At 38.2% G+C, this 72089-nt stretch overlaps 2 protein-coding genes across 2 annotated transcripts; both read right to left on the reverse strand.

The window, feature by feature from the left end:
* Positions 1 to 43948: 43948 nt before the first annotated feature.
* On the reverse strand, positions 43949 to 53229 carry LOC142985775 (uncharacterized). Its single transcript, XM_076134021.1, has 2 exons — positions 52692 to 53229; positions 43949 to 44247 (listed from the first exon to the last, which is right to left on the reverse strand). Exons 1-2 carry the CDS (start codon positions 53227 to 53229, stop codon positions 43949 to 43951), a joined length of 837 nt encoding a protein of 278 aa, XP_075990136.1.
* Positions 53230 to 66424: 13195 nt separating this feature from the next.
* On the reverse strand, positions 66425 to 71669 carry LOC142985798 (uncharacterized). The gene has a single exon (XM_076134046.1). It carries the CDS (start codon positions 69796 to 69798, stop codon positions 66610 to 66612), a length of 3189 nt encoding a protein of 1062 aa, XP_075990161.1. The 5' UTR covers positions 69799 to 71669; the 3' UTR covers positions 66425 to 66609.
* Between the last annotated feature and the right edge of the window lie 420 nt (positions 71670 to 72089).

Raw genomic sequence — 72089 nt, forward strand, 5'->3', positions numbered from 1 at the left:
GTGGATGAAAGAATCCTGGGGGTTGAGCTGAATGTCAGCTGCGGCTGGCAGGAGGCAACACGCCTCTTTGGTCTGGATTTCCTCCGACACGGGCGATCAAGCGGCTGAAGCATCCGGTCAGACGGTTGCTGGCGAGTTTCCTGGAGTGATGGAGTCGGCAGACGGCGGAGCAGAACCTCTCGCAGGTTGTGGTAACAGGTGAGTTGTTTTTGCACCGTTTAGTCTCGTCGGCGACGCACTTCGGGAAGCTATATCGGTTCGGTAGCCTTGGTGCTATAAAGCATCCCCACATGAGGGCTCCGAGGAGGGTGAGGAGCCGGACTGACGAATCAAAAATCAAACAAAGGTATGGATAATCTTAATAACCAAACCCAATCCAGTGCGAAAGCACCTAATGCGCTAAGCGCAAAGACTACTGAGGGCGTCAGCGGAGGCGACAGCGACTCGTGTTGCTGGACCGAGGTGTCTCGCAAGAGAACCTGTGGGCTGCCACGACAAACTGGAGCCAAAGCCAACCCCAAAGTTGGGTCAAGAGCGGAGGGGAAGCCCGAAAGGCAAACCGAACGGGCCACAACAGGCCCGAACGGTGTCGATAAGGCGACCCAACCTCCGGCGTACGAAAGTGCCCCAGGGAGCAGTGGCGGGAGTTTCCAGAGCGGAAGGACCGGGGTGGCCTCTAGGGGCCCCCGTGGGCCACCGACCTCTGACCCCAATACCAAACCCAGAGAAACGCAGGAGGGTCCTAGCGCTTCAGCACAAAGGCGTAATCGTCGGCTGAGGAAGCTGCAGGCGCTCCAGAGCAACAGCGATACACCTACCAAACGTGCAAGGGAGGTAAGCGACGGGTCACTAGAGCAAGCCCGGGAGGCCAAAAAGCCAAAAACCCAGGGCTCTTACCGGGACGTCGTTGCGGCCAGCCTCAGGATGGCGGTCATCCTTGAAGGGTACCTGACAAGGAAGATGACCATCAAGGAAGGACACCGAGTGCAGGACCTGATGTTCGACCGGCTGATGGCAATGACCGGTCCGCCGCCCCTTGTCAACATGGGCAACATAGTGTCCGGGGCGCTGTTCTTCACCTGTGCCGATGAGACCTCAGCGAAATGGCTGAAGGAGCTCACCGGCTCAAAGGTAGGTGAGGACAAAATTATAAGGGTAGTGGCAGCAAAAGACCTACCGAAGCCGGTCAAAATGGCCTGGAAATCGCGCGCCGCGTCCGAAAAGGACAACAGGCGGGTGCTGATGCTGGTGGAGAAGATGAACCCGGGCCTGAAAACACAGGAGTGGCGAGTCATCGACACCCAAAATGACGAGTTCACGGTGCGCAGAATCGTCATGATGGACAAGGACTCGGCCGAGTTCATCAAAGCCCGGGACTACAGGCTACCCACCGGCATCGACTTCAGCATATTTAAGCTGCTGGAAGATGCCTCCCCGGTGGCCAGTACTTCAGGGGAGGAGCAACGAGAGCCGCCTGAGGAAGGAGACCCTCCCGCCTCAACGACAGTGACGGAGCCTGCGAACCCACCTCAGCGCCCCATGACCCCCGGAGCCCCGCCATCCCCAGTGTCAACCATTGGCACTGAGGACCTTTTTGGGGAAATGCGGAACCTGGCGCTTGAGGAGGACGCTCTCCTAGAACCGTCTCCCGACAGCGAGGCGGGCGGCGACTCAAAGTTGCCCAACCCCTCCGTCTTCAAAATGAGCCCCCAATCAACCATCAACATGGAGGGTTTAAGGTATGTTCAAATTAACCTACAGCACAACAAGGCGGCTACGGCCCTTCTGGCACGAGCCCTAAAAGGAGGCAAATTCGACATTGCCCTCATACAAGAACCCTACATATATAAAGGGGAAATCAAAGGATTAGACGACACTGGAGGAACAATATGGAACTCCAGAAACTCTAATAACGGTATGAGAACGTGCATATACACCAGGAATGGCGTAAATGCATGGCCTCTGCACGACTTCTGCTACAGGGATCTGACGGCAGTCAAGATCAACACAGGGGGAAAAGATAGCAGCAAGACTATCATCTCTGCCGCTGTCTACCTTCCCTATGAGGAACCTAACCCGATCCCAACACAACTTGAAGGTCTGGTTAACCACAGCATCCAGCACAAGATGGACATCATTATTGGATGCGATGCAAATGCTCACCACGTGATCTGGAGCAGCTCGGACACCAATAGAAGGGGAGTAAAAGTACTGGAATATCTGGTAAGTTCTCCTTTACAATTACTCAACCGAGGAAACAGCCCTACCTTCGTCAATGCGCGGAGAGGTGAGGTAATAGATATAACCCTAGCCACTAACACTGCTAGCAATCATATCGCTAACTGGCATGTATCAAATGAAATCTCGCTTTCAGATCATAGATATATATGCTTTAACTATGGGACGACTCGCGTAGACACAGCTACGATCAGAAGGAATCCCAAACACACGGACTGGGTTAACTATAGCAAAGATCTAAAGATCTTGCTAGGTGACCCGAAGTGCAAGCTCAATTCTACCCTGGATATAGAACTTGAAGCAGACCGGTTATCGAAAACGATCACACAGGCCTGGACGGATAACTGCCCGGCAAAAGAAATTAAACCCAAAAAAGTCCCTTGGTGGAACAAGGAACTAGAGGCTCTAAAACGTGAAACCAGAATCGCCTTTTATAGAGCTAAGGCCCGAAATGACTACAGACTTCACAAAGCTGTAAGGAAAAGCAAGCGCAAATCCTGGATCGATCATTGCGGCCTAATTAGCTCGCTTCCAGAAAGCATGAGACTGACCAAAGCACTATCGCTGGCCAAAGAGAGCCCGCTCACCAGTATCAAAAACAAAGACGGGAAACTCACAGAATCTGGGGAAGAAACGCTACGCATTATGGCTACCGAACACTTCCCAGGTTCAACTATCATCAACATAATGACAGATGAAGATATAACGCATAGTGAAGTAAATCTCATCAAGACGTCAAGGGCTGAATGGAACACAGCCAGGAAAATAGTAGATGGGAACCTTCTGAAATGGGCAATTGACAGCTTCAAGCCCTACAAATCACCAGGACCAGATGGCATATACCCCATACTCCTACAAAAAGGCAGCAATGTGTCAATACCACACTTGGTGCGTATTTACAGAGCATGCCTAGCCTATGGCCATATACCAAAACTATGGTCAAAAGTGAAAGTAGTATACCTGCCTAAACCGGGAAAAACAAACTACGAAGATGTTAGGTCATATCGACCCATCAGCCTTACATCGTTTTTACTTAAAACGATCGAAAAGCTGATTGACAAACATATAAGACACGGACCTTTAAGAAACAATCCACTCCATGATAGGCAATGTGCTTATCAACAAGGGAAATCGACCGAAACAGCTCTTCATCTAGTGATAAAACGAGCAGAGGCAGCACTGGAAAGCAAAGAAATATGCGTGGCCACCTTTATAGATATAGAAGGGGCCTTCGACAGAACCACCTTCGAAGCTATCCAAGATGCTGCCATAAAACATGGTGTGAACCCAACCATCTGCAGATGGATCGGGAAAATGCTGCAAAACCGAGTTATCAGTTCCACGTTAGCTGGCGATACCATCCACGTCAAAACAACCAGAGGCTGCCCACAGGGAGGGGTGCTGTCACCTCTGCTGTGGAGCCTAGTGGTCGATTCGCTAATGAAAGAACTGAACACAGGGCCATTCTACACGGTAGGTTACGCAGATGACCTAGCCATTATGGTCAACGGAAAAATTCCGACGATCATCTCGCAGTTGTCACAAGAAGCGATCAAAATAGCAGAAAGATGGAGCAGAGAAAACCACCTATCCATCAACCCTAGTAAAACCACCGCGATGTACTTTACTAGGAAAAGAGACCTCAAAAACTTCAAAAGCCTAAAGATGGCCGGAGAAGAACTACAATGGTCGACACAGGTCAAATACTTAGGACTCGTACTGGACAAAGATCTGACCTGGAAAAAACACCAGGAGCATATAACCAACAAATCCCTAAGAATTTTTGGCATGCTCAGGAGGGCCTATGGCAAAACATGGGGACTCCAACCAAAGGTACTATACTGGATCTACACAATGATGATCCTACCCATCTTCAAGTATGGAAGTGTAGTATGGTGGCCAAGAACCAATAAAGAGACATGCAAGAAAGCGCTCAGCACAATCCAAAGGGTTGCCTGCATGTCTATAACAGGTGCCTTCAGAACAACACCAACGGCAGCAATGGAAACCTTACTTGGAATCACTCCATTGCACCTTACAGTCCAAAGAGAGGCAATCAATGCGTTGAAAAGACTCAAAGATGCAAACCTCGGGACAAGGAAGATGATGACGTGCAACCATACAAACATGGGCATAAAACCTCATCTAAAAGAGATGCTAGATATGAACTCTGACAAAATACAGACAATACTAGTCACTCACAGAAACTTTAAGATGACGATTCCGACGAGAGAAGAATGGAGTCAAGGTCTCTACACACAAACCAAATCGAGACAGATATGGTACACCGATGGCTCCAAAATGCAGAACGGCACAGGAGCAGGCGTCCACTCGGAGGACTGCAGCATAAGTACTAGCCTAGGCAGATATGCTTCAGTCTTCCAAGCAGAAGTACACGCAATCATCGAATGCACCCAAGAGATTATAAAACGAGATACAAAAAATCGCGACATTTATATACTCAGCGACAGTCAAGCAGCTATTAAAGCTCTTTGCTGTTTTAAGGTCAATTCGGGACTTGTACTGAATTGCATAAAGAACCTGAACAAGGTAGGTCGTACAAACAACGTTAGGCTAGTTTGGGTACCAGGCCACGCGGGCATAGATGGGAATGAGAAAGCTGATGAACTTGCACGGAAAGGATCAGAATCACTCCCAATAGGTCCAGAACCAATAATTGGACTACCTGATGCGACAGTCAAACTGGCAATAACCAACTTCACCAGGGACCAGCATCTGAAAGAATGGAAAGCCATATCTGGACTAACCCATTCGAAACTGTTCATAAATAACGTCAACAAAAGCTGGAGTAATAACCTAATAAACCTCAGCAAAGACAGCATCAAGAAAATACTTGGTGCTTTCACAGGACACTACGGCACGAACTACATGTTAAACAAAATAGGAGCCATAGATGACCCCAAATGCAGGCACTGCAATGAAGAGGCAGAAACCATGAAACACATACTGTGCGAGTGTGATGCTTTAGGAAGGAAAAGAATGGATCTTCTAGGATGCGGTTACCCTAAACCAGAAGACTACAGGCTGCTTCCGGTGGGGTGCATAGCAAAACTGATAAGTTTTGCCCTGCCCCCCAACGTCTAGAGTAGCAAAGGAGGGGGTGACACAAAGGATCAGGAATGGTCGAAGTGTCAGCCAGGCATTAACTGGCACCCCCACCCCTAAGATAAGATAAGATAATCCAGCCAAGGAGAGTTTGTTGAGCTATTGGTTGTTGTTCCGTTCCCTTTATGATGCCGTTCAGTATGATACTAGAATAAACATCAGCACCAAAGAGAATGTGAACGGGCTGACAAATATTGTAGTCTGGATCGGCGAGTTGTATTCCCTCTAGATGTTGCCAAGAGGACGGCTTCGAAAACGTTTTGTTTGGCAAGTTGCTAATTAAGTTTCGCATAATATAAACGTTAACGTCAAAGTTGTAGTTATTGTTCAGGGCAGAGCATGAAACGCTTGCTACCCCTCTGCAGTTGTTTTCTTTTGTTCCAACGCCAAGTATTACGCCCTTACACCTCTGGCGTTGTAAACCAAGCATTTTCAGAGATTAGAGATACTTGAGTTCCCTGGTCTATGAGAGCGCGTAGAATTATCTCTGAACCGTCATGTGTTTTGACCTTCACTTGCGCAGTGGCCAACAGTGTTTCAGGCATGTCTTCCACCGACACGAGAGTACTGGATGATGGGAAATTCTTGTTGCTATGCGGCTCATTGTTTTTATTCGGTGCGTTTGTTATTGCGTCATGTAATAACGTATGATGTCTATAATTGCATTGCTGACATCGTTTTGCCGATTTGCACTCTTGGCCTTTGTGATCGAATAAGCAATTATGACATAAACTAGCTTTCCGCCCGCGGCTTCGCCCACGTGTAATTCGGTTATATATAGCGTTTTTTAATGATCTCGACAGGGCTTTTTCTTCCACAGGCTGAAATCTTGTTACAACTGGAATTAAATATAGCCTGTGTTACTCAGGGATGATGTAGCTTTCTAATGGTGAATGTTTGAAATCGATTCAGTAGTTTCGGAGTTTATCGATTACATGTGTAAACAAACAAACATATAAAAAAATAGATTGTTCCTCTTTATAATATTAGTATACATACAAATCTATATAGAAAAAGTAAAGCGAGACAAAGTCATCGTCTCAAAAGAAAAAAAAAACAGGATTTATAGGACGAAGAGGCCTTACAGGATTTCCTTGTAAACAATATTTTTAGTTTTTTTATTATTTACCAGTATGAACAGGTTAGAGGGAGAGCTGACACGCGAGCAAGCAACATACAGTTGTCCATGAGAGAAACAATCTTCTCTTAAATCAACACCAGCGACTTTAAAAGTTTGCCCTTGAGACTTATTTATCGTCATCGCAAAGCAAACTTTTAGAGGAAATTGAAGGCGCTTAAATTCAAATGGAAGGTCATTGGGCATTAGAGGAATGCGCGGGACGAATACCGTTTCTCCTCGGGCACATCCTGTCAAAATAACGGCCTCAACTAAATTTTTATGTAAGGCTTTGACTTGCAACCTGGTGCCGTTACACAATTTCGGTGGTTTCAGGTTACGTAGCAACATTACCGGTGTACCTTTTCGCAGTGCAAGCCTATGGTATGGAAGACCAGCTGGTTTAAGTGAATTTAAGAATTCGACCGGATAATTTGTAGCGTCGTCTGCATGGCATGGTGTGTCTATGGATTTATAAATCTTTTCTTCTCCGTCGAATGACTTTAAAAGTATGTCGTTAATAAATGCAGCTTGTTCGTTCTTCGGAGTTAAAATAGCTCGTTCGCAAAACCATTCTATAGGCTTGTCTTGTATGTCGGAAATACCTGGATAAATGTGTTGTATTAGCTCCTCGATGGTATATACTAATGTACACATATCTTCAGGGATGTCAAATATACCATCCCTGGTAGGATGTTCACCATTTCCTATTTTTAGAAGACTGGTTGAAAATATACCAGCCGTCGAATCACTCCCCAGATAGGCTCTCATGTTTTTAGTTAACGTTATACTTTTTACGGAGGACCACAAAATCGATCTTTTAAGGCATGCTTGTACTTCATCAGCACGAGTTCCCTTGGGTACCACCGGTAAGGTTTGTCTAAAATCTCCAGCAAACAGCACGGTTACGCCACCCATTAAATTTTTATTACCCCGAATATCTTGTAAAGATCTGTTCAAAGCCTCAATTCCTCTTTTGTGTGCCATGGTGATTTCATCCCAGATGATAATTTTTGTATTTTTTAATACTTCAGCTAGGTGACTTTGTTTTGAAATACTGCATAAGGGTGTTTCTACGCGAGTCAAGTCGAGTGGTAACTTAAAACATGCATGCGCAGTTCGACCACCTTCCAGCAATGTGGCCGCGATCCCTGATGAGGCGACAGCCAAAGCAATATGTTTTGAGCTTCTAATTTTAGCTAAAATTAAGTAGGTCTTTCCTGTGCCACCTGGCGCGTCTAGAAAGAAAAGTTGTCCTGAATTTGTGTTAACACTATGCATAATTTTATCGTATGCTTCCGTTTGTTCTATTGTTAAAGTATTTTTATGGTCCTTGACGAATCTCTCTAGAAAATCTGTATTGTAATAAGTCTCTCTTAATAACATAATGTTCCCTAAATCGAGTGGCCTGGTTGGTTGTGGCAACCCATATTCCTTAAGTGAACGCCCACCTAATGAAAGAACGGCTTCCTCAAGAACTTGCAGGCATTTGTTGTATACTTCACTACAAATGTTATCAACATCCTCTATGTTTCTGTGGACTTGATGTTTATAATCTTCCGATAAAATATCTTTAAATTTATCCCGTTTCGGCTGTACGTTAATAAATCAGTCACCCAATCGCACCCCCTAAATCACGATTGGAGGGTAGTTTGAAGATTTTTCATAGGAACGTTTTTACCCCTTTTCCCCCCCTTGGGGGTTGAATTTCCAAAAATCCTTTCTTAGTGCTCCCCTACATATCCCAAGGAACCTACATTCCAAATTTCAGCTGTGGTAGTTTGAAGATTTTTCATAGAAACGTTTTTACCCCTTTTCTCCCCCTTGGGGGTTGAATTTCCAAAAATCCTTTCTTAGTGCTCCCCTACATATCCCAAGGAACCTACATTCCAAATTTCAGCTGTGGTAGCATGAAGATTTTTCATAGAAACGTTTTTACCCCTTTTCCCCCCCTTGGGGGTTGAATTTCCAAAAATCCTTTCTTAGTGCTCCCCTACATATCCCAAGGAACCTACATTCCAAATTTCAGCTGTCTACGACCAGTAGTTTCGACTGTGCGTTGTCTGTCAGTCAGTCACTCAGTAACGGAAGAGTTTTATATATATAGATTATTTTTCATAACAAAACACTTGCGATCACCTAGTTGTAGGTTAATAAACTCATTGCAATGGAATAATCCGTGTTCATTTTTGCAGAGTGGGCATCTCGCGGTATTCGGAACAAGGCTTGTTTTATTCGAAGTGGAATGATTCTTGTAATTATTCGATGATTTAGACTTCGGCTTGAAATTTTGATTGGTACTGTACGCCTTGTAGGAATGCATGTTGTTGTTAGATAACGATCCCCGCGGCTGTTGGTGGTCATTTGATTGACGTTCATGTTTGCGACGTACAGTTTCCAAAGAGGTAAACTTCGCTTCTAAATAGCTTAGAAATTCGCGTAGATTGGGCAGTTCTCTCGATTCGGACAGGGATTCAATGTAGTCGTTGTAGGTTTCGGGGTCCAGTTTTTGAGTCAAAAGATGAACCACGATTAGATCCCAGGTGGATATATCTACACCGAGGTTCTTGATGGCGTTTAGGCATTCAAACGCTGTGTCGTGTACTCGTTTCACAGCGGCAGATGTTTGAGACTGTATAGTTGGCAAGTTCAGTATAGTATTGAGATGTGAGGTGAAAATAAGCTTCTTGTTGTTATATCGGTTGTTTAAAATATCCCAACACACTTGGTAGTTGTCCGAACTAATAGAGAAATGCTGAATAAGTTTTTCAGCCTCGCCTTTCACTTTAGACTTAAGATACTGCATCTTTTGAGCGCTCGACAGCGATGGATTGTTATGGATGGTCTCGGTAAACAAATCCTTAAAGGACACCCAATGCTGATAGTCACCGCCGAAAATGGGAAGGTCCATTTTGGGGGTGGATTTCTCCCTGTGGGATACAGACCACATTTTGGTGTTGATAGCTTTCTTTATGTTGTTGTATTGGTGTTCGTAATCGTCAAAGATTTGATCGTAATCTGGATCCACGCCTGCATCCTCACAATCGATTTCCCAGTGTAAGGAGTCGATTGCTTTCCACCTTCGTTTCGTTTTTTTTTTGATAGCGTCCTCAAACTCCCATTTTTCGTTGATAAGTGCCAAGTCGATAGACGACAGTTCTTGAAAACGCCTTAAAGTTCGTTTTCTGCTTACGTAGCATCTCGTCTGTTTTACTCGGGTTGCCCTGTGACTTTGTGCTGACGGACAATGTCGGCGCGTCCATCCGTAGTTGTTGGGATGAATCGCTGGTAAGCGCGGGTGATTTATCCCGTACTTGAGAACGTACTTCGGGTGTTGGTATCGCAGTATGAATGCCCGAGTGTCACTATACAATTCGTTGATTCGCTGATAGTGGTTTTCAGCGAAATATGCATAGCGAGAGTCTTCGAATCCCACTAAACTAGTCAAAGCTGCATGGTTGTTTCGAAATTCTGTCCAGTAGGAGTCCAGAGTTTCTAAACGTTTCTTGATGTAAGGAGAAGTCTTGCGATCGGCTTCGTTCTTCTTGAAGTTGCGAAGGAGCTGTTCGATAGCTTCCTTCAGTTGAGATTGGGTAGTTAAAATATCTTCGATTTGAGACATTTTGAAAGTAGTAAAGCAGTTAGTTGTTTGTTATGTAATTTGCTACCTCTGTACGGTATGTGCGACGTTCTCAATTCAGCTGGTGAGACCCGCTTGTGGGAGGCCAACTAAACCGATTCGCAACGGATGAGCAACTTACCAGTAGTAGACTGCTTGTTGAATGGTTCAATCTCGAAGGACCATAAAGATGTAGGGTTCGTGTCCTACGTCTTGTAAGTTGTTGTTGTGTTGAAGTAATAAAATCACGAGTATCGCGAAAATATTGATATTTAAAAATATTGTTTATTGAGTACGCACTTGTTAATATGTTACAGTTCAGGTAAAGTTATTGGTACTGACTAATACATAATAAACAGGTGTATTTATAATAAGTAAAATGCTGACCCGCGGAACCATGTATGACTCAATATTATATTGTGCGGTTGTAGACCGTACAATGAGTAATAATATTTCATGAGTATGGCCGCCAAAAATTGTACATTCCAGAAAAAACAATGGAGAATGTTACTTGGTATGCCAAATCGCTTTAAATTTTGACACAGTATAGCCTGTGTGTATATACATATAAACTTGTGTATATTGTTTCAGTCAAAAAAACCGAATAGTTTTGATTTTATAAGCATTCAAAGTTTCGAAAAATATCGAGTCCCGCTAAAGGCCGCGTGAGTGGTTGTGACGTCATACTACACTTGCGCCGCGCGGGCCGCGTCCCGCTTAGTATTAAGTTGCCAGCCGTTGTTGTAGGTGTAATAACTTGCGCAGTATTTTGTTGTGTTTGCGTCCTCTTATTACATTTATAGTGTAGTAATAGTAAATATTATTCAATTAATATAATGGATGAAGGATTTGAAAAAGGGCAATCGGATAATCTACCTAAAATAGATGAAATTAATGGTTGCGCATTATTTATCAACAAATAGAGATTTTGTTGCCTCTGAAATCCTATTTATTATTATAAATGCGAAAGTTTGTGAGAATGTATGCATGTATGTATGTACTATTTATTTATTTGTACTATTTACTCCGTACGTTTGGTGCAGTGGTTTAAGCGGTCACCTCGCCGCAATAACCGTAGCGCCACGTATGGTGGGTTTGAATCCCATCCGGGGCAAATCTTTGTGTGATGAGCACGAGTATTTGTTCTGGTTGTCAATTTATCTATATATTGAGAAGTATATGAGTATGTTTATCAGTTATTTGGTTACCATTGTACAAGCTCTGCTTAGTTTGGAATCCAATGACCGTGTGTGAGTTGCACAATGATATTTAATATTTAATTAAGTATTTAGTGTATGTATATAGGTATGTATGTTTGTATGTATGTATGGATGTTTGTTACTCTTTCACGCAAATGTGACTGAACCGATTACAATGACATTTGATATATAGGTAGCTGAAGGCCCAGAATAACACATAGGCTACTTTTTATCCCAGAGTTCCCGAGGGATCGGGATTTACATGGGAAGGGTTTCCATGGAGACGAAATCGCGGGCGGCCTCTAGTATATCTATACTAATATTGTAAAGCTGAAGAGTTTGTTTGTTTGTTTGTTTGAACGCGCTAATCTCAGAAACTACTGATCCGATTTGAAAAATTCTTTCAGTGTTAGATAGCCCATTTATCGAGGAAGGTTTATAGGCTATATATCATCACGCTACGACCAGTAGGAGCAGAGTACCAGTAAAAAATGTTCCGAAAACGGGGAAAAATTTGACCCATTCTCCCTTCTGTAACGCAAGCGAAGTTGCGCGGGTCAGCTAGTGTTAAATAATTATAAACTTGCTGCGATCTATACCCATGATAAACAACGTCGGGGAGGAACGTTATATTATGCAAAAATAATATAGAATTTGAACAGCTTCATGATGTGCACGAATTTAATATAGAAAAAGATTTTGAGATTTGTGGAATAGAAATAAATACGCCGCGTCTCATAATTCCTTGCGTTTATAGAACCCCCAATTTCAGTTTAAATATTTTTTTCGAAAGTCTTGAGAAAACCTTAATTAACCTACAACACAACAAATCTAAGACAGTAATTACGGGAGACTTTAATATTAATCTTTCACATAATAATAGTAACACAACTAAGTTCAGTGACCTTCTCTCAAATTATGGTATGCAGTGTCACATACAGGTGCCTACGCGCATGAACACATGTATTGACAATATTATTAATATCCCTCACTCATAACTTTTAAACTCTCGCGTTGCATGTTTAGTGTATAATAGAATACGGGAATTAACACGAACACGCATTTTACCTTAAAATGCCTAACGTTTCGGCGCAGGTTGCACTCGCCGTGGTCGCAGGCTGACTGGAGCAGCGCTGACAGGACTTCGTGTATATGAGGCGGACGAATGTCCATCCACCCTCATATTTTGATTTTTCTAACCGTCATCACACACTACACTAACCGTGTCCCTATTTTGTGAGCTAACCGATTGCGAAACATACCGAGGTTTTGAAACAGTAATCACTGGATTTCACGTCCCGGATAATTTGAAGCTGTCTTCCAGATTGAAATTTGTATGTTTTTCTATTTCGATTGCTTCATTAACAATCCTTGAGTAGAAATGTCGTTCAGTGGAGAGGACTTGAGGGCAATGAAACTCAATCCAGTGATTAGTTCCTGCTTCGAGTAGATGTTCCGCAATGGCTGACTTGCTGATTTGACGGTTCTTAACAGCGGCGATATGTTCCTTGACCCTTTCAGCTATCGACCGCTTAGTCTGGCCTATGTAGGAACTACCGCAGCTGCAGTTGATCTTGTAGACACCTGGTGTTTGAAACGGTAGTACATCCTTCGGTGTGCCCACCATGCTGCTGACTTTTGCCCCCGGCGTGAATACTGTGCTGATGCTGTATTGTTTCAATACATTCCCGATCTTATCAGTCACTCCTCTGACGTAGGGCAAGTAGGCGGACTGCCTGTTGACCTCCGGATGTTTACTCCGTTTCGTGATCCTGTTCCTTCGTCGACTTACGTGGTATCTGTTCATTCGTAGTACCTCCTAAACATGTTCCAGCTCCTTTCCAACATGTTCAGGGTCACAGAGGTCATGAGCTCTGTTCTACAGTGATGTCATAACGGACTGCAAGTGACGGGGATGGTGATGTGATGTAGCGTCATTCCTAGATGTGAAGGTTGCCGCGAAATCCGATGGATCCTTATCACACTGTGTTTACCGGAAATCGACACACACAGATAGATATCTATACTAATATTATAAGGGGAATTATAAAACGATCGAATAAAAAAAAACTTAACGACTGATGATGACATACTGTTTTAATAACTTGAGCAGTATGAATTTGAGTAAGCGAAAAATTAACCAAAGTAACTACAAATATTGATTAATAATAAATTCTAGAAAGAGATTACAAAAAGTGGGTTGTGATTAATCCATTTCAGAAATTAAAATTCTGTTCTTGCGACTACATTACTAAGTGAGCGACTAGAAATACAGAGAGGGCAACTTCAATATTAAGATAGATTCGATTTTTCCAATTGAGCTTTTACATAACGAACTACTAAAAAGTTCACTTTGAGCAAAGTTTGGCTACTAAAATAATACTGCCTCCGTGGTCGAGTGGCTAGCGCATGCGGCTGCTGATCGGGAGGTCTCGGGTTCGATTCCCGGGTCGGGCAAAGTGTTACTGGGTTTTGCCGAATTGTCAGTAGCAGCACACAGGCTGGCAATGTGCCCGGTGACGGCAATAGGCTGGCCCCCTATTACGTGGGACCTAAATATTCATTCGGCGAAATGTGGGTGTAATATTACACCCCTGCCTACCCCTTCGGGGATTACAGGCGTGACGATATAAAAAATAAATTAATAATGTTTCTTCAAATAATTATTTCATACGAATTTAAAAAATAAAATGTAAGTTTATCATACTCTGCGCATTATAGTATTTTTCAAAGTGGTTTTTGTATTCGAAACACTTCATTTAAGATGAAATACCGCTCAGTATAAAAAAAACAATTGCCAAATATTGAAAAAAAAGGTCGCTCAAATATTATGAAGCTAGTTATGGTAACACCCACACGTCCCACACCTTCAGCCTTAGATTAAGTTTAGAATATAGTTTATGCTTAACCAGCAGAATGCTGACAATTCTTAGAAGTAAGATAAGCCGGGCCCAACGGATGTGTCTCTCCTGAGGGTCTAACGCTCGTAAACAAGACAGAATTAAAACAGCCTCCGAATCGGCTACACATATATCTTGTTTTTAATTTCTCACATTATTTTAATTAAATTAGTTTTTTAAAAAATTGTTTCCCCGCTCCGGAAACAACAGTGGCGCAGCCGGTAGGATTTCACTCAGTTATCATAGATTTTCCGCGGTAAACTCTAAATCGTCGCGCCGCGTGAATTTCGACGACGAGTGGAATCCGACGAATCAAACAAATAACTCTTGGTACTTGAGCTCGAGTAAGAAACAGCCGGTATGGGAGTCGCAGTCGGTTGGTGAGTGTATTTTTTCGCCAATCCTTGTTCCGCTATCCTCCTATATCCTATATTAATATAATTACATTATTTTGAGATCGAAACTCTCTCATTATAACGTGTCCAATTGTTTATGTTATAAGTTCCATTGTTCTTATCTCTGTGCTATAAATAGAATATACAGAGTAGTTAAAAGTCAGAGAATACAAATCTTTTCTGATATAACTATAAAATGTGTTTTAAATGTCTCTTAAATATGTTTTAATTGTGTTTTAAATGTGTCTTTTTAAAGTATAAAGTAACGTGTATGAGATTCTACACATATTTTATATAATAACTAGCTGACCCGCGCAACTTCGCTTGCGTCACCTAAGAGAATTGGTAAAAATGTTCCCCGTTTTTATAACATTTTTCGTTGCTACTCCGCTCCTAATGACCGTAGCGTGATGTTATATAGCCTATAACCTTCCTCGATAAATGGGCTATCTAACACTGAAAGAATTTTTCAAATCGGACCAGTAGTTCCTGAGATTAGCGCGTTCAAACAAACAAACAAACAAACTCTTCAGCTTTATAATATTAGTATAGATTATTATTATTAGTATAGATATAAATTTTATACATACATATAATATTAAAATCAATTTAAAACTCTTAGCAATTACATTTTGCTTCATACTATTGTTTAATTTGATTTACGTGTGTTAATTGTTTTATTTTTTCGAATTTTGTGATTTTTTATTAGTGTTACGAGTATATCTGTGTCGTACATTACTCTGTAAAAATGTCGAACCCTACTATCGAAACTGTTCCTACTGTCGAACAAATACCAAAGGAAATTATTCAGTTAATACCATTATATAATGGGGATAAAAGACTGTTAAATCTTTATTTGAAAAAGTGTCAATATGTTCTTGAGCGATACAAGGGAAGCCATGAACAAAATCTTTACGTATATAACGTGTTAACTAGCCGTTTGCGAGACGACGCAGCCGCACTTCTATCAGAACGCGAAGATATTGTGACATGGTCCACATTTCGGGAATTATACTCATCCAACATTTTGGAGACCCACGTAGCGAAGCTTGTATAAATATTGAACTTGAATCTTTAAAAATTAAACCCGGTGAAAGTTATTTAGAATTTTGTAACAGAATCCAAAGTGTCCGATCAGCCCTGATGTCCAAGGTCAACATGATCGATGATACAGATTTGAAACGCGCGAAATCTATTATTTATAACAATACGGCTCTGAATGTATTCTTGTATAATCTTCCTGAGAATATGATACGTGTTGTAAGACTTAAGACACCCGAAACTTTGGAAGCGGCCTTGAGTTTAGTACTTGAGGAAGTTAATTTCTTAGAGCAGTACAATACCAAAAATCTTATCCAAGGTCAATCTCATAGTTCAGGATCAAGGTTAGTAATGACTCCAGCTGGATACAAACCTTTATTACCCGGTAATATGAGTGCACCAAAATTTAATTTCGGTATTCCCCAAAATAAAATGCTTCAAGGTCAACCATCTAATGCATCACGCCAACAATTTGGCTACGTACCCCAAACACAACAATTCGGGTACAAGGCACCTCAACCGTTTGGCTATAGACCACCTGTGCAGCAAAAGTTTGGCTATAGACCTCCACAACCTCAACAATTTGGCTATAGACCTTCACAACCTCAACCGTTTGGCTATAGGCATCCTCAACCTCAGCCATTTGGATATAAACCACCACAACAGTTTGGTTACAAACCCCCTACTAATTTTAATGTTCCTCAACAACAAAAACCGCAATTGCAAAACACAGACGTTTCCATGCGTACAGCACAGCCTAAATCAAATGTGCCACAAGATTTCAAAGTTAATGAATTATGTACCGAAAATTATGAGCCTTATTACGAAGAGTATTACCCTAATTATGATGATGAATATAACCATGACTTAAATTATTATGACGAAACTATTGATTGCGAACAGCAAATGGAAACTGAAATTCAAGATGAAAATTTTCAGGAAATAGCCTCGAACAACAAGAAATCTTAGAACTAAATTTTGATTCTAATTTAAAATTACCCTATATTTACATAGAAGAAATAGACGCGAAAATGATGATAGACACGGGTAGTATGCGCTCTTTTATTAGTCCTAGGAAAGCGTACGAATATTTCAGTGACTATATAAGCAAAGAAAATTTCCACGTAGTCAGTACACATGCTACTAGTGCCCATGACGAAGTTATTGAAATACCACTTTTACCTACTTTTGTTAGTAACGACTGGCATAAGTTCTTTGTATACGATGTCGATATAAGATATGACGGACTTATTGGTAATGATCTCCCAACTAGCACACAAGCGCTATAACAAGCTGCACAATGGCCGGTTAAAGGATTTTTATAACGCCTTAGGCTCCTTAGTAAGAAGTATAGTGGTTCTATAAGCGGCTACAGATCTCTTGTAGCGTCAAATAGGCCCATACTGTCCAGCTTATAGCTCTACATTGGATCTACAGTGGTCGTAAATAGTAATTATAATAGAACGTAGTATAGTAGTAATACAGGAGCGCTAAAATAAGATGAAGGTGGTATAATCGCGCTACAAGAGCTTTTTCGCAGCTTCGTGGCGCTTACCAGCTGTTGTACAGAGGTGGTTAGCGCCACGAGCGTTCGAAAAAGCTCTTGCAGCGCGATTATACCACCTTTACCTTATTTTAGCGCTACTGTGTAACGGTTATAAATGCTAACGCTCTAAATTAGTAATATGTTCGGTTTATTGTGGTGTAAACTAAATATATTGTATTAAAATGAATCATCAGTGACAAATGAGGAGACATTTTATTTTTACGGATTGGATTATGAAAATAACAAGTAGTCTATCGCTTTTATTTCTTTGTGTACGTGATATGAAAGTGCGAGTTCCAGTTTGCTGTCAATATATATGTATATTATCGTCAATATTTTCATGCGCCCTCAAAATATTCAGTTTTAAATGCAAAAATTATATAGATATGTGGATTTGAAAATTGTATTTTGAACATAAATAAGACTTTGAGTGTTACAGATAGTTTAATTAGGGTTATAGGTAATAAAAAATGATTTTAATTATGTTAACGTTACCAGGCTATAGATTTATATTTTTATAGATGAGTAATACACTAGCCCTAAAAAAATCTGTTATAGAACCTAAGGCATTACAAAAAGCTTATTTACGCTCTTGAGCGCTATAAGCGCAACGCATAACTCCGTTTAAACTCCTTTATCTCCTAAAGTCCCCTTATACAGTTAACGGTGTTATAGAAAGTTCCCTTAACTCAGCTATACTTCCCTAGGCTGTCTAGCGATGCAATTACATGCTCATATATCACTATAAGTCATTAGTTTCCTACTAAACGGCTACTGTCCCGCCTAGCTGTTAAAGGGTTTTTTAAATAGCTAGTATACAACTTATAGAGAATTGTACAGCATTTGAACGACTCTTATGCAACTATCAGGCTGTATAACGACTGTATAAGCAGCTTGTGTGCTAGTTGGGCTATTACAACAATTAGGCGCTGTTATTGATCTGAAAGAACAAACCTTACGAACTAATTCTACTAGTATTCCAATTATTAATAATAATTTAAATTATTAAATTAATATACAACCACGTTCAGAACAACGTGTTAAACTACCAGTAGACCAATATTCAGGTGACGCTGTTCTTGACTATCATGACTTTCAAAATGGACTACGAATGCCAAGCGCAATAGTAAATTGTGATCACGGATATGCATTTACAGTCATACAAAATACTTTAGACTGTCCAAGACAATTGACTATTACAAGACCTTTTTCAGTGACGCCATACAATCACTCTGAATGTAATACGAATTTTACTTCAAGCGACTCTACCATAGAGATAGACAAATTACTCGAGGAAAATTTAAATAAATTAAGACTCGACCACGCTAATGACGAAGAACGTAACAAAATATATGCACTTTGTAAAGAATACAAAGATATATTTTACTGTGAACAAATTCCTTTGACATTTACAATTCAGGTAAAACATAATATACGTAGAAAGAATGAAGACCCCATCAGTGGCGAAGGGTGAGTTTTGTCAAAAGGCAAGCCGGAGCTAAAACTGCTTAAGCTAACGTTAAGCAACTCTTGGTGCGGTCATTCCATAGATGGGTGACCGACGCGATGGCGGCTTGAACAAATTTGACACAAGATTGACCACTAACCATACGTTAACAGAATAAATCGTTGTATTGCGATCCGATCTACCAAACTACTTTCATAGTAGGTAAGAACTAAGTAGGTACCTACATATGAACGAAATTATTGATGAGGAACGATTCTATCCTATTACTTCAAATTTCATGTTAAAATAAGTGTCTTATTATTTGAATACAACTTTGATTGACTCCAAATGCTATCTACTAGAAACAATCGGAGAAATAATAAAAACACTTTACAGCTAGGTAACAATAAGCCATTGATAAATTTATAAAGTTATATCGTAGAGAATAACTTAAGGGAATGTTTAAAATACTTATCATGTCCTTTGCATTCTGTATTATTTATTTTGGTAAATAGGTACATGTTGGCACTAGGAGCATTTTGAAAACAATGTCTACACTCTACTACATTTATTTACTGATTAATAACTATTTTACAATATTAAAATTTATTGCTTCTACTTCTACCTACTTGTTGTCCATGATCGCAATACACAAACAATAACAATGAAAGTAATACTTACAAATACACGTAAGATACGACCAATACATTCACACAATCACCACGATTTTACACAAAATAATAACATTCATAGATAATTTAACACAATTTAACTCATCCAAATATAATAAACATAATAATCCAAAATAACCTAAAATGTCATCACAACAATTGCATTCATTGTCTCTCTCTCATTAAATATCATTGCATCTCACTCACACATTCGCTAGCTGCCGCGCCGCCCGCGCCGCTGCGCCTGTTGTACCTGCTAGTCGCCCAATAAGCCGATGAATTCCGGGTTACCTCGCCGGTAAAACGCGCCATAGAAAAGTACGTCCGCGTGACGTCATCGACATCTTTTTCTCTTTACGCGATTCCTGCGCGCGCCGTCGAGTTGTTTGACGGCAATTTTCGGTAATGCAACTTTTGGTATGACAAATAGAACAGGCGTTTATTCATTTATTTAATTTAAATTAGTCGTATTGAAAATATTGATGAATGTCGTAATAAATATAGAATTTAATTTAAATAAACGATCTTTTTTTGAGAATAATACACATTTATGTGACGCATTTTTAGGAGTGTTCCGAAGGTAAAGCCGGTAGGAATCGGGTTATAGGGAGCCTTCGCCACTGGACCCCATATACATTAAACCTTACAGACTGGCACCTTTCGTTCAAAATGAAATTAGTAATCAGGTAGAAAAATTATTACATGACAATGTCATACAAGAATCGCATTCCCCATGGAGTGCTCCAGTTCACCTTGTCCCAAAGAAAAAAGATGCATCTGGCGAAATTAAATACAGAATGGTTATTGACTACAGACGACTGAATGACATTACTATTGACGACAAGTACCCCTTACCCAATATCAACGATCTTTTTGACTAGTTAGGAAACAGTGTTTACTTTACAACGCTAGATCTAGCAAGTGGATACCACCAAATAGAAGTAGAAGAGAAGGACAGACAGAAGACTGCTTTTACCACGCAAAATGGTCATTTTGAGTTTCTCAGAATGCCATTTGGACTTAAGACTGCTCCGGCGACTTTCCAACGTACTATGGATAACATACTGCGCGGTTTACAGGGACTGCACTGTATGGTTTACTTGGATGACATTATAATTTACGCAAATAGCCTTGACGAAATGATAAACAGACTTAAAATTGTATTTGACCGACTTAGAGCCACCAACATGAAAATTCAGTTAGACAAATCGGAATTTTTGCGGAAGGAAGTACTTTATCTTGGCCATACTATAACTAAAGACGGACTAAGACCCAACAACGACAAAATAGATGCTGTTCTCAATTACCCATTACCCAAGACTACAACTGAGATAAAAAGCTTTCTCGGCCTCGTAGGTTACTATCGACGTTTTATAAAAGACTTTGCAAAAATTACTCAACCATTGACCGCCTGCTTAAAGAAACGAAACAAAATTATTATTGACCAAAGATACATAGACGCATTTAATCAATGCAAGGAACTTCTGACACACGCACCACTATTACAATACCCTGACTATGATAAAAACTTTATTCTGACAACGGATGCGTCTAATGTCGCCTTAGGTGCTGTGCTATCGCAAGGACAGATTGGTAGTGACAAGCCCGTTGCCTATGCTAGCCGTACTCTCAGTGATACAGAATCACGTTACAGCACTATCGAACGTGAAGTACTCGCTATCGTTTGGGCAGTGAAACATTTTAGGCCCTACCTATACGGTCGAAAATTTTATATTTACACAGATCATCGCCCCTTAGTTTGGCTTCGATCACTCAAAGACCCTAGCAGTAAACTTACTCGATGGCGATTACGCTTACAAGATTACGATTTCGAATTGATCTACAAGAATGGTAAACAAAATACAAATGCAGATGCTCTCTCCAGAATCAAACTTAATGCGTTATCCTCAGACGACGAAAATCAGTCTATGGCAGTTAATGTTGATGAAAAGGAAGATAATAATTTAAAAGAATACGTTAAAAGTGTAGTTGAAGACATAGAAAAGCTAAGTGGAAATAAACCGGAAAGAAAAAGTTCATCAACGATAACAATATCTGATTCTAGTCGAACTGCGTCATGTAGTAGTCCTATAGAATTTTCTAAAAATATTAGAGACAGTAACCAAAATACTTATGATTATCCGATGCGGTCAGTATCCAGTAAATCAGACGGAACTATTCATTCAGCCGTAGAGTTAGAATCAACTGGAATACCTATATTACATGAAGCAATAGACACCAAGCCCAATCAAATATTAATATTTTCATGGCTTAAAAATCAGATACATGTAAACAATTTATCACGTGAAAAACAAAAGATATTAGAAGTTTTCCTTCCTAAAATTAATCCCGAATTGGTAAAGGAATTTCTAAAGCAATACATTCAACCAAAACTAAAATACTTTATTTACTTTGAGGAAGATGAACATCGTAAATTATTTAGTAATATAATAATCGATTTATTCAAAAAAGGGAAAGTTAATTTTTATGAATGTACGGAAAGGGTTATTTTTATAGAAGACGAGAAAGAACAGAAGGCATTAATTTTGAAACATCACGAAGGAAAGTCTTGCCACCGTGGTATAAAAGAAACGTTACTTAGATTGCGTAGAAATTATTATTGGGATAGAATGCAGGAAACCGTAACAGCCGTAATAAATAGTTGTGAAGCATGTCAAAAAACAAAATATGATAGAAAACCTATAAAACCTATTTTACAATTAACGCAAACCCAGGACGCGCCATTTCAAGAATAATTCATAGATCTGTTTAGTATTGAAGGTAAAACTTATTTAACTATCATTGACGCATTCAGTAAATTGGGTCAAGCAATCGAAACTCAGGGAAAATCAACTCCTGAAGTAACGAGAGCACTTATGAAATATTTTTCTTATTACGGTACTCCAAAAAAGATAAGCTCTGATCCCGGTACTGAATTTAATAATGAACTTATTAAAGAATTTTTGAATTTACACAAAATAGAATTTCATATTGGAACACCAAACAACCCTAATTCGATGGGCCTTATCGAGAGGTTCCATTCTACTTTAATTGAAATATACAGATTGGCTAAATATGAGAAACGATGTACTGACGCGGCCTCGGTTATGACCTATTCTGTTTTGGCATATAATCATACTATTCATTCTGTTACTGAGCTTACTCCATTCGAAGTTGTCTTCGGGCACACTGACTCAACTAGCCCTTTTAGCATAGAATTAGATAAGCGTTACTTCCAAAAAATAGTAAAAGATCATGCAAAAAGAATAACAACTTTATATGAACACTTAGCGGAAAAAATGGTTACTATTAAAGAAAATAATAGAGCTAGGAAAGGTGGTGAAGGCGATGTAAAGTTTAAAGAAGGCGATACTATTTTCGATAAAGATGTAAATAAACGTAAAAGTAAGGACAAACCGCGATATACGAAAGCTAAGGTCACAGGTGAAGCAGAGAGAAACGTTTTACCCATAAAAATAGGTGATAGAGATACTAAAATTCCTATTAAAAATATAAAACGCCCTCCACAGGTGCGTCGTGTTACTGATGACAGTGACAATGCCGTCGCTGGCCCTTCATCTGCAAAGCCTTGAAGGAAATCCAGGAATACTGCCGGTGAAACAAGGCCAAGCATATTACCAAACCGATCATTGGACTATTGTAAAAGCTATCAGTCTTGAACAGATTTATAAAGATTTACATTATATCTCTACAAACTATCAAAAACTTTGTAATTTAATCGATTGGAATGCATCATATTCGCAAGAAATCTCTAGTATAAAATTACATACAGAGTCTATACGCGATATAACTAAGTAAAAGTATCAGCAACTTGTACCATCTAAACGCTTTAGGCGTGGCCTTATAAATCCATTGGGTTCTATTATAAAAATTATAACCGGTAATCTAGACCATGATGATGCTTTACAATATGATAAACTTATTTCAAAACTAAATTACAATCAAATCATTATATCTAAAAAGTTAACTCTGGTCTCTAAAATGTTTGATAGCTTTATAAATATCACAGAAACAGTTGAACAGAATACAGTTAATTTTCATAACAGATTGACTAAAATTGAAGTACTAATTAAAGATTTAACTGTCCATCAAAATAATTGGAATTTTCTAACTTATGTAATTGGGTTATTCAATGTTTTTATGAGTAGCTTTCGTACAATATTTATTAGATTAAGTGAAATTGAAACTGCACTAGCACTAAGCAGGATATCCATTTTACATCAATCAATTGTAAACTCTTCAGAACTTTTATATCATTTAAAATTAATATCTGAATCTGAGAGTCTAGTATATTATCCCAATGAATCAAACTTGTTAAAGATAGAAGAGATTATAACTGTCAAAACTTTTATTAAAAATAATCAAATAACATTTATAATGGAGATCCCACTTACTGATAATGCTACTTATAATTATTATAAAATATATTCCTTACCAATATTCCATGAATCTGATAATAAAACCCTTACTATCTTCCCAAAATACCCCTACCTATTGGCGAAAGAAAGTACATACTTACCAATCGTAATACCGTGCCGATCATTCTCTGCTGGCAGCCGCTTCCTGTGCACTGCAGAAAATCGAGTTCCTTACTATGAACTTACCTGTATTGAGCAGCTTATGAATTTTGAAGATGACCTTTCTCGCTGCAAGCAACACCCAATCCAAATTGAAGAGGTCAGGGTCCAGCAAGTTTCCGTTGACAATTGGATTTTGTACAGTAGACTGAGGACTACGCTAGCAAAACATTGCAACAATGTGGTTAGCAAGCAGCTCGTATTTGGTACTTACCTTATGACCATTGACGAATCCTGTGTATTGGAGATCCGTGGCATTCACATCCACCATCGCATCCTCGTAGAAACAGAAAGAGTGGAAAGAATTCCAATTATCACCTTACCCCAGTTACGAGCGAACGCGACTCTATCCAGTACACGTGCACTTAACATGAAAGACGTAAGCTTGGATGAAGTTAAATATATGGCGTACTCATTAAAACATAGTGAAGTGATTGAAAGTGTTTTTGATGAAAATAAAAGTAGCTTCAGTGCGTCTCTAGTGTACGTAACTTTAGGTTTAGTCATATTAAGTATTTTTGTGTTTTCCCTTTATGTGTTTCGGCTCAAATTGTTGAAATATACTTGTTATAAGAAAAATTATCGGAACCAATCTCAAATCGATTCTCCCGATAATTTTCCTCTTAAGGTCGGAGGAGTTATGGTAACACCCACACCTTCAGCCTTAGATTAAGTTTAGAATATAGTTTATGCTTAACCAGCAGAATGCTGACAATTCTTAGAAGTAAGATAAGCCGGGCCCAACGGATGTGTCTCTCCTGAGGGTCTAACGCTCGTAAACAAGACAGAATTAAAGCAGCCTCCGAATCGGCTACACATATATCTTGTTTTTAATTTCTCACATTATTTTAATTAAATTAGTTTTTTAAAAAATTGTTTCCCCGCTCCGGAAACAAGAGTAGCTTCTCATTTTGAATTTTAAGTAACTCAAATTAATGTTTGTAAGTTGCTGTTCTGCTAATATCTCGTCGCTCGCAGTTAGTCGCTCACTTAGTAATACTATACCGTAAATTAATTATTTTTAACACTTAAAACTTTAATTTACAGTCACTCGTTTAAATACTACCCATATTATAAAGCCGAAGAGTTTGTTTGTCTGTCTGTCCGTCCGTCCGTTCGTCCGTTTGTTTGTTTGTTTGTTTGTTTGTTTGCTTGCTTGCTTGCGTGTTTGTTTGTTTGTTTGTTTGTTTGTTTGAACGCGCTAATCTCGGGAACTACAGGTTCGATCTGAAAAATTATTTCAGTGTTAGATAGCCCATTCACCGAAGAAGGCTATAGGCTATATATCATCACGCTACGACCAATAGGAGCAGAGTACCAGTGAAAAATGTTACAAAAAGGGGGAAAATTTTGACCCATTCTCTCTTATGTGACGCAAGCGAAGTTGCGCGAGTCAGCTAGTGTTAGATATTCACGTTCACGCATATTATAAAGAAACATTTTTTAATCGAAATAATCGCGTACTGATTGATTTTATATTTTTCCTGCCACTGTAAAATTAATATACTCGCGATCAAACCGGTTAGAAATTGTTTCATTATAAGATAAAGTTAATTATTATTACTTATACAGGGTGTAAATGACAGCTAACCGAAAACTTTACTGGTAAGTTTGTGACACTGTATGCGCGAAATTTACTCCAACGATATTTCTCGGAAATGATTGGTTCCCGAGTTAGTCATTTTTGAGCGTTCAATGTATAGTAAACAACGCGATGTATCTCCGCGCATGCCTACGAGACTTCTGGCGGCGGCGGCGCGCTGAGCGACGACATGTCGCGACGCGTCGTAGGTACGTACGCGTACCACCACGTCTATGCGCTCACTAGTATGCAACCCTATCATTAGATAACAATCTTATGTATCGTTTATGGTATCGTAAGTAGGCCCGTATGTTACAATAGCTCATAGTAAAATTGTAAGTAGGTAGGTACCTACTTGGCTTACGTGAAATCAAACAATAATAGCAAAATGTAACCAATAATAAGAAAGTGCTAAAACAAATTGTTATCAATGTCTATCAACACGCAAATACCTGGTGTATGGCGAGAGTTTGAGTACCTTTGGATCCGGACGTACAGGTGCAGAGCACGCCGTGCACTTCCACGTGCTTCACCATACATAACACATCAACATTTCTTCCTATTTACGAACACAACTGCACTTCGAAAACAATAACAACAAAAATAATAACAATAAAAACACTAACAACTCAAAACCGAAACAATAACAAGTAATAATAAACAACAGTTCACACACGACACGACGAATAGGACATAACGAACGACACCGGTGAAGAGCTTCCGTCTTCCGCGAGCGAATTGCTCGAACTATCATTCAATTCAAAGAGAGCCGCCGGCGCCTCTCCGCTCACTCGCGCCGCCCCTCGCCCGCGCCACCCGCCGCCGATTTGGTGACGAGCGACGAGTTAGGATCCCAGCGAGAGATTAGATTCAATAAAATATTGATGTGGCATTACTATTTTTACTTGTCACAGTTGTTACTGGTTGCATTGTAGTTTTATTCAAATACCAAATAACATTAAAACATTATTGATGTAAGTTTAAAATACTTTGATATTTATAACATAAAATCAGCTTAAAGTAAATAAAATAAACACGAAACGTTTATTTAATTAAACCATAAAAAATGTAGGTACATAACAATGATAACAATCAATATCCATTAATATTCTTATCAGAGAAACTAACTTATCATAATTCATAATCCCCGGAGAATTACTTAGCATCCATTTTGACGCATCCCATCTATGTAACATCCACGCGCGGTCGCGGCGTCACGCGTCACTACGGCCATCTTCTTTTCGAGTCGCACCGCGCTTGTATGAAGTATGAATGAGCGTGTAAATATCGAATAGAAATTTGCAAGAACAAATGGAACAAAGCGACAATACATGTTAAATTGTTTATTAGAGATTTTTATAGCGCTAAAGAATATCAATAGGATTTTTTGTCGTTCTGTATGTATTTGTACGTGTAATAATAAGATATCACACATTTTAAATCTTATGAATTTACCTTTTATCGGAGAGCGGGATAATTATGTAATTTTCATTTTTAACATAGAACAAATACTAAGTAACGCTGCATACTAGTGAGTGTGAGGCTGACAGCTGTGTGCGTAATCGTGTGTCTGTGTGGCGCGCGTAGGTACGCGGCGTGACGTCGACCGTCGCGGCCGGCCGCCGCCGGTGCGGTATCGTTGGCCGCGCACAGCTGATAGCGAATTTATACGTTGTTTTATTCCATTGCTGTTTTTTGTGAAAAACAGTAATATGACGGATTTTTTTTTCATATTCATATTGCATTGTGTAGTATTAACGAAATAATACCAAAAAAAATTAAAAAAAACGCATAAAAAATCGGAAAAATCAAGAAAAAACCGATGAAAATTTTCAACGCCATAAGCACCAGAATCGTGTCTAAAGTCATTTTTTTTCGTTTTCGGTAGGCTGTCATTTACACCCTGTATACTTACCTACATAAAATTTAATTACATTTAGGCACAACATATGATTTCCTAGTATTTGAATTGAGCATTTTTAAAAGTATTTAGGTATAAGGCAACGCAACAAGCGCGCGACCGCAAGCGGACTGTGTGAGCCAGACTGAGCGTAGTGTAAAGTGACGTCACACCGTCCCCGAGAGCAAGCGCCGTGCGGTTACAACTTGTTTTACTTATAAATCGGAAACTAATTGACATATCGAATTCTTTCACTAGTATTTTTTATTTTTAACAAAGAATAAGGAGTGCTAAAAATCAAAATTTGTTAACATTCTCCATTGTCCTTGTCATTTTATATAACACCACATTTTATTATATGGTTAATATGGAAGTTTTTAATTAGTTCCAGGTTCACCGTGTTATATATATTTACTATTATACAGGATGTAACAGACGGTCGAGGTCTACCGAAAATTAAAAAAAAATATTCTAGACATGATTCTGGTGCTTATGGCGTTGAAAATTTTCATCGCTATTTTCTCGATTTTTCCGAATTTTTATGTTTTTTTTTTCTGGTATTATTTCGTATGACTGCCTCTGTGGCGCGGTCGGTAGTGTATGCGGCTGCCGTGCGAGAGGTCTCGGGTTCGAATCCTGGGTCGGGCCAAAAAGTCTTTTCTGAGATTTTCTGTTAAGAATTTCTTAGAGATTGCCCGGAGTTGGGAAGTTGAGGTCGAAGACCTCCGTGCCTCGGAGAGCACGTAAAGCCGTCGGTCCTGTGCCTGACCTCCCACTGGTCGTGTCGGTTATCCGTCCCACCGGGCTATGAAAGTGATGGAACAGAGAGTGTACCTGTGTATTGTGCACACACTTGGACACTATAAACAAAGTCCTGCATAGATGGCCAGTTTCAATGAAACTGACCGCCGTAGCCGTATATCGGCTAGGAGGACATTATTATTATTTCGTTTATACTACACAATGCAACATTAATATGAAAAAAAAATCCCTCATATTACTGTTTTTCACAAAAAACAGCAATGGAATAAAACAACGTATAAATTCGCTATCAGCTGTTCGCGCGCGGTCAACGACACCGCACCGGCGGCGGCGGCCGGCCGCCGCGACGGTCGACGTCACGCCGCAAGTACCTACGCGCGCTACACAGACACGATTACGCACACAGCGTCGCACTCACTAGTGTGCATCGTTGTGGTGGCGGGCGTGGCGTAGGCACATTTTAGGTTTTGTCTTTAATTATTTATTAGGTTATACCACAGAATAATTAGTACTAAAGTACAGAACACGCACTTCCCGTAACAATTTATAGAAATAACGACTCTTGCTGCTAAGCAATAAAGTCTAATTCAGCTCGTATAAGCGCTCCGTACCTAACGACATATTCACCTAATAGTCCGCTCAAAAAAGCAAGTGTAGAGTGCGTGAGAGGGATCCTAAGCAATTTCTTCATAAATTGGTTCAGGATGCTTAGAGAATAAACATACTAAAAATCCCCGCCTCTAGGGGGGGCGCCGGAGTGGGGGGAAGGGGTTAAAGTTCCCATTTTTTTGTTTTTCACTAATATCTTTAAAACGGTTCGACCTAGAGAAAAAGTGTCATCTATATAATGAAAGCTGATTAAATTGTCTACAACTTTTGTTATACACACTTTACCGAAATTCTCATCAGTTTTCGAGCATCACCACAGAATAATAAGTACTAAAGTACAGAACACGCACTTCCCGTAACAATTTATAGAAATAACGACTCTTGCTACTAAGCAACAAAGTCTAATTCAGCTCGTATAAGCGCTCCGTACCTAACGACATATTCACCTAAGTATTCCCGCTCTCTTTTAACGCGTAACTCTGTCACTGTCTGGCGTAGAGTAACGCGTTACATATGACGCTAGGGTTGTCGGCTCGCCGCATCGTTGCTACCTGTTTTGGTTTGTTTACATTTTTACTATTTTATATTCTTCATATGTCCTAAACCTGTGAACCGATTTATATCATTCAAACGGATAAAATAGTTTTAGTCTTAGACCTTTCATTTGATACCAAAATCTTTGAAATATCTCCATAAACAAAAAGTCACATTTGCAAGTTGCTCTCGTAATTATAAAGTATCAAATTCCTTAATACTTCAGACATAAGTCCATATTGTTAGCATCAACAAAGTAACTAATTATACCTAGTTAGTACTATTATTTTGTGGTAGGTAGGTACTGTAAAGTTTTATAGTTTTTTAATGAATCTGTAGGTAATGAAAAAAATGACAATTCCTCGTCCTTCTTTTTCGACGAACATCCATCAAATGAGCAATGCTTTAAACCTGCCATTCTATTTTAAACGTTTTTATAATAATATTACTCATAAAACTTCTAATAAACGCACGCACGAACTCTACGCGTGAGCGTCGACACTCGACTCCCGGAGCGGCGCCGACGCAACGCGAATTTGTAGGCACTTATCGCTGTAGGTACGGCCGAGTGACGGGGGCCTGCTATAATTCGCCAAATAAGTATTTACTCAAAATAGTTAGGTACCGTAAAACGGGGTGAATAGAAACAATTTTCAACTTTGTCCTAAAAATTTATAGCGAATAACTTGTTATTTTTATTGTCAGGTTGTTTTATATCATGTCCGGCGCCATGAAGAAAGAGTTAAAACCATATTTGTCCAAAAATATGCATAGTTTTACGATATTTCATTAAAAAAATTTATTAACAATTTCTATTCACCCAGCGATAGGGGTGAATCGAAACGACCAAAGGGGTGAATGGAAAAATTGTGTTTTAAAACGTTTTTTCAGTTAACAATATTGTATCTTTATAGATAAATATACACCTAAAGAGATAAACACTCCAAACAACTCATTAGAAAAGAAATTCCACTTTAAATCCAAAGTTTTGAAAAAAATGTATGGACCATTAAGGCATTCGAGGACGGTTGACTTTGAAGCAATTTTTTGGGTATAAATATCAATTTAAACATTTAAACAATTATGACACCGCAGAGAAGTAATATCGACGTGTAATCATTTCAAATTTGAACAAAATTCTTAAACGAGGAGTACTCAAACATTGGGCTTGAAAACTTTCCTGATTTTTTTTCTATTCACCCCGCGAATTCTATTCACCCCGTTTTACGGTACCTATTTACTAATTTATTACTTAGTATTCGTTCTGTTAAAAATGAAAATGATATAGGTAATTATCCCACTCCGATAAAAGGTACATTCATAAGTTTTAAAATGTATAATATCTTATTATAACACTTACAAATACGTACAGAACGACAATAAATCCTTTTAACATTCTTTAGCGCAGTAAAAAATCTCAAATAAACAATTTAACATGTCAAATCAAGCTGAAGTATTGAAGTATCGCACAACACGGCCGTACTGACGCCGCGCGCGCGCATTCCTACAGCCTTGGCCAAAAGTATTAGGCACCCCCAATAAAGTTACTACACACCTGTGCTATTTGAACAATGAATAAATTAATCGTCTGTTGAAAAGTGATCCTGGTGTCTTAAATCACTATTCAACAATGAGCGGTACGTAAAAGCGGTATATAAAACAATGAGCGGTACATTTCAGTAGCATACGTACATCTGATGCGTGTGCGTATGCCCAGCGGAAAGATATAGAAAATCGTAATTTGAGTTTAACAGGGAATTAGTGTGTGATATCGTGTAAATGTGTATCTATAGTACACATTTGTGTATCCACCCACTGCAGAGCTATTCAATGAAAACTGTTTCCGCTGGGACTACGTCATCCCAGCGGAACTTTTTTTCCCCGTGGACGCAGAAGAAAAAAAATGCATGCACAAATTAGTGTGAATTTGTGCATTAATGTTTATGTAAAAATGAAATTTGTGCAACATAAAACTGCGAAGATATTCAAGTTTCCGCTGCGCTGACGTTTGGCCATTTGCTGGAAATCATATAAAACGGTCCACTGTAGGCTTGAATTTTTTTATGCACGTTGCTTTCAATTTGTTTATAACGTGTGTAAAAACAGAATATGAAAAAAACATCCCGTTCAGAAGATATAAATAAAAAGTGAAATAGGGTTTTTAGGTCCTAGTACTTAAAGTAGGCACTCTAGAGCCTAACTTTCATCGTCAATATGGATCTTGTAAGGGTCTTCAGTGCCTTGCCGAGTTTTATGTATGTGCATTCAGTAATTAATGAGCAATAGCATAATTTACTACGACCGGACTACTGTATTGTATCACATACGATTGTAGGACTTTTAAATGGAAACTGAAAATAAAACTTTTCCAATAATTAGTGTATTGATCTAACTATTCACATGTTAAATTTTAGCTCATAATATTAAATAAATACAGAGATATACTAAAAATGCCGAAACCACCGAAATACATGCATAACCCGACCAAGTTTGAATGGCCAGAAAAAAGCGACCGTTTAGTATAAAGAGCTAACGTTCTAAAATTCACCGTGTTGTACGATTATTTCTATGGTACAAATGGGCAGACAATTCTTAAATGAGTAACTTAAGAGTTTCGTAAAAAGTAGGTGAGTCACTTGTTTTTATACAATAAATAATTTTATATTGTAGAATGACATAGCCGACGGCGTTCGAAAAACAGAAATTGATTGCTTTAAAAAAAATATTAACTTAATGAATAAAACTTAACAAACAATTATAAAAACTGGACAATGGTGTTAATGGTGTTATTGTTACTTTCTTAGCAAGGTTGTTATTTTAGTTTTGTAATTCTATAAATAAATAATTTATACAATCAAGAGTACAAAGTTAATCCAATTGTTTTATTTTCTGCTAAACTATTGTGTACGCACCTGTACGTAACTCAATGATATTATACTGAATATTTTAGAATGTTAACTCTTTATACTAAACGTCGCTTTTTTCTGGCCATTCAAACTTGGTCGGGTTATGCATGTATTTCGGTGATTTCGGCATTTTTAGTATATCTCTGTATTTATTTAATATTATGAGCTGAAATTAAACATGTGAATAGTTAGATCAATACACTAATTATTGGAAAAGTTTTATTTTCAGTTTCCATTTAAAAGTCCTACAATCGGATGTGATACAATACAGTAGTCCGGTCGTAGTAAATTATGCTATTGCTCATTAATTACTGAATGCACATACATAAAACTTGGTAAGGCACTGAAGACCCTTACAAGATCCATATTGACGATGAAAGTTAGGCTCTAGAGTGCCTACTTTAAGTACTAGGACCTAAAAACCCTATTTCACTTTTTATTTATATCTTCTGAACGGGATGTTTTTTTCATATTCTGTTTTTACACACGTTATAAACAAATTGAAAGCAACGTGCATAAAAAAATTCAAGCCTACAGTGGACCGTTTTATATGATTTCCAGCAAATGGCCAAACGTCAGCGCAGCGGAAACTTGAATATCTTCGCAGTTTTATGTTGCACAAATTTCATTTTTACATAAACATTAATGCACAAATTCACACTAATTTCTGCATGCATTTTTTTCTTCTGCGTCCACGGGGAAAAAAAGTTCCGCTGGGATGACGTAGTCCCAGCGGAAACAGTTTTCATTGAATAGCTCTGCAGTGGGTGGATACACAAATGTGTACTATAGATACACATTTACACGATATCACACACTAATTCCCTGTTAAACTCAAATTACGATTTTCCACATTTTTCCGCTGGGCATACGCACACATCTGATGCAATAATATAAAAATATTATAATTTCTTAAATCTTTGTTTATGTTTTGTCATTCTGCATTTGGAAGTCTTACCGTAAAGCTAGAACATTTGTGGTTTTGTGATAACAACAAATATCGCGATAACATCAAAAACGCGTTAATGCAAGAATGGAATGCATTTTCCCCAGAGTAATTTAAGAAACTTGTACGTAATACGCCGACAAAGTTGCTGCTGTGATAAAATCAAAGGGTGGCCAAACAAAATATTGATGTTTTTATAGTATGCTAATGGAAATAAAGTACTTTAATTTTCATTACAATTACAATTAGTTTATTTCTCTGCAATCTTGAAATATGCAGTAATTTATAGGATGCCTAATACTTTTGGCCAAGGCTGTTTTGAAATAAAGATGGGATAGGCCAATATGGATGCTTCGTACTTTTTTCAGTGGATTATGATAGTTATGACTTATGATGAGCTAGTTTCTCTGATAAAAATATTGATGGATATTAATTGTTATCACTATGTACATTTTTTTTATGGATACGTTATAAAAATGTTTCGTGTTTATTTTATTAGCTTTAATATGGTTTTATGTACTAAATATCAAGGTATTCGTACCTAATAAAGGTTATTTTTGTGTGAAACAGTTACTGCAAAGTAATTTAAACATACATCAATAATTTTTGTAATGTTATTCGGTATTTGAATAAAACTACAATGCAAAGAATTACAACTGTCACAAGTAAAACCAGTAACTCGTCGCAGTCATAGGTCAAAGTTTGTCATAATAATATCATTTTATTGTATCTACGTAAATTGTAATGCACTCGTTGGGTACTTAACTCGTCACCGAGTCGGTAGCGCGGGCGCCTGCGCGGGGTGGCGGCGGCGGCGAGGACACGAGGCGGCGCGTGCATAGATTATACATTTATACTGATATAGATGCGCCACTCCAGGTTCAAATTTTGTTCAAGTATACCACCCCCACCACTAGATGGCGTGCAACCAAAAAATAATATTCATGCAGTACCAATAGATGGCGCTAATACGTATTGTATATTTAAATAAAATATGTTCTTCGTCTTTATTAATCAGTAAATGATTAAAACGTATGAATGTAAAGAATATTAAAACGTGAATATCTTAGAAGTACACTCATACATTTTAATCGTTTACTGATTAAAAAAGACAAACAAAGGATAAAAAGAAAGATGCAAAACAACAATTTTAACTTTTAGTTTATTTGTCTTTTTCTTTTAGTATAATATTCAAAAGCTTGATTTTTGACTTGGTCATTCCTATCAAAAGGGGGATGCCAGGTCGTCATAGTAATACAGGCCCACAGTGCACACCTTTAAAGATACCTTATAATAGTGGGGAATGCTAATAATTAAATAACACAAGAAGTGATATACAAAAAACTAAGTGTTTTGAAATTATTAAATATTTTTATAAGCTTTGAATACAAGTTATATTGAAAACATGCTATTTGATATTAGTCAATATTTTAATTTATTCAAAGTACAATCAATTAGAATAAAAATAAAACAATGTATGTGTTGTAGTTTTACAGATTTATTCATCAACTAGCTGACCCGTGCAGCTCCGCTCGCGTGAATTTCGTACTGTTGCTTATTCGTTTGAGCACGCGAATTGCGAAGCACTCGATACACCTACACATAAATATGCTAACTACTCTTTTGTCATCTGATGGTTATTTACAAAAGGGACCCGAAGGGCACACAATGTGACACAGGCTCAGGCAGGCCTGATTTCCTATGGTTACCTTCTTTTCCGCTCTCGTCTGTATCCGTACCAGTTTACAGTATAAAATATAATACCTTATTATAGACTGACCATTGCTTACCCGTCTGGATTCAGAATATTATTATAGGTACAGACAGACCTATCTGCGCCGGAGCTCTTCACACGCGTAATAATGTCATTGTATACTTGCGATGATACGTCCGAAACCGCGTAACCCGTAATTATTTTTATATATCATCCGTTGTTTATTTTCTAAAACTTACCACATAGTCTGTTTCATAGCTATCCAATTTATTTCCAAAATGCAACCAATTAATTTGGTTATGTGTTTCGAACAACAACGCCATCTGTTAGTTGCGACGAACAACGACCACAAACGAAATTACTCGATTTGCCATCTAGGATATCCCGACCGCACCGGACCCACGTAAACCAACATTTTTGTGTAATATATCATACAACATTTATGTTTGAAAATCTTATAAATGTATAGCATGTTTCAAAGGTATTTTTTTTACAATAAAGCCATTAAAATAAATTAATTAGAAAAAACATGCTTTGTTGCGGAATATAACGCCATCTATTGGTCGGTGCGAACAACAGGTATCGATACGGCGGGCGCCGCGTTAACTTTATGCGAATGTTGTGAAATGGATTGTAAAGCCATCTATGGTCTCTATAGGGAAACGCAGGCTCAAACGATTTCTACGTATTTTTTTCAATTTTCTAAAAATCTTTGAAATTTTATGCTATAAAAAGTATCTTAGAAGTTGCTCCACTACTTATTCTATGCATATACCAAAATTCAGTGCATTCTATTCGGTAGTTTTTACGTGATAGCGACACATACAGACGGAGGACAGACAGACAGACAGACAGACAAACAGAAAAGAAAATTATAAATTCCAGATTCGATATCAGTATCCGTTACTAAACATCCCCCATTGGTTTTTTTTTAAATATATTCAATGTACAGAATTGACCTCTCTACAGATTTATTATAAGTATAGATTTCATCTATACTAATATTATAAAGCTGGAGAGTTTGTTTGTTTGTTTGATTGTTTGTTTGTTTGTTTGTTTGAACGCGCTAATCTCAGGAACTACTGGTCCGATTTGAAAAATTCTTTCAGTGTTAGATAGACCATTTATTGAAGATGGCTATAGGCTATATATCATCACGCTACGGCCAATACGAGCGGAGTAGCATCGAAAAATGTTACAAAAACGGAGAAAATCATGACCCATTCTCTCTTAAGTGACGCAAGCGAAGTTGCGCGGGTCAGCTATTCTCATATATTACTAATACATCATCCAAAAATTGTGCAGGTGGAAAAATATTATTTTGATGTCGTGCCCATCCTAAATACCATATCACTGTCATGACGTGGGCACAGCATCCTACAGTACGACGACCAACAATACAGTTACAACAGTACTGCTTTACTGCTGCGCGGCCTGTATCAACAGTGCTGATTATGTTTGTCTAAATATTTGAAACTTGTTTTCAAAAATGCCATTTACAGCTTCCACTACCCAGCGATATAATGTAACAGCTCTTGTTTTGTTTGCATCCTTTGTCGAGAGCTGTGTTTCTCCTTCTTCTAGAGATAAAGGAACATGTACATTATACCCACAACTCCTTAATAATGGCAATGAGTCCCTAAATCCCCTATCCAAAATAAATACATCACCTGCTTGAAAAAATCGTCGACAAGTGCTATTTTCATTAGAAAACTCCTGTTTCATTATGTCTGCATCAGTTGTTGTCGCTGGGTAGGGCCCAAATATATCTATAATATAGCCATCAGTGCATACTAATAAAAATGGTTTTACTAAGTTTCGATACTTATGTAAGGAATATGTTTGCTTTTGGTATAAGTAATTCGAACTTTTTTCTATGTAGACATAGGTACCATCAGCAATTACTATTAATGTCCTATCTGTACCACCATAAAGGCCATTTGGAATTAAAAGATTTCTCTGAGCTATTTCTTCCCTAGAGACATGGTTCAAACCAAGGTTTCTCGGCACAAAATCCTGATGTAATATTTCACGAGCTGTATTCATCAGGGACTCTAATGTGCTTCTAGGCACTCGCAATAAAGATGAAATACGCTCATCACTATCTCCTGTTCGCAATTTCATTAAATAGGCTGCAAGTGCAAAACTTCCTCGGTGTTTGGCCATTAATCTCGGGACTTCAAAGAGAATTTGCTGAAATTGGTTCTTGGAAAATCCTAAATAATAGTGAACAATGTGATCTGGCATGACTTGAATATTTTCAAAATCAAAATGCATTACCATATTATAATAATAATAAGCTTTATTTAATTCCATACAGATTACAAGATAATGTGTGGTACAAACGATCATTAATTAAATATACAGGGTCTTCTCAAAATAGCTGGTAATATTTTGGGAGGTGATACTGCCCATGAATCTGATCACGAATCCGCAAAAAAAAATTTTTTTGGACAACTTATTTTTTTGCTTTTCTGTAGTGTGAGTGAGCGCTCATGCACGAACACATAGAAGCGGCTCGTCGCTATACGGCCGCCACTTCTGTGTGCGACCGCGACCGAGCGCTGTCAACTGACGGGGGGCGATGACCGCGCGCGGGACGTTCTGTCTTAGTAATAATAATAAATACAAATTGATACTGATTTCCCATAATACTTTCAGTCTTGGACTGGCTAGCAACTACGTGAATAACGTAACTGTCTAATTAAAGTAATTGTTAAATTACTTACCTACACAACGTGTAACACTTAAATCTAAATTAACGAAAGCATACCTGCGAATCTTATTGACACACTGATAACAGTTAATTACGCACAGGCATCAGACACTACAATACCTACCTAATTTTATCTTTCTAACGTTTATTGACCTCGCGCGGGTCGTTCGCTGCTACTAAATTATTTTTCTTCTTACTACTTTGGTATCGTAAGTACAAGACAACTTGAAACTAATTTTCCATCACACTTGCAGGCTTTGGACTGACTAAATAAACGTAAACTGAAATTGTTAAGTACATTATTTTACCTTGACAAATTGATAACCGATAGATTCAACTAAGCGCAATGTAAATTATTATTTACGTTAATTTAGGCGTGTTTAAAAATTAGAATCAACCCTATTTACAGTAATTATTAAAACTATTTACACGTCTATTTACATTATGTGCTGGACATACCCTCCGCCTTGTTCCAAACACTGAAACGCACGTTTCACTAAGTGTTCTTTCACTCGACGCAAAGTGTCACTCTCACTTTTCACTTTTTGGAAGGCTTCTACAATGCGCCTTTGTAGATCCTCCACGTTTGCTATGAGGTGTCCACTATCACCATAAACAAGGGTCTTTACGCGTCCCCACAAAAAGAAATCAAGTGGCGTAAGGTCAGGTGATCTGGCTGGCCACGCCACAGGTCCACCCCGACCAATCCACCGATTCCCGTAACGCGCATCTAAATAATCGCGCACGGGACGAGCGAAATGTGCCGGAGCACCGTCGTGCATGAAAAACATGCTCCGCCACACATCGAGGGACACTTCGTCTTCGAGCACGTCTTCAATCCTACCGCGTAAAAGCTCCAAATAGGTGTCGGCATTTAAGCGCGGCAAGAAGACGGGCCCGAATACATTTCCGTCCAACATACCCGCCCACACGTTGACACTAAATCGTGTCTGAAAATGATCTGGGCGCACCAACGTCGGGTTTTCTACAGACCAGTAGTGCGAGTTGTGGATGTTGAACATGCCGACCCTGGTAAATGTGCTCTCATCCGTCCACATAATGTGTCGTGGTCGCTCTACGAGCCACCTACAAAACTCCATCCGAGGAGCATAGTCCCCCGGTTTGAGCTCCTGAACTTTTGTGTAGTGGTACGGGTGAAGTCCTTCCTCTCTGAGCAACTTAGACAATTTACAATTGCTCAGGTTAAAAATTTGTCTCGCGTCGGATATGCTTGCCATCGGATGACGTCTAAAAAAATCTAGGACTTCCTCTTCCAGGTCGGCGTGTGTCCTTGGCCTTCCTAAATCATGCAGTTGTGGCATGAAGACACCCCAGTCACGATGCCGCTGCACTGCACCCAAAATTGTGGCAGCACTTGGGCGCCTCCCGATCCGCTCTTCGCATATTATGCGAGCCCGATGTAAGCTGTTACCGGCCTCGCGATAGCCTATTGTCATCTCCAGGTACTCCTGGTTGGTATATCGGTAATTCGGCATCACTTTATACGACACCACCACGGACGATGAGTTATTACCGACTGACCGATTTATAAATTAAATAAACATTTAAAAAAATGCCGACAAAGGTAGAAAATAGTCGAAATAAAACTAAATAAACACCGACAAAGACAGCCGCTCCTTTGGCGGTGTCGCGAGGTGCGCTTTGTAGTTGATTCGTTGTGCCGCGCTAGTGATGTTAGTATTAATTCATTGCTCTAAACCTAAAATGTCGAAATAACGATAACATTGCAATACTTCATTGTCGACAAAGTTGAAGTTAACATAATGTCAATTGTCTTACTGTATCTAAGTCACCTAACGCTGCACGTCGGCAGTGAGTAAATGTTGACACCGATTTTTTTAACTAGTGGTAGTACTACCAATGCGTTACAATAGAAAATAACTCTAAACAAACATTTCTTTCTATTTTATGAAATAGTAATAATTCACCAATTTCTTTTTTTTTTATTTGTTATTGCATTGAAAAAGCAAAATTAAAACACTTCTCCATATTACTTGGTTAATCGCTAGCGATAACGACATAAACTAATTAAAATATCGAAATGCATTTAGCATTCCATTAAGTCCATCCCTAACTGCCGCCTATTTATTATTTTGCCTTACACGTGTCACACTTACGTACCTACCTACCGCGTGCGCTCTCGCACGTCCGGAAGGAGTCGGAAGGACTGTGAATAAGCATTAGCCGCGCCGCGCGCGCGAGCTTTATAATTGAACTACCTATAAGAAATGTAAATCATTAAAAAAATTGCCAGTTCAAGCCAGGAAGTATGACGGTTAAACATATTCAATTTGTATTGAATACTCGGTCAGAACAGTCCGCGTGGGGTCATCGACGAAGGGCGAATTCAACAGCATAAACACCGACAAGGAGAGCCGATCGTTTGGCGGCGTCGCGCGGTGCGCTTTGTAGTTGTCTTGTCGTGCCGCGCTAGTGATGTTTATTTCTATTGCTTACATTCAAATGTGGAAATATCGGTAAAAATGCATTACTTTATTATCAAAACAGTAGAAACCAACTGAATGTATTATTTGTACCTAAGATTATCTTTAACATTTACACGCTGCACGCAGAGCAAGAGGACACAGATTTGTTGTTGTAATAATACTAGGTATGAATCATAATCGAAAAAAAATACTTAAAAAATATTCGAGGATTTCGATACTGAACCAACGTTTGCTATTTGTTATCTTTATTAAAATAGAAACTAATTGTTTTTATACAAATTGATATTAACATTGCATTAATAATATCTTCTCATTCAATGTTAGTCTCCAGATAGTTTCATTTGAAGTTATTTCAAAAATAATTTGTTCATTGTTCAAGTTCATTTGAAAAATAAATATCAATATTAAATGTAATAAAGTTTTTGGGTCCATCCCTAACTGCCTATTATTTTATTTTGCTTCATACGTATGTCACAACTTAGTACCTATTAAGGATCGCTTTCGTTCGAACGTCCGCGCGTCCGGTGAGACTTGCAATAGTCGTCAATGCGTGAGCTTGTTATTACTGTTATTTTCTAAACCTTTCTGAACTGTGATTTGTTATTGTCGCGCGTGATCATGAGCGTGCGCGGTGTGATACGGTAATTGGTGAATGAGCCATGTTTTTGTTTTTTTTTTGTTAATAATTCGTGTGTTCGTGAAAGTGAATTAAAACGAGGAAGCAAAAAGTGTCGTAAAACGTTAGAAAGATAAAATTAGGTATGTAAATAAGTGTGTTTAAATAAGATTCGCAGTTATGCTTTCGTTAATTTAGATTTAAGTGTTACACGTTGTTTAGGTAAGTAATTTAACAATTACTTTAATTAGACAGTTACGTTATTCACGTAGTTGCTAGCCAGTCCAAGACTGAAAGTATTATGGGAAATCAGTATCAATTTGTATTTATTATTATTACTAAGACAGAACGTCCCGCGCGCGGTCATCGCCCCCCGTCAGTTGACAGCGCTCGGTCGCGGTCGCACACAGAAGCGGCGGCCGTATAGCGACGAGCCGCTTCTATGTGTTCGTGCATGAGCGCTCACTCACACTACAGAAAAGCAAAAAAATAAGTTGTCCAAAAAAATTTTTTTGCGGATTCGTGATCAGATTCATGGGCAGTATCACCTCCCAAAATATTACCAGCTATTTTGAGAAGACCCTATATTTTTAAACAAAAAAAGATACAAAATGATAGTACATAAAAAAAAATTCATTACAATAATAAGGACATATATATTTTTTTTTTTTTTTCATATTTATATAATTTATTATATAATAAGTTAGATTAAACTTAATGGTCTTTGTTTTAATCTTGTATGGACCCCCTCCGGGTAAAAGCCTCTTCCAAAGATTTCCATTTATCTCTATCTTTGGCTATTTCAAGCCAACCCTGTCCCGCTGCTACTCTACGTTCTATTTCCTCGCTATTTCTTGCTTTGCTGAAGGAGATCTGTTTGCCTAGGTATATGTAATTATCTACAAACTCAATGGGGGAGTCATTTACTATGATAGGTATCCTGTGGTGGTTAGTCATGACTTTTGTTTTGTTCGGGTTCAATTCCAGACCAACCGTAGAACTAGCCTGCTGAAGGTCATTCATCATGCTGTTCAGTTGGTGAGAGAATTCCGAGAATATAATGATGTCGTCGGCAAATCTAAGATGGCTTAGGAAATGACCTCCTACATCGATGCCTTTGGTAGCCCACGGTAAGTCCTTCATTATGTATTGTAGGACAGCTATAAATAATTTCGGAGAGATCGGGTCCCCCTGTCTCACGCCTCTATTTATATTAATTTTGCTTCCTATTCTGTCTAACTTGACTCTACTTGTACTGGATGCATAGATATTTTTGAGGAGGTTTATATATTATTCGTTTATGTTCAGAGATCTCAATGCTTCCCAGATGCTGTTATGCGATATCGAGTCGAACGCTTTCTTGTAGTCTATGAAGGCTATATACAATGGTCTGCGAAATTCTTGGTATTTTTCTAACACCTGGTCGACCACTTGAATGTGATCAACAGTACTGAAGCCGCTTCTGAACCCGGCTTGTTCTGTCGGCTGGTGTATGTCGATCTCTGGTGTTAATCTCTCCAGCAGGCAGGAAGCAAATAGCTTATATAGACACGGCATAAGGCTTATAGGACGGTAATTGCTTATGTCGGCCGGGTCCCCTTTCTTATAAAGCAAAATAATTTCAGATTCGGTCCATATATGTGGTACGGTTTCTTCGTGTAGTATCTTGTTCCATAGAATAGTAATTGGGGTCAACAGCAGAGTCCTCGCAAACTTGATGCATTCATTCGTGATACCATCAGGTCCTGGGCTTTTTTCCGGCTTAAGCTTCATTATTTGCTTTAGGATTTCAGGTTCCGTGAACTCTGGAGTTTTAAAAGCTTCCTTGGGTTGGGTGTCAGCGTTGATTATTTGATTTTGTAAGTTTGGTTGGCTATAGAGCTTTGCGTAAAACTCCGTGGCTGTATTTATGATTTCCTCTCTAGACATATAATTGGTAGAGCCGGGTTGTAATGATGGGATCCATGTCTTTGTTCTGTTTAGCTCTTTGTTGGCCTTTTTGACGGATCTAGAAAGTGCGAGGTGCGAGGTGCCTTTGTAAGGTGTTTATTCTATGTGATTCGTAGCATTTTTTTATTTCTTTATTAGTACTTTTGTAGAGTTCTTTGAGCTTTTCTTTTTCAGTTTTGTTTAGCTTAGATTTGTTCTGTAGTAGATTTCTTTCTCTCATGAGCTTTAACGCTTCTGTGGATAAGATGCCAGGCTTTTGAGTTCCTTTAGTAGATTTTAAACTAGTTAATATAGAGGTTAAAATCAACTTGCAATAGTCTTCGGCACTGTATTTTTCATGTGTTGTTGTAAGATTAGGTATATGTCCACTTAGGTTTTCGAAGTATATTTCTTGCTCTTTTGTTGTTTTCAGCTTACTTGTTATGTTTGAAAATCGACGTCTGCATTTTTTTCAGGTTCTAGGAGGATGGAGGCTCTTATAAGCCTGTGATCAGATCCAAATGGGAACGACGTGAGAACTTTGAATTTTGTAAATTGGTGGGGTTTGGACTTTGGTGGTCATGATGTAGTCGATTTCATTTCTCGTATTTTTATCTGGAGAGATCCAAGTCCACCGGTTTTTTGGTTTTGACTTAAACATGGTATTTATTATTTTCAAGTTGTACTCTTGTGCATATTGAATAAGTCTCTCGCCACGAATGCTCCTTTTCCCATAGCCGTAATTACCGAGAACAGAATGCTCGTGGTCTTTGGGTATTCCGATTTGTGCATTGTAATCTCCCATAGAGATAACAAATTTCGTGGTTATTAAGTCGTGAGCTTTTTCCAAGTTTTCGTAAAATTTATCAATTTCGGCTTGGGACGAGCCTTCGGTGGGTGCATAAGCTTGTATTATAGCCAAGAAAATATTTTCCAACTCAATTTCTAGTATACAGACTCTCTCTGATATTCCAATAAATCTCTTTATATTTTCTTTGTATTTTTTCTTCACTAGGAAACCCACACCGTATTGACCTTTGGTTTGACCTAGATAATACATAATGTAGTCTGTATCTTCGATAATTTTCTCGCCCAATCGGCGCACTTCACTTAATCCTAGTATGTCGTGGTTAATTTCTTGTAATGCTGATTTTAGCTCAATTAGTTTGGTTTCAGTAGATAATGATTTTGCATTGAAGGTACAGATGTTAAGAACAGATTTTCTTTTAATCTTTGGAAGGTTTTGGTCGATCTCTCCCTCGGGGACCAGCCGTACTGGGAGATGTCTGTTGTTTGTTGGAAGATGGATATTGTTGCTTATCTGGTTTTTATTATGTGTGTCGTTCGTGAGGGAGGGGTGGAATAAATGCTATGCTTTACTGTCTCTATTTTCGTTATTCTGTCCTTGGGCGGTGCTGCTTGTATTTTTGTTGACTAAGAATTGCAGCATGCTTGGTTTTACAATACCCTCGGATACGCTGTTCGATCTTTGTATGGTTGCGTGTGTTTTCAGCGTTTTGTTCTTCTTCTTTGCCTGTGTGCTGATGTCGCTTTGCGGTTTTGAAGTATTTACTGGTGACACAGGGAGTGACCTTTTGTTGTTAGGATTCTGTATGACTAGTTTGTCATATTTTATTCTTACTATATTTCCCTTCTCTTTCTCTAGTTCTGCCCTGCCAAGCCAAAAAACTGTAACCTACAAAAACCGGTTTTGAGATAACTTACAAAACAAGTTTTTTATTAATATTTGCCTATATCAGAGGTAATTGGTGCATATTATATAATTTTATGCATATAATAGTTAAGTGTACATATCTAGTATGTAGCCAAATAGTTTTTTTTTAATTATTTTATTACAGAGAGAAGTTATTACCATTAACTTGTATTGACAAGACAATTATAATTTTTTTATTGTACTTCAAACAAGGCAAAACACTGTCAAACCGGATACAGTGTTTAATCCTTGTCTAAAACTCTCGAGTCATTATGCCAAAACACTGTATACAAGCATACAGTTTATTAAGATGACAGATCGAATGAATAATTGTCAAGTAATTTTCAGTTTAGCATGATTTCTGTGACACTCGTTAATGCAATTGCAATAAGTTAGATGAAGTAATAAGTATCCGTCTTTATCTATTATCTAATCCAACTAATACAAAGCTGAAGAGATTGTTTGAATGAAGTTTTAATGCATATGGCACTCAACTCTCACAGAAAGCCTAAAATCCTATTGTTTTATACGCTAGATTTGTGGGTTGTAAATAAAATCAATTACATGATGGTAAAATAATTTTAATAATTTTACACATAGGTACTCGTAAATATGTATAATCAACAAAGAAACTTAACAATATTTTTGGGTTTGTATGAGATCAAACGCTTATTAAAAAAACACAATCAAATGTGTCTGTGTGTGTGTGTGTGTGTGAGTGAATGTGTGCGTGTGTGTGTGATAGTGCGTGCGTGTGTGTGTGTGTGTGTGATAGTGTGTGTGTGTGTGTGTGTGTGCGTGTGTGTGTGTGTGTGTGATAGTGCGTGTGTGTGTGTGATAGTGCGTGTGTGTGTGTGTGTGTGTGAGAGAGAGAGAGCGTATGTGTGCGTGAGAGTGTGTATGTGTGAGTGTGTGTGAGAGAGAGATAGTGTGTTTGTGTGCGTGTATGTGTTTGTGTGTGTATTTGAGAGTAAGTAAGTGTGTGTATGTATGTATTTGAGAGTAAGTAAGTGTGTGTGTGTGTGATTCTAAAGACATAATGGTAGCATAATTAGATTAACAAATTATATATTAAAAGGTAACCAAACATTAACTTCTTTCATTGTGAAGTGAAAAAGATCGATATGATTTTATCCTGTTATAAATCAGAATCAATATTTGTATCAAGGTCAGGTGCATCGGATTCCTCAAGGGCTTTATAAAAACTTCGCCGCGATGCAGGCATGGACTTTGAAAGCATTAGCAAATCTTTTTTTTTAACTTCACTTATACCTCTGGGTTTATTTTCAGTTTCTATCATATTTATAAGGTCTTCTCCATTGTCGATCATCTTCCTTAAATCTCCTTCAACCTTTTTCTTTAAAAAATGTATTTCTTTAAACTCACCATTGTAATCATTTTTAGCAAAAAGAGAAAGCTTGCCTCTTCGAAACTCAACAACCTTCAAATTTTGAATATTCCAGTCTTTAGGGAAAACTGTTTTACTGTCATTTTTAAAAATCAACATGTCGTTGTGTTTGAGTACGTCAACATCCATGTTTTTTCTAGACTGTTTAATTTTGGTCACGAAATCTTCCAGATCGTATACTTCACGTGCTGTTTTTAGTTTCTTTGTTATAGCAGCGTGTACTGCATCCGCAGCCATAAATGTGTGTCCTGGTTCAAAATATTCTAATTTCAAGCTTTGAATACTAGTTTTGTCATCGTTTACCACTCTGACTAACGCAGAAAAAAGAATTTTATTTTTGTTTTGTGCGTTGCAGTTGTCCAAAAAGAAGTTTAAATTGTGTAGGTCCCGGCAGTATTTTCGTATGAAATATACAGGGTGTAAATGACAGCTTACCGAAAACTTTACTGGTAAGTTTGTGACACTGTATGCGCGAAATTTACTCCAACGATATTTCTCGGAAATGATTGGTTCCCGAGTTAGTCATTTTTGAGCGTTCAATGTATAGTGAACAACGCGATGTATCTCCGCGCATGCCTACGTGACTTCTGGCGGCGGCGCGCTGAGCGACGACATGTCGCGACGCGTCGTAGGTACGTACGCGTACCACCACGTCTATGCGCTCACTAGTATGCAACGCTATCATTAGATAACAATCTTATGTATCGTTTATGGTATCGTAAGTAGGCCCGTATGTTACAATAGCTCATAGTAAAATTGTAAGTAGGTAGGTACCTACTTGGCTTAAGTGAAATCAAACAATAATAGCAAAACGTAACCAATAATAAGGAAGTGCTAAAACAAATTGTTATCAATGTCTATCAACACGCAAATACCTGGTGTATGGCGAGAGTTTGAGTACCTTTGGATCCGGACGTACAGGTGCAGAGCACGCCGTGCACTTCCACGTGCTTCACCATACATAACACATCAACATTCACATCAACTTCCTATTTACGAACACAACTGCACTTTGAAAACAATAACAACAAAAATATTAACAATAAAAACACTAACAACTCAAAACCGGAACAATAACAAGTAATAATAAACAGCAGTTCACACACGACACGACGAATAGGACATAACGAACGACACCGGTGAAGAGCTTCCGTCTTCCGCGAGCGAATTGCTCGAACTATCGATCAAAGAGAGCCGCCGGCGCGGGCGCCTCTCCGCTCAGTCGCACCGCCCCTCGCCCGCGCCACCCGCTCCCTCCGCGCCGTCATGCGCGCGCGCCGCCGATTTGGTGACGAGCGACGAGTTAGGATCCCAGCGAGAGATTAGATTCAATAAAATATTGATGTGGCATTACTATTTTTACTTGTCACAGTTGTTACTGGTTGCATTGTAGTTTTATTCAAATACCAAATAACATTACAAACATTATTGATGTAAGTTTAAAAAACTTTGATATTTATAACATAAAATCAGCTTAAAGTAAATAAAATAAACACGAAACGTTTATTTAATTAAACCATAAAAAATTTAGGTACATAACAATGATAACAATCAATATCCATTAATATTCTTATCAGAGAAACTAACTTATCATAATTCATAATCCCCGGAGAATTACTTAGCATCCATTTTGCCGCATCCCATCTATGTAACATCCACGCGCGGTCGCGGCGTCACGCGTCACTACGGCCATCTACTTTTCGAGTCGCACCGCGCTTGTATGAAGTATGAATGTGCGTGTAAATATCGAATAGAATTTTGCAAGAACAAATGGAACAAAGCGACAATACATGTTAAATTGTTTATTAGAGATTTTTATAGCGCTAAAGAATATCAATAGGATTTTTTGTCGTTCTGTATGTATTTGTACGTGTAATAATAAGATATCACACATTTTAAATCTTATGAATTTACCTTTTATCGGAGAGCGGGATAATTATGTAATTTTCATTTTTAATATAGAACAAATACTAAGTAACGCTGCATACTAGTGAGTGTGAGGTTGACAGCTGTGTGCGTAATCGTGTCTGTGTGGCGCGCGTAGGTACGCGGCGTGACGTCGACCGTCGCGGCCGGCCGCCGCCGCCGCCGGCGCGGTGTCGTTGGCCGAACAGCTGATAGCGAATTTATACGTTGTTTTAATCCATTGCTGTTTTTTGTGAAAAACAGTAATATGACGGTTTTTTTTTCATATTCATGTTGCATTGTGTAGTATTAACGAAATAATACTAGAAAAAAAAAAAAAACGCATAAAAAATCGGAAAAATCAAGAAAAAACCGATGAAAATTTTCAACGCCATAAGCACCAGAATCGTGTCTAAAGTCATTTTTTTTCGTTTTCGGTAGGCTGTCGTTTACACCCTGTATATATGTGGTAGCTATGTTATGTGCTTTTCTGCCGCTTTCACCTTCATGCCATAGGATGCATACAGCATTTTTATTTTTACCTGGCGGCACAAATGACTCGTTAAAGAGGATAAGTTTTCTAGAAAAATAATATTCTTTGGTTGTTAAAAGTGGCATGCAAATAGCTTTATGCATATCAACAGTGAATACAGCCTCCTTTCCTTCGGAGTTATCACTACGTTCTTCTGCTAATTTTAAATCTCTTCGGGAATTCCGTTTGTTTTCTAAGTGCTGTCCAATCATTATACAATCTTCGCAATTGCAAGGAAGAGGTAGGTTTTCGTGAGCTATTTTATGATTCTTACACTTAGTGCAAATGTCTTGCGATAATTCAGCAGTTGACAGATTTAATTTCTTGATCATATTATGAAAATGAGTCCAACCACAAGTAGATAAATTATTTTCTTGGCAAAACTGCTTATAATGCTTATATATTGTGGAGAAATTAATGCCATGCACCTAATAGAAAATACTGGCAAGTATTTTCTATTAGGTGCATGGTTACTATTGTAATGTGATGAAATTGGGTTGTATTTTAATATAAATTCCTTTAAGCGGTCCTCATACTCCTGTGGAAACTTGTTAGCTGGTTCAAATTGACGTCCTCGAAGATCAGGTGTGGCACTCACTTTGGGATTCTTATTGCACTGCAAATAATTATTTTTCAAGACTGACTGTACAGCTTCATCGTTTGTGAAGCCCAAGGTTCTTAGAAAAAAAACTTTACATACTTTTATGTCATTGAGCGACCATACTAAGGTGTTGTGCCTTCGAGATTCACCTTTTGTTTTAGTGCATTTGGTAGGTAACTTACTAACACTCCTCGACAAAAAGTCGCGACGCCGTTGCCGGTCTAAGTTCCAAAATTGTGTATGTATAGACTGTCTTTCAATCTCAGGAATATTTTGTAAGCACTGTTTTTTACATGAACAAGGTGGTAATATTGGGTGTTTTAGTCTTTGTTGCTCAAGTACAGCTCCTGGATTTCTATTTCGCTTAGGTTTTTTTATTGTTTGCGAACTATTGTTTTCAACGGTAGGTTCATGGGCGGCTGTAGGTGTAATAGGTCTTTTTTTGCCAATGTGAGTAAAATTTGCGGTAGAGCTCGAAGGTGTTGGATCTGAATATGGGTTGTTGGTATCATAATTCAATGCAGGCTGGGTATAAACTTCTTCTCCCAATCCTTCTGAAGGGCGTTCATGAGGCTGAGTTTCACTGAGTGGGACAAGAGGTTCATGGGCGGCTGTGGGGGTGATAGGTCTTTTTTTGCCTATTGAAATAAGACTTGAAGGTGTTGAAATCAATGCTGGTATTAGCTGGGTATAAACTCCTTCTCCCAATTCTTCGGAGAGGCATTCGTCAAGTTGATCCTCACTGAGTGGAACAATCTATATATATAAAACTCTTCCGTTACTGAGTGACTGACTGACAGACAACGCACAGTCGAAACTACTGGTCGTAGACAGCTGAAATTTGGAATGTAGGTTCCTTGGGATATGTAGGGGAGCACTAAGAAAGGATTTTTGGAAATTCAACCCCCAAGGGGGGGAAAAGGGGTAAAAACGTTTCTATGAAAAATCTTCATGCTACCACAGCTGAAATTTGGAATGTAGGTTCCTTGGGATATGTAGGGGAGCACTAAGAAAGGATTTTTGGAAATTCAACCCCCAAGGGGGAGAAAAGGGGTAAAAACGTTTCTATGAAAAATCTTCAAACTACCACAGCTGAAATTTGGAATGTAGGTTCCTTGGGATATGTAGGGGAGCACTAAGAAAGGATTTTTGGAAATTCAACCCCCAAGGGGGGGAAAAGGGGTAAAAACGTTCCTATGAAAAATCTTCAAACTACCCTCCAATCGTGATTTAGGGGGTGCGATTGGGTGACTGATTTATTAACGTACAGCCGAAACGGGATAAATTTAAAGATATTTTATCGGAAGATTATAAACATCAAGTCCACAGAAACATAGAGGATGTTGATAACATTTGTAGTGAAGTATACAACAAATGCCTGCAAGTTCTTGAGGAAGCCGTTCTTTCATTAGGTGGGCGTTCACTTAAGGAATATGGGTTGCCACAACCAACCAGGCCACTCGATTTAGGGAACATTATGTTATTAAGAGAGACTAATTACAATACAGATTTTCTAGAGAGATTCGTCAAGGACCATAAAAATACTTTAACAATAGAACAAACGGAAGCATACGATAAAATTATGCATAGTGTTAACACAAATTCAGGACAACTTTTCTTTCTAGACGCGCCAGGTGGCACAGGAAAGACCTACTTAATTTTAGCTAAAATTAGAAGCTCAAAACATATTGCTTTGGCTGTCGCCTCATCAGGGATCGCGGCCACATTGCTGGAAGGTGGTCGAACTGCGCATGCATGTTTTAAGTTACCACTCGACTTGACTCGCGTAGAAACACCCTTATGCAGTATTTCAAAACAAAGTCACCTAGCTGAAGTATTAAAAAATACAAAAATTATCATCTGGGATGAAATCACCATGGCACACAAAAGAGGAATTGAGGCTTTGAACAGATCTTTACAAGATATTCGGGGTAATAAAAATTTAATGGGTGGCGTAACCGTGCTGTTTGCTGGAGATTTTAGACAAACCTTACCGGTGGTACCCAAGGGAACTCGTGCTGATGAAGTACAAGCATGCCTTAAAAGATCGATTTTGTGGTCCTCCGTAAAAAGTATAACGTTAACTAAAAACATGAGAGCCTATCTGGGGAGTGATTCGACGGCTGGTATATTTTCAACCAGTCTTCTAAAAATAGGAAATGGTGAACATCCTACCAGGGATGGTATATTTGACATCCCTGAAGATATGTGTACATTAGTATATACCATCGAGGAGCTAATACAACACATTTATCCAGGTATTTCCGACATACAAGACAAGCCTATAGAATGGTTTTGCGAACGAGCTATTTTAACTCCGAAGAACGAACAAGCTGCATTTATTAACGACATACTTTTAAAGTCATTCGACGGAGAAGAAAAGATTTATAAATCCATAGACACACCATGCCATGCAGACGACGCTACAAATTATCCGGTCGAATTCTTAAATTCACTTAAACCAGCTGGTCTTCCATACCATAGGCTTGCACTGCGAAAAGGTACACCGGTAATGTTGCTACGTAACCTGAAACCACCGAAATTGTGTAACGGCACCAGGTTGCAAGTCAAAGCCTTACATAAAAATTTAGTTGAGGCCGTTATTTTGACAGGATGTGCCCGAGGAGAAACGGTATTCGTCCCGCGCATTCCTCTAATGCCCAATGACCTTCCATTTGAATTTAAGCGCCTTCAATTTCCTCTAAAAGTTTGCTTTGCGATGACGATAAATAAGTCTCAAGGGCAAACTTTTAAAGTCGCTGGTGTTGATTTAAGAGAAGATTGTTTCTCTCATGGACAACTGTATGTTGCTTGCTCGCGTGTCAGCTCTCCCTCTAACCTGTTCATACTGGTAAATAATAAAAAAACTAAAAATATTGTTTACAAGGAAATCCTGTAAGGCCTCTTCGTCCTATAAATCCTGTTTTTTTTTTCTTTTGAGACGATGACTTTGTCTCGCTTTACTTTTTCTATATAGATTTGTATGTATACTAATATTATAAAGAGGAACAATCTATTTTTTTATATGTTTGTTTGTTTACACATGTAATCGATAAACTCCGAAACTACTGAATCGATTTCAAACATTCACCATTAGAAAGCTACATCATCCCTGAGTAACACAGGCTATATTTAATTCCAGTTGTAACAAGATTTCAGCCTGTGGAAGAAAAAGCCCTGTCGAGATCATTAAAAAACGCTATATATAACCGAATTACACGTGGGCGAAGCCGCGGGCGGAAAGCTAGTAGGACTTATAAAATTTCTTGACTCTAAATCATCTTGAAAGTAATTACTTTCGTAATTGATGTTGTTACAGTCTATATTTTCTTTTTCCTGACAATCACTTATCACACTGGACGCAACAGTAACTGAGTCTGTGTTATTATAATGTTTCATATTTTGTTTCGAAAGTCTGACTAACATTTCACTCCGATTCGTACTCATTGTCACTCACAAATCACTAAATAACTAGAATTAAAAACTAATAATGGTTTAACAAATTAAAACAAACAATATCACTCAGCGCGCGAAACACGACTAATGTAACCAAAACTACTAGAACCGCTAGAACGTGATGAACAAGGAAGAGGAATAATAACGGCACAGGAAAGTACGAGATAGCAATACTGTTGTCGATTCTGCTTTCGCTGGTTGGACGGTAAACGCGCGAACTGCATGCGGGCAGTGCAAAACACTGTATTTACCTACGCACGAGTACAATGCGTGTAGTCTATTTCGCCAAAACACTGTATACTTTGTTACAGTATTTTTCTGTGATTATATCTTATTTTTTATGTAATACAGTCTTTTTTTGTTTGCTTTATCTTGCAAAATAGCCGTTGAAATGAAAGTGTAGTCGATCATAACTACTAAACAGACTTCAAAAAACTGATTAGGCTTTATTAAGCGAAAACACTGTAAGTCGACTTACAGTCTTTTGGATTGGCACGGCAGAGTTTTGCTTGTTCTTGCAGCTCCTTTCTTTTCTCTAATACTTGTTTTGGAAAGTCTTCCTTCAGGTAAAATTGGGTATCTTTCAAAACTCTTTTCTGCTTTAAAATATTAATTTTCTGACCGAGAGTTGCGAAGGTTATTATTATTGGCCGTGGTCTATCTCCTTGTTTCCCTATTCTTCTTATCTCTTGTATGTCGCGAGCTTCTAAGCTAGTATTAAACCGTTCATTAATAAAATTTGTTATGTTGGTTTGTAAGTCGTCGTACGATTTTTCTTTTTCTTCAATTCCAAAGAAGACTAAGTTTCTCACTCTCGCTTGTTTTTCTAAAAAATAGATTCTTTTTTCTTGGTTTTCTATCTTTTCTTTCAGTATTTCTTGATTTTTCTCCCATTTGAAAAGCCTTTCTTCCAATATTTTGTTGATTTTTTCTGTAACATGTTTCGCCACGTCTTCTCCACTTTTCCTGATTGCTATTTTTTGATTGTCGAGTTCTTCTTGAATACTTTTAAGAACGTTCATAATTTCCTCCATGGTTGATAATACTCAATTTACTTTGTTACGATACTGGTGCTGCCCTCTCGTGTTAGGTGTTTACACTATCTCGTCTCTGCAGTGTGCAGATAGTGTTGCGCTTGCGTTCAGCCCGTGGTATCTATTGATAGACGAGCTACTTCTGGCGTTTTACAATAGATGGCGCTGCTCTAATGATTTTTAAAGATCTAACGTATTGTTCGAGTTTTGCAATTCACTTGATTTTAAGGTTATGTTTAATATCGGAATATGCACTGGTATTGTTTTGACTACTGATTATGCACTTATTACGGTTTTTGGCACTTGTACACTGTTGTTTGTAAGTCTTGATAGGTCCACTGTCTTTTAATAAGAAAACACTGTTAATAAAACTGTCTTCTGGTTTTTGTTGAATAATGTTGTCGTATTATCACTTTGGTAAGAGTCTCCAATATATGTTATTTTTCGCACTGTTTACTATGACAATTAGCACTTATAACACTTCTAAAGAACTTATTAGTATTTTAAATACTTATTTTAGTACAGAGACGATGTTGACTTAGGCACAGTGGCGCCCTCCCCACCTATTACCATATTATCTTTCAATAAAGAAAGTATTTCTTCCATTTGCTGTGAGCTAAATGTGTTAATAGGATTATATATAGATTCTAAAAGTAACTCCCATGAATTACTATTTAAGTGATAAGAGCAGATTCTGCAATCTGAAGGCACATAATAGGGTATTTCTCAAAATAATTGTACGTACGTAACGAAACGGTAGTAACGAAATATTGTTACGAAATAGTCCATAGATGTAACTAAATAGTAACCATAAGGCTCGTTATACATTGGCGAAATGTTGTGAATGCTCTTCATTTATTCAATCCGAAATAATTTGTAAGTACCTATGTGAGCAAATACTTAAGGGGTTAGAAATAAAATAAGGGAGTAATCATTCAAACTATTTTAATCTAATTATTATTGTTCCAATCTTCTGACGTTATTTTAAATATAAAAAAAAAGAATTAGAATCATTGTCCATTAGCGCTTTATAAAGGAGATAGGCAAGTATGGGCCTGAAGGTTACAGGATGGAAATTATGCCTAAAATTCATTAAATATTTTCTAGGAATTTGTGGTAAAATATCAGTAATCAATTCTATGGGATATGAAATGTAACAGTACCTAACTAAGCAGCAAACGATACTGTTATCAATGGATGTCATAATAAGCGTATCCATTACAGCAAAGAAAATGTTGCCACTCACAAAAACGATTTTTTTATCGATTCGATCGATCAATGTCCAATCACCTTTTTTTATCTTTGAATTTCTGTACGCAGAAACCGTATAAAATAAAGATTTTTTTTTCAATAACGTGCTAAAGTATTGTGTAATTATTTTATTTGTTATTTCAATGAAATGATTTTCTTATTTTAGAATCATTGTTATTAATCGATTATATAATCGATCGTGCACTAGAATCAACTGGCAAGGATTATAAACTTAAAAAAAAAAGTCAACTATGTCAACATTCGGTTCGCATTGCGGTTTCGAGTTTTTGTGTTGTGATGTGAATTATTTCGTGTGATTTCCTAATTATTTCATCGACACTCGCTACGATTACGGACTCTGCCAATTGCTGCTATCACGAAAGACCTGCACCTGCACAACGGATATTGATTACCTGCCTCAGCGATAAACTACTCATACTACATTGTGTTCGATTGGACGTTATACGAGATGAGCACACTAAACTGTGTAAACTGTGGCATCAGTTTTGCCCGTAGCAACGCTATTGGCATGCATTTGTTGCAAGATGAAGCAATACTTGCACTTGTTCAACAGTGGACGGCTCCTCTTACGGTCAGTATTCCGTAGACTAGTGTTACAAGCCATTTAATTACTTCAGTCTTTCATAGGAAAGTGCTTATATCAACATCGATTTATTTCTATTCTGTTTTTTACGTTATGTGAAGATTCAAACTGATATGTTAACATTTGGTTTAACTGATGACTTATTTTCAGGTTAACCATTCTGATCATCTATGTGGAGCATGCTGGAATCTTGCAAACGATTCTCTGGGAATTGAGAATTGTGCAGCTGCCTCTAATATAGGCCATCAACGTGTATGCATTTATTGTGGACGTTCTGTATTGCGTACACGGTCTCATTTGCTGAAAACTGGCTCTGAATGGGAACAGAGAATTCATAATGTAATAGCAGAATGGATACTACCCCGTAGAGTAAGTATTTTATGATAATTGAAAAGTATAAGTCATTCTTGCTGGGTGAGAGCTGACAGAGCTGCTCCACACTTTATGTCAAGACCATCGACATCTTCAGCACCGTCGACATCTTCAGCACAGTCGACATCTTCAGCACCGTCTACATCTTCACCACCACAGATGCAAGCTGAACCTGCTCCTACTCCCCCTGAACAGTTTAGGTCCAGTGAAAGAATCACACTACCTAATTTTATAAGATCTGTAGGAACAGAATCTCACTGTTTTGTTCCAGGATGTGAGAGGCGAGAAAGAAATCGAGTTCTGATCAGTGTAAGGCAATATTTATTGAATTCATATAATTATTATGTGCCAATAAATAATAGAGTATGTGATTATCACTTAAACCCAGAAACATGGGATGTCATAAACAGCATACTTGATAATTATGTTAATGTCTTCACTGCTGTTCATATAGAGGATATGTTACAACTAAAAGAGACACACTCATCCAGTGATTTTAATAATGTGTTCAACATGCCTGATGTATCATTCCGCCATTGGTTTGGATTATCTAAAGACCAATTTAATTCCATATTAAATGAGGTTCCACAGTTCATTGAACTGAAAAAAGGGCCAATTGCATTAGCAATATATTTAATGAAGCTTAGAACGGGGGACTCTAATGAGAGAATATCTATATTATTCAATATGCCTCGGAGAACTTTAGAAAGTTATTTAGGTAAAGCACGGGATTTGCTTTACAATTATTTTGTCCCCTACCATATTGGTTTAAACCATATTAATAGACAACAAATAATTAATAGAACATTATTGATACCTAAGGGACTCTTTGGTTATCACGAAGGAGAAGAAAAGCCCGTTTTAATTATGGATGGTACTTATTGCTATGTACAGAAAAGTTCCAATTATTTGTATCAGAAAAGAACATATAGTTTACACAAGTATCAAAACTTGGTAAAACCCTTTTTAATAGTATGTGCAGATGGTTACATTGTCGATGTTCTGGGCCCTTATCCAGCCACTACTTCAGATGCAGACATTATGAAGAATGAATTTAACAATGAAAATTCAATGTTGCGGCAGTACTTTCAGGCTGGCGACGCCTTTATACTGGATAGGGGCTTCAGAGATGCCTTGCCCTTATTAAGTGAATGCAGTTACAGAACCTATGTCCCCGCTACGCTACAGGCAGGTGAATGGCAGTTATCAACTTTAGAGGCAAATAAAACAAGGGCAGTCACTATATGTAGATGGGTTGTAGAAGTAGTAAATGGTAGGTTTAAAAGGGACTTTAAATTATTCAGACAAGATTTTTTTAATACAGCGTCTAAACATTTAATGGTAGACTTTGAAGTGGCTGCCGGCTTAATAAATGCCTTTCACCCACCCATTACAAACCGTATAGATGCTGCAGAGATTTTAGAAATTATAAATGAAAAAATGAATACAGAAAATCATTTAGGTAATTATGTGATTTCCAATAATTTAAACAGGCGCAGGGCTAACTTTTTGAGAATTGAAGTTGAAGATAACAGTTTAGTTAATTTCCCTCGGCTTACAAGTAGCGAAATGCATTTAATTTCATTAGGTTCTTATCAAATTAAACAGGCGAGGTCCTATTATGGCGAACATATTAGAAATGATGGCAGATATATTATTGAAGTGTGCCGTGACACAGACAGCGACCTACATAATGCACTGTCGGCATCAAGCACATCATGGCTTTTAAGAGGCCGAATTAAGTCAAGGCATATTTCAAGTAAAACTTACTTTACCTATATTTTAGTCGACAGTGCTCTCATTGGTAGGCAGGCAATCATAGGATATTATTGTAACTGTTTAGTAGGAAATAGAACTGTAGGTTGCTGTTGTCACACAATGTCAATAATATGGTACCTTAGTTGGGCAAGGTATCAACCAGATTTAGTACCACCCGCACAATTTTTAGATAATATATTAATTGTATATGATGATGATGATGATGATGAATAAATGTTTATCACAATATTTTTTATTTTATTTTATAAACAACATAATAATACAATACCAAAACTCCCTTCCTACTATTTTACAAGATAAAAGATTCATGAATTCGCTTAAAACTTTTTGTCAGGCCCAAGATTGTATGAAAGTTTGCAATCTCCTTTCATGCAATCTTGGGCCTGACTGTTACATGGATGATATTTGGATAATTTGTAGGTCGATGTATGCAGATTTCATGTGCGTTAAAATTATACAGGGTGTAAATGACAGCCTACCGAAAACGAAAAAAAATGAGTTTAGACACGATTCTGGTGCTTATGGCGTTGAAAATTTTCATCGGTTTTTTCTTGATTTTTCCGATTTTTTATGCGTTTTTTTTAATTGTTTTTGGTATTATTTCGTTAATACTACACAATGCAACATGAATATGAAAAAAAAATCAGTCATATTACTGTTTTTCACAAAAAACAGCAATGGATTAAAACAACGTATAAATTCGCTATCAGCTGTTCGGCCAACGACACCGCGCCGGCGGCGGCCGGCCGCGACGGTCGACGTCACGCCGCGTACGGTCTACGCGCGCCACACAGACACGATTACGCACACAGCTCGCTCCTTGAATACAAAAGGGCCACAAATCGAAATCTATAAATTTTACAGGAGAGCCAAAACAAATTTTTGAAACTGTTTTTTTATAACATTTCATATATTTATTTATTAAATATAAGATGTTAATATATCATTAGATGCGTATTTTTTAGCTCTATCTTTCTACAAAATAAACTTTGTAATAGCTGTTACCTATTAAGAGAAAAAAGCATATAAGTCCCTTTTGCATTCAAAATTTAAACCAATATTATGAGAAATATGTCAAAAATTAAACACAGTTTTACAAATAAAAATGGTTAATTGTACTTTTTTGGTAAAAAAACCGTATCAAAAAGTTTAATAATAATTACTAAGTAAAACCATAACTGAATAGACCAGGAAAACATTGTATTAAACAATCTAAATGAAAAAATCTTAACTTTTTATTAAGTAAGTAAAATTATTGAGATCAACTTTGTGCGTAACTTTCATTATTTAGTAAAATTAAACATCAATCATCATCATCAATCAATGGGTAACGTGACGAGTAGACTGAGTGCAGCAGGAGTATTAAAGAAATAAGATAATAGAAAAGGTTTTTGAGTTTTATAAGCCTTTATATTGAGCATTCGTGGATTATTCCAAAGCTTTTGACAGCATTACTCATTCCGCCATAGAATCATCACTCCATCCAAGTCCTACTTAAAGATACTATGTAGTATCGAACCTTCATACATCAAACTCATCAAAGCAATAGACAACAATATCATTCCAAATCCAAAGAAGCATGAAACAGGGAGACCCGCTATCTCCCAAATTATTTACCAGCACCCTCAGAGAAATTTTCAGGAGCCTGGCGGTGTTATGGCAATCAAAAGCATAGTTGTAACTTGTAAGTGGTAAACAGTTAACAAACCATTGTTTTGTAGATGACATAGTCCTCTTCTCTTTTTCGGCATCGGAACTCGAATCAATGCTCAAAGATCTGAGCACGGCAAACCTTCAGATTGAACTGATTAAGAACCGTACAAAAACACAGGTTATGACCAACAACACAAAACGTAGGGTCGAGGTAGACGGGCACGTCATAGACTATGTCGACGAGTACACTTGCTAGGGCCAGATAACCTCTTTTAACAACCGACGGGACAAAGAGTTGGACAAACGTGTCACAAGTGCCTGAAAGAGATCCTGGTCCAGGAAAGAGCTAATGAAGGGTAACCTTCCACTGTAACTGAAGTGAAAGCTCGTCGACATGTTTATACCTACTACCCGTCCTTACCTACGCTGCCCAAACATGGTCCCTTACGGAAAACCAGAAAGAGCCAGAGAGCGATGGAGCATAGTATATTATGCATCAAAAAAACAGATCACGTCTGAAATTCTATACTGCGCTCCCAAACTCGCATAGCCGATGTAAGGGAGAAGACCGCCTGGCTGAAATGGAACTGAGCCGGCCACGTTATCCATATGCATTCGGAAAGGTGGACCCGCATATCTACCAACTGGATGCCAGAAGATGGTCATAGCAGACGCGGGAGACTTAAATGGAGATGGCGGGATGATCTAGACGCATTTGAAAAGGACTGGTCGGATCTAGCCCCTGAAAGAGGAATTTGAAAGGAAAGGGTGCCTCTTTACTTTGCCTGCATCAAAATCTATTATTTTATTTTTAAAGTTGTAACGAAAACTAAAATTATTATCATACCAAACGGTCATATTTCTGGCCTTCCCATTCTAGCACGCTAAAAATGATTATTAATTTCCACAATAATTTAATGCAAAAGTGACGTATTTCAAAATATGCTACTGTTATATTACAAAATATAATAACAAATACTAGTGTTTGAATGCAAAACGGTCGTTTTCAGAAATATGGCACTTTTGTATTACGAAATATGGTAACAAATACTATAGTTAGAATGCAAAAAGGACGTTTTCCAAAATATGGCAGTTTTGTATTGTAAAATATAATCACATTAACTTGAAATTTTGCACCCAACACAGACATATTTTGGATTGTGGCACTTTTTCATGCAACTGACGAGCATTTGCGTTGAATCTCCGGGCGCAACTCACAAAGTGGCTGTTTTGCACTGACATTACCTGTCAAAGTGAGCTAATGCAAAAAGGGCAGTAAGTCAGTGCAGCCATAATATAAGCAAAAATGATGGGGGTTTTTTTTTTACTATAAAATATAGTCGGTTCAGGTGTCATTTTTGCAATAAAACGATTTTCATTTTTTTTTTAGTTGTGGCCCTTTTGCATTGAAGGAGCGAGCTGTCAACTGCAGCGTTACTTAGTATTTGTTCTATGTTAAAAATGAAAATTACATAATTATCCCGCTCTCCGATAAAAGGTCAATTCATAAGATTTAAAATGTGTGATATCTTATTATTACACGTACAAATACATACAGAACGACAAAAAATCCTATTGATATTCTTTAGCGCTATAAGAATCTCTAATAAACAATTTAACATGTATTGTCGCTTTGTTCCATTTGTTCTTGCAAATTTCTATTCGATATTTACACGCTCATTCATACTTCATACAAGCGCGGTGCGACTCGAAAAGTAGATGGCCGTAGTGACGCGTGACGCCGCGACCGCGCGTGGATGTTACATAGATGGGATGCGACAAAATGGATGCTAAGTAATTCTCCGGGGATTATGAATTATGATAAGTTAGTTTCTCTGATAAGAATATTAATGGATATTGATTGTTATCATTGTTATGTACCTACATTTTTTATGGTTTAATTAAATAAACGTTTCGTGTTTATTTTATTTACTTTAAGCTGATTTTATGTTATAAATATCAAAGTATTTTAAACTTACATCAATAATGTTTGTAATGTTATTTGGTATTTGAATAAAACTACAATGCAACCAGTAACAACTGTGACAAGTAAAAATAGTAATGCCACATCAATATTTTATTGAATCTAATCTCTCGCTGGGATCCTAACTCGTCGCTCGTCACCAAATCGCGCGCGGACGGCGGCGCGGAGGGAGCGGGTGGCGCGGGCGAGGGGCGGCGCGAGTGAGCGGAGATGCGCCGGCGGCTCTCTTTGATTGATAGTTCGAGCAATTCGCTCGCGGAAGACGGAAGCTCTTCACTGGTGTCGTTCGTTATGTCCTATTCGTCGTGTCGTGTGTGAACTGTTGTTTATTATTACTTGTTATTGTTTCGGTTTTGAGTTGTTAGTGTTTTTATTGTTATTATTTTTGTTGTTATTGTTTTCGAAGTGCAGTTGTGTTCGTAAATAGGAAGAAATGTTGATGTGTTATGTATGGTGAAGCACGTGGAAGTGCACGGCGTGCTCTGCACCTGTACGTCCGGATCCAAAGGTACTCAAACTCTCGCCATACACCAGGTATTTGCGTGTTGATAGACATTGATAACAATTTGTTTTAGCACTTTCTTATTATTGGTTACATTTTGCTATTATTGTTTGATTTCACGTAAGCCAAGTAGGTACCTACCTACTTACAATTTTACTATGAGCTATTGTAACATACGGGCCTACTTACGATACCATAAACGATACATAAGATTGTTACCTAATGATAGCGTTGCATACTAGTGAGCGCATAGACGGTGGTACGCGTACGTACCTACGACGCGTCGCGACATGTCGTCGCTCAGCGCGCCGCCGCCGCCAGAAATCTCGTAGGCATGCGCGGAGATACATCGCGTTGTTCACTATACATTGAACGCTCAAAAATGACTAACTCGGGAACCAATCATTTCCGAGAAATATCGTTGGAGTAAATTTCGCGCATACAGTGTCACAAACTTACCAGTAAAGTTTTCGGTTAGCTGTCATTTACACCCTGTATAGCTATTCAATGGGAAAGTCGAAATATTGATGGGGACGTAACAAAAAGTTTTAAGCGAATTCATGAATCTTTTATCTTGTAAAATAGTAGGAAGGGAGTTTTGGTATTGTATTATTATGTTGTTTATAAAATAAAATAAAAAATATTGTAATAAACATTTATTCATCATCATCATCATCACATACAATTAATATATTATCTAAAAACTGTGCGGGTGGTACTAAATCTGGTTGATACCTTGCCCAACTAAGGTACCATATTATTGACATTGTGTGACAACAGCAACCTACAGTTCTATTTCCTACTAAACAGTTACAATAATATCCTATGATTGCCTGCCTACCAATGAGAGCACTGTCGACTAAAATATAGGTAAAGTAAGTTTTACTTGAAATATGCCTTGACTTAATTCGGCCTCTTAAAAGCCATGATGTGCTTGATGCCGACAGTGCATTATGTAGGTCGCTGTCTGTGTCACGGCACACTTCAATAATATATCTGCCATCATTTCTAATATGTTCGCCATAATAGGACCTCGCCTGTTTAATTTGATAAGAACCTAATGAAATCAAATGCATTTCGCTACTTGTAAGCCGAGGGAAATTAACTAAACTGTTATCTTCAACTTCAATTCTCAAAAAGTTAGCCCTGCGCCTGTTTAAATTATTGGAAATCACATAATTACCTAAATGATTTTCTGTATTCATTTTTTCATTTATAATTTCTAAAATCTCTGCAGCATCTATACGGTTTGTAATGGGTGGGTGAAAGGCATTTATTAAGCCGGCAGCCACTTCAAAGTCTACCATTAAATGTTTAGACGCTGTATTAAAAAAATCTTGTCTGAATAATTTAAAGTCCCTTTTAAACCTACCATTTACTACTTCTACAACCCATCTACATATAGTGACTGCCCTTGTTTTATTTGCCTCTAAAGTTGATAACTGCCATTCACCTGCCTGTAGCGTAGCGGGGACATAGGTTCTGTAACTGCATTCACTTAATAAGGGCAAGGCATCTCTGAAGCCCCTATCCAGTATAAAGGCGTCGCCAGCCTGAAAGTACTGCCGCAACATTGAATTTTCATTGTTAAATTCATTCTTCATAATGTCTGCATCTGAAGTAGTGGCTGGATAAGGGCCCAGAACATCGACAATGTAACCATCTGCACATACTATTAAAAAGGGTTTTACCAAGTTTTGATACTTGTGTAAACTATATGTTCTTTTCTGATACAAATAATTGGAACTTTTCTGTACATAGCAATAAGTACCATCCATAATTAAAACGGGCTTTTCTTCTCCTTCGTGATAACCAAAGAGTCCCTTAGGTATCAATAATGTTCTATTAATTATTTGTTGTCTATTAATATGGTTTAAACCAATATGGTAGGGGACAAAATAATTGTAAAGCAAATCCCGTGCTTTACCTAAATAACTTTCTAAAGTTCTCCGAGGCATATTGAATAATATAGATATTCTCTCATTAGAGTCCCCCGTTCTAAGCTTCATTAAATATATTGCTAATGCAATTGGCCCTTTTTTCAGTTCAATGAACTGTGGAACCTCATTTAATATGGAATTAAATTGGTCTTTAGATAATCCAAACCAATGGCGGAATGATACATCAGGCATGTTGAACACATTATTAAAATCACTGGATGAGTGTGTCTCTTTTAGTTGTAACATATCCTCTATATGAACAGCAGTGAAGACATTAACATAATTATCAAGTATGCTGTTTATGACATCCCATGTTTCTGGGTTTAAGTGATAATCACATACTCTATTATTTATTGGCACATAATAATTATATGAATTCAATAAATATTGCCTTACACTGATCAGAACTCGATTTCTTTCTCGCCTCTCACATCCTGGAACAAAACAGTGAGATTCTGTTCCTACAGATCTTATAAAATTAGGTAGTGTGATTCTTTCACTGGACCTAAACTGTTCAGGGGGAGTAGGAGCAGGTTCAGCTTGCATCTGTGGTGGTGAAGATGTAGACGGTGCTGAAGATGTCGACGGTGCTGAAGATGTCGACGGTGCTGAAGATGTCGATGGTCTTGACATAAAGTGTGGAGCAGCTCTGTCAGCTCTCACCCAGCAAGAATGACTTACACTTTTCAATTATCATAAAATACTTACTCTACGGGGTAGTATCCATTCTGCTATTACATTATGAATTCTCTGTTCCCATTCAGAGCCAGTTTTCAGCAAATGAGACCGTGTACGCAATACAGAACGTCCACAATAAATGCATACACGTTGATGGCCTATATTAGAGGCAGCTGCACAATTCTCAATTCCCAGAGAATCGTTTGCAAGATTCCAGCATGCTCCACATAGATGATCAGAATGGTTAACCTGAAAATAAGTCATCAGTTAAACCAAATGTTAACATATCACAGTTTGAATCTTCACATAACGTAAAAAACAGAATAGAAATAAATCGATGTTGATATAAGCACTTTCCTATGAAAGACTGAAGTAATTAAATGGCTTGTAACACTAGTCTACGGAATACTGACCGTAAGAGGAGCCGTCCACTGTTGAACAAGTGCAAGTATTGCTTCATCTTGCAACAAATGCATGCCAATAGCGTTGCTACGGGCAAAACTGATGCCACAGTTTACACAGTTTAGTGTGCTCATCTCGTATAACGTCCAATCGAACACAATGTAGTATGAGTAGTTTATCGCTGAGGCAGGTAATCAATATCCGTTGTGCAGGTGCAGGTCTTTCGTGATAGCAGCAATTGGCAGAGTCCGTAATCGTAGCGAGTGTCGATGAAATAATTAGGAAATCACACGAAATAATTCACATCACAACACAAAAACTCGAAACCGCAATGCGAACCGAATGTTGACATAGTTGACTTTTTTTTTTTAAGTTTATAATCCTTGCCAGTTGATTCTAGTGCACGATCGATTATATAATCGATTAATAACAATGATTCTAAAATAAGAAAATCATTTCATTGAAATAACAAATAAAATAATTACACAATACTTTAGCACGTTATTGAAAAAAAAATCTTTATTTTATACGGTTTCTGCGTACAGAAATTCAAAGATAAAAAAAGGTGATTGGACATTGATCGATCGAATCGATAAAAAAATCGTTTTTGTGAGTGGCAACATTTTCTTTGCTGTAATGGATACGCTTATTATGACATCCATTGATAACAGTATCGTTTGCTGCTTAGTTACTGTTACATTTCATATCCCATAGAATTGATTACTGATATTTTACCACAAATTCCTAGAAAATATTTAATGAATTTTAGGCATAATTTCCATCCTGTAACCTTCAGGCCCATACTTGCCTATCTCCTTTGCCATCTCCTTTTTGGATGATTTTCAACAAGCTGTAACTCCGAGGAAAATGGTCGTACAGAAAAAATAAAAAAACAAATTGTAGCCTCAAGTGTCTAGTTTTTAAATATGACCATGAAAATTTTTTGTCATGGCCAGGTCTGGAGAAATCCTACGAAAACTACCAAAAAAAAATTTTTCCATATTTTTTCCCTCCTAAAAAAAGGTCCACGGGCTTCAAAAAAATTTTTTTGATTCTTTCGTTCTAAAGTTCTTTTAGAAAATTTAATCGTCTTTATTTGACGTATTCAAAAAGCCTGTACGACGATTTGCCACGGAGTTATCGTCAATCAAAGCAAAAAAGTTATTTTTGACTTTGATATTCAATAACCTCTCGAGCGCCCCAACGTCAAAATTCAAATATACCGTTAAGCGTCCAGGCCAAAAATGGCGCGCGAAATTGAATTGGCGGTTGGCGTTTAAGCGCCGATTCCGTCATATTTTAATACTAACAAACTAGTCACACCTTATATATTTGAAATCTACATAAAATTTGCTATAGATTAAAAAAATAAACCACAAATAATATTTGATAGTGGTAGTACAATAGTCGGTTTAATCTAAATATTTTGTGCTTTAGGCATGTGTTTAAAGAAAGTCTAAAAAATATTTTCAGGCAAAAAAAATAATATGACGCATAATGACATTAAAATCCAACTGTAAAATATACTCAAATCTTTAATGAACGAATTCTAGGTCCGAAAGGCGAGAAACAAACACACTATACTTTGTATAAATATGTATATTCTCAAGCTTATAAATTCACACCAATAAACAATTTTCTCGGGGTATTTATACCCGCGCGCGTAACGAAACCATAGCGCGATTCAGCCGTACCTAACAATGCCATCTAGGGAATGTTGGGTTCAACATTCCGCTTAAAATATTAAATGAAACTTATAATTCTCTTATAGTCTAATACAATAATTTAGCAGGATACAATAAAATATAAATAGACGCATTTAGTAAACATAACATAGAATAACATAACATAATTCATGTAACTGAGTGATTGACCTGTACATACCGGCCACCAAGGGCATAATGCAATATGTCCCTTAAACACAACTAAAAAGTAAAACACTTAAGGAATACTTGACTGCCTCCGTGGCGCAGTGGTTTAGGTCGCCACGCCGATACCACTGCAACGGGAGGTCGTGGGTTCGATTCCCACACGGAGCAATTATTTGTGCGATCCACAAATAATTGTTTCGGGTCTGGTTGTGCTTTGTGTCCGTTGTTTGTATGTTTGTAAAAGTCCCCGCGACACAAGAGCAATTCTTAGTGCGGGAGTTGTCTTTAAAAAAAAAAAAAAAAAGAAAAAAAAAAAAAAATACACATAATAAACTTAAAACAACTTATTTAGTTACAGGCAATATACAAATCTTAGATGTGGGTCTTTTGATTACTGTGCCCTTAGTGCGTACTGAAACTACACGAGTAATCTTATCGGGACCCGGATGCTTTTGCTCTATTTTGCCTAGCAACCATCTACCAGGAGGCATGTCATCCTCTTTTATCAAAACTACGTCACCTATTGATGGTTCTGGGTTTTGGTACTCCCACTTATGCCTTTGAAGTAATTGGTGAAGATAATCTCGCGACCATCCACGCCAAAAATCTTGCATCATTTTCTGATGGAGTTGCCATCGTCGTAGGGTCGAAGTGTTTGACTTCTCATAATTGCCATCTGGAACTACAACGAGTGCGTCACCTACCAGGAAATGACCAGGTGTTAGTACGACCAATTCATTTTGTCCCTCTACGTATGACAAGGGTCTTGAATTAAGGCAAGCCTCGATCTGCGTCAAGACAGTTCCTAGCTCTTCGTATGTCAACGTAGAGTTTCCAATGACCCTCTTCAAATGAAACTTGGTAGATTTAATACCTGCCTCCCATAATCCACCGAAATTTGGAGAGCGAGGTGGGATGAAGTTCCAATGAGTGCCATTGTTCGCTAGAGACTCGGCCAGCTCATTTTTGAAAGAAGATTTTTCTTCATTGAATAAACAATGCAGTTCGCGAGCAGCTCCTACAAAATTGGTAGCGTTATCACTATTTAACTCAGCACATCGTCCACGTCTTGCTACAAACCGCCTAAAAGCAGCTAAAAACCCTTGGGTAGTCAGATCACTGACAGCTTCAAGGTGTATTGCCCGTGTCGACATACATACAAACAAGGCTATGTACCCCTTATATGACTTGTTTCCTCGACCCTTTGAAACCCGTATATTTATAGGACCAGCGTAGTCTAAGCCGCTTATCAGGAATGGTTTATTTGGGGTCACTCGTGATGAAGGTAATTGTCCCATAAGCTGAGTGGTTGCCTTGCTTGAGTAACGAATACAAACCACACAATCTCTGCAATACTTTTTAACTAAAGCTTTAACACCCATTATCCAATACATAGAACGCAAATACGTCATCATGAGTTGTGGTCCACCATGCATGGTTTTTTTATGAGCATCTGCAATCAAGAGCTTGGTTAAAGCGGATTCCTTTGGTATAAGAATTGGATGTTTCTCATTAAATTCTAACTGAGACATTTCTAAACGCCCACCAATTCTTATTATACCCTTTGCGTCAAAAAATAAGTTTAATGATTTCAAACTCTTTCCTTTAGCTAGACATCCCTTATCTTTTAATTCTTCTAACTCTTCTGCTAATTCTTCTTCCTGACATCTCTTGATACATCGCTCCATCGCCTCATCAATCTCTTTTTTTGTTAAATAAATAGTGCTGTGTTTAGATATACAGGATTTCCTCAGATTTAAAAATCTACAACAGTAAGCGACTACCCGAACAAGCTTCGAAAGAGAGGAGAACACTTGCCAAAAATTAGTGTCAAGGACCGTTGTATGAACCTTAGTCTGTTCTAACGACGTAATTAGGTGTTTTGGTCTCTTGAAGTTTATCACCTTCTTTGAAAGAAATTCTGGACCATCTATCCACATGGACGTCGTTGCTAGTTCAGCCGGAGAAATTCCACGAGACGCACAATCAGCTGGGTTCTCCTTAGATGGAACGTGAGACCAGTATTGAGTGTCAAGCGTAATTAGGATTTCCGAAACCCTGTTGGCCACGAAGGTTTTCCAGCGACTAGGATGCTGATTTAGCCAAGCCAGTACGACCTCGCTATCGGTATAAGCGTGCAGATTAGCCTTAGATATTCCTAAAACTTCAGATACCTCTGTCATCAACTTAGATAACAGCACTGCAGCGCAAAGTTCGAGCCTAGGAATCGAGACCTTTTTTATTGGAGCCACCTTAGTTTTTGACGTCACTAACGAAACTCGAACATTGCCCATCTCATCAAAACTCCTCAGATATACAACCGCAGCATACGCCAGTTTAGAAGCATCCGCAAACCCATGCAATTCAGCTTTAGTACATTCGTACGAATGTAACCATCGCGGAATCTTTATTCCAGCTAGAGCAGGTAAGTTCTGACGGTAAGTGGTCCATTCCTTTAATAAATTGTTTGGAACTTCCTGGTCCCATTCGACTCCAGCTAGCCACAGCTTTTGTATTAATATCTTGGCTACAATTATACACGGCGCCAACCAACCTAGTGGGTCGAACAGTCGCGAAATATCGGAGATTATATTCCTTTTTGTAGCAGGTTCTTTAGGTGGAGTAAGATCGACGGTGTACTGGAAAACGTCTTCCTGTGAATTCCAGGTAAGTCCCAGAATTTTATTTACATCGTCTACCTTTATCCTTAAATCTTCCACCTTATCATCATTCTTACCTCTAATCTTGTCTAATAACTCCTTGCTATTACTTCGCCACTTTTGCAGTTGAAAACCTCCTTTTTCCAAAACTCTAGTCAACTCATTGTAAATAGTAAAACACTTTTCTAAATTTTCGCCTCCTGTCATCAGATCATCCATATAGAAGTCTTCTAATATGATTTGAGATATTTCAGACCCACTCTGACACTCTTCATAAGCAAGCTGTTGCAGTGCCCGCACAGCCAAATACGGTCCTGAAGCCGTGCCAAATGTGACTGTCATCAATTCAAAGTCTTCTATAGGCTTATCCGGATTCTCTCTCCAAAGTATGCGCTGATATGGAGTGTCTTTCCTATTTACTAAAACCTGCCGATACATTTTTATTATATCTGCGACTAAACATATTTTGTACTTTCTCCAGCACATAATAGTATGGCGAAGTTCAGCCTGTAAAGTAGGACCAATCATCAAGTTGTCATTTAGGGATCTTCCATTTGTTCCTTTACAGGAAGCGTCAAATACAACTCTCACTTTAGTTGTGTCCCTATCCTCCCGGACTACTGCGTGGTGAGGTAAGTAAACAGCGTTTTTATTACCCTTTTCTAACTCATTAACCTTTCGCATGTGATTAAGCTGTAAATATTCATCAATAACTTTTGTATACTCTGATTTTAATTGACTATTTCTTCCTAATTTCAATTCTAATCCCTTAAATCGTTTTTCAGCTATTTTTCTTGACTCACCATACATACACCATACAGTCCGGATCAGCATGACGAAACGGTAAACGCACAACGTATCGCCCATCGTCATCGCGCTTCGTGGTAGCCGTGAATAACTTCTCACATTTAGTCTCTTCTTCCGTGAGCTTCTTATTTTTCGTAGTTGGTTCAGATTCCAACTCCCATAATCTCCTTAACAGTTCGTCAGAGTTTGAACTAGCAGGCATCACGGTGATATGAGAACAAATAGAAGTCGAGTTGTCCACCTCACAAACCCCGGACAGTATCCATCCGAACGTAGTACTTTGCGCCAAAAGGGACCCATTCGGGTGTCGGTTAATGCCTTCCTTTATGATTTGGCTATATACCTCCGCACCTAATAAAATATCAATTTATTAGGCCTGTAGTATTCAGGGTCGGCCAAATCACATACTCGCAGGTTCATCCATTCTACTCTAGTTACTTTCGCACCTGGGAGAAAAGACGTGACTGACTTCAAGACATGAGCCTTAACCTTCATTTGAAATTGGGGATCAATCCTCGATCTTATACTTATGTGGACCATGGACTTAGACGTCACACTTTTGTCCCCTCCTACACCTATTATGGTGTGGTTTGCCGTAGTCTTTTTTAAGCCCAAATGTTGGACGACGGCCTCAGTAACAAAAGATCCTTGAGAACCTTGGTCTAGTAGAGCCCTAACTGTTAGATAAGTTCCGTCTTTCGACCCAGCTTGCACCACAGCTGTACTTAATAAAACCGTTTTATCACGGTTCCCTGTCGTAAGACAAGACACTACTGGCTCATTAGACCCCTCCGCTTGCACGGTACTTATGACTGTTTAAAACAGCATCCTCCTTCATCGAATCAGTCGATGAGGCTTTTTTGTGAATCTCTATTCCTTCTACGGACCCAGAAACACCACTAGGATGTAATAATGAATGGTGGCGGCGTTTGCACACCTGACACCGGACAATGTTTCTACAAAACTTGGCAGAATGGTTGCTATTCAAACAGACGAAACACAATTTCTTCTCCATAGCAAAATCGCGCCTACTATCATTAGATTGCTTACTAAAGGCCTTACAAGAAGTGATTTTATGATCTGCAGTACAATACGCACAGGACTCAGTCACCTTTGGTTTAACAACATGAAAAGACCTTGTATTACTCCTTTTATCAATGCGTGGCATGGACACTAAATTTTCTAAACCCCTAAAGCGACCTATCAGAAATTCGGAAAATTGACCAAACGTTGGCAGTTCGTCTGTAGGTTCTGATGATACCTTCAGTTCCCAAGCCTTTTTGGTTTCTGAATCTAGCTTAGCACTTATAATATGTATTATTAAAATATCCCACGACGATGTATAAACTCCTAAGTTATTAATGGAATCTAAACACTCAGAGGTCGTATTGATCAATGCTCTGATCTCTGTTGCCGACTCTGTAGACAAGGGTTTTTGACTTACTAAGCGTTTCAAAATACCATTAACTAAAAATCTTTTGTTATTGTACATTTTATTGAGCCTATCCCACGCACTGTCATAATTGTTAGCGTTAATATTTATGTTTCGCAACAATTGCTCAGCTTCGCCGGTCAAGTGTCCCTTCAAATAAAAAAACCTTTGAGCATCATCCAGAGATTTATTCTCATGGACTAAGCCTAAGAACAAGTCTCTAAAGGTCTGCCACTCTGTATATTTTCCTGAAAATGTGGGAATTTTTATCTCTGGCAACTTCACTCTATTCCCTGACTTGCCACTATGACAACAAGATTGAGACTCAGTACTTAAAGTAGCAGGAGAGTAACGGGTTAGCCGTTCTTTCAACTCACTCTTAAATTCTACATAAAATTCCTCAACCTGATCATAAACCTCATTTTTATAATAATCAGAGCAATACAATTCGGCCTTTGCAATTGCACTTACAATTTTGCTATGGGTATCTGAGAACAATGCCCACTGTTGTTCTAAGTTTTCAATGCGAGTTTGAAGGTACGCCACAGTTAAACGCTCTTTCGGAGACTTTTTAAAATTAGTTTTATTTAGCCTTCAACATTTTACATCTGATGTCCTCTTGAAGATCACTTAAAGACTCCATCTTAGCTGATTTTATTACAGTGATAAACTAACAAAATCACTCAAAAAAATATTAACTAAACCCTAATCAAGTAATATAATATGCTTAAAATAATATAAGTTCCAAGTAAAAGAGACGGCCAATAACCTACTCAATTTTTCTAAGTCCCACCAAATTCTATAAAATTTTACAAGTGTTTGGCGAACTTCTATATCGATGAAAAATCCGGCATGGATTCCCCGTCTCAACCACTTTTCACTTAAAACTATTACAAGTCCACAATTTACTACTTATTATATCTTG

This window comes from Anticarsia gemmatalis, chromosome W (assembly GCF_050436995.1).
Source record: "Anticarsia gemmatalis isolate Benzon Research Colony breed Stoneville strain chromosome W, ilAntGemm2 primary, whole genome shotgun sequence".
Lineage (NCBI taxonomy): Eukaryota > Metazoa > Arthropoda > Insecta > Lepidoptera > Erebidae > Anticarsia > Anticarsia gemmatalis.

What these genes read in the sequence shown, in the direction of transcription:
- LOC142985775 (XM_076134021.1), bottom strand. Translation starts at nt 53,229, where the DNA reads ATGGAGGAAATTATGAACGTTCTTAAAAGTATTCAAGAAGAACTCGAC. An exon ending in AGAACAAGCAAAACTCTGCC is followed by an intron (nt 44,248 to 52,691) that starts GTGCCAATCCAA and finishes TTGGCAGGGCAG; the next exon opens with AACTAGAGAAAGAGAAGGGA.
- LOC142985798 (XM_076134046.1), bottom strand. Translation starts at nt 69,798, where the DNA reads ATGACGATGGGCGATACGTTGTGCGTTTACCGTTTCGTCATGCTGATC.